A 61,670-nucleotide genomic window follows, 5' to 3' on the forward strand; every position below is an offset into this window, starting at 1 on the left:
TCCGTTCATCCATTCAGAAGCCAAAAAGTGGACGTCCAGGCAAAATATCGGAGTCAACAAGTCGGCTCATCACAAGGTCTATCAGTTCTGGCGCGACTAACACAACAGTGGAGGCAGTGGAGGAGGCTCCTATGCTTCGTAATAGTGAGATCACAGACGTCCCTGCGAGCATTGAGCGACGCAAACTACACAAGTCAGAAATGGTGGCCCGAAAAAAGGTGAAGAAGCCTCAACATCAATATGGTCATAAGAAGCGTTGGTTCGAGTTTGTAAAAAAGTATGAAAAGTGGACAGTAGATGATTGGAAACGGGTGATTTGGAGCAATGAGACGAAAGTCAATACACTGGGCTCTGATGGGTGCAAATGGGTCTGGAAGAAACAAGGGGATCTAGAAATTGAAGGAACTGTCAAGTTTGGTGGAGGAAGCCTGATGATATGGGCTTCTTTCACAGCCAAAGGCGTTGGATACTTGACTAGGATCGATGATGGACTCATTGCTGAGCTATATGTGAGTATCCTGCAAGACAAGTTACTTTGCTACTATGGGTATGAAAAGGCTGACATAGTGTTCGAGCAGGACAACGACCCAAAGCATACGTCGAGATTGGCAAAGAAATGGTTGAATGACAACGTGGTAGAGGTGATGGATTGGCCCTCACAGTCCACAGACCTCAACTCAATAGAACACTTGTTGTTGAACAAAAGCTCTATAGATACCCAAGTGAGGCGACCAGTGTGCACCAACTTTGGGAACGTCTAGAAGAGACCTGAGATCAGATTTCGGTCGAGACATGCTTGAATCTGACCGAGAGCAGCCCAAAAGGAGTCAGAAAGCGGTGAAAGTCGAAAGGTGAATTTGCAAAATAATAAAAAATTACATTTTAATTTTTAGGAACAAAACAGTAACAATGCAGAGACATTTATTTATGAGAATTTATCTTTCTTTTTTATTCACAAGCAAGAACGCAAAATAATTTAAACCTAAGAACTAAATAAAATAAAAGACCAAAAAAACTATAAAAAATGAAGTTACCACAATACGTGAATACAGTTCTGTTATACAGTCATATGTAAAAGTTTGGGCACCCCTATTAATGTTAACCTTTTTTCTTTATAACAATTTTGGTTTTTGCAACAGGTATTTCAGTTTCATATGTCTAATAACTGATGGACTCAGTTATATTTCTGGATTCAAATGAGGTTTATTGTACTAACAGAAAATGTGCAATCTGCATTTAAACAAAATTTGACCGGTGCAAAAGTATGGGCACCCTTATCATTTTCTTGATTTGAACACTCCTAACTACTTTTTACTGACTTCCTGAAGCACTAAATTGGTTTTGTAACCTCATTGAGCTTTGAACTTCATAGCCAGGTGTATCAAATCATGAGAAAAGGTATTTAAAGTGGCCACTTGCAAGTAGTTCTCCTATTTGCTTCTCCTATGAAGAGTGGCATCATGGGCTCCTCAAAACAACTCTCAAATGATCTGAAAACAAAGATTATTCAGCATAGCTTTTCAGGGGAAGGATACAAAAAGTTGTCTCAGAGATTTAACCTGTCAGTTTCCACTGTGAGGAACATAGTAAGGAAATGGAAGAACACAGGTACAGTTCTTGTTAAGCCCAGAAGTGGCAGGCCAAGAAAAATATCAGAAAGGCAGAGAAGAAGAATGGTGAGAACAGTCAAGGACAATCCACAGACCACCTCCAAAGACCTGCAGCATCATCTTGCTGCAGATGGTGTCACTGTGCATCTGTCAACAATACAGCGCATGCATAACGCCTTTTTGTATGACCAAACAACTCAATCTTTGTTTCATCAGTCCACAGGACCTTCTTCCAAAATGTAACTGGCTTGTCCAAATGTGCTTTTGCATACCTCAGGCGACTCTGTTTGTGGCGTGCTTGCAGAAACGGCTTCTTTCGCATCACTCTCCCATACAGCTTCTCCTTGTGCAAAGTGCGCTGTATTGTTGACCGATGCACAGTGACACCATCTGCAGCAAGATGATGCTGCAGGTCTTTGGAGGTGGTCGGTGGATTGTCCTTGACTGTTCTCACCATTCTTCTTCTCTGCCTTTCTGATATTTTTCTTGGCCTGCCACTTCTGGGCTTAACAAGAACTGTACCTGTGTTCTTCCATTTCCTTACTATGTTCCTCACAGTGGAAACTGACAGGTTAAATCTCTGAGACAACTTTTTGTATCCTTCCCCTGAAAAGCTATGTTGAATAATCTTTGTTTTCAGATCTTTTGAGAGTTGTTTTGAGGAGCCCATGATGCCATTCTTCATAGGAGAATCAAATAGGAGAACTACTTGTAAGTGGCCACCTTAAATACCTTTTCTCATGATTTGATACACCTGGCTATGAAGTTCAAAGCTCAATGAGGTTACAAAACCAATTTAGTGCTTCAGGAAGTCAGTAAAAAGTAGTTAGGAGTGTTCAAATCAAGAAAATGATAAGGGTGCCCATACTTTTGCACCGGTCAAATTTTGTTTAAATGCAGATTGCACATTTTCTGTTAGTACAATAAACCTCATTTGAATCCAGAAATATAACTGAGTCCATCAGTTATTAGATATATGAAACTGAAATACCTGTTGCAAAAACCAAAATTGTTATAAAGAAAAAGGATAACATTAATAGGGGTGCCCAAACTTTTACATATGACTGTACAATAATTAAAAAAACTATATATCCGTGATACAATATGACAGTGAGCGAAGGACGGTTTGTGGGCGACATTCATCGGCATTTCTTGTCCCCCCCTCGCTGGTAAACTGGACCCACCGGTAACATGTTGAAGTTGGCGGAATATTCTTCGAGCGCAGATAAGAATTGCACAACACTGTACAGTCACGATAAATAGGGCAGGTAACAAGTTTGCGGTTAGACACTGACGTTAAAGGGGTCTTCTGCGATTTACAACTATGGCTTGGATGTGCTTATATGTCTCACAGTAATAGAGGGGGGGCAGCTCTCGGGGGCCGTGGCTATGGGGGCTGATATGACCACAGCCCGTCCATAAAAGGGTCCATACACATAACCTCATTTATGGAGGTAGTGAACATTCGTGCCCTCCATAGTGATCTCTGAAATCTAATCTTTGAGGTCCGTATAACTAAAGGAGTAAGAGGGGCCCTTGTGCAGTATAGTATATGTGACCCCTTGAACGGTGCAGTGGCAGTCAACCCCTTTAATTACTAGGATCGTGTATAGGATGTGCATTATATTACATGATTAAAGCACAATTTTCAGCACAAATAGTCCTCTCCGGCACAATTCTGGACAATCCCTTGAAGCGTCAGTCTATGATTGGTAGATCCAAAAAAAATACTTAAAACTTGGTTCAAACCAGTAAAAAAAACCTCATTGATACTGCTCTGTCATCACAAGACCTCGGCAAACTCCGGCGGCGATCGGACCCTGATAGCAGTGATAGTCAACGCACACCCCGTTACATGGCTACTTCCTGTACAGTCCTGTTGTTTCCACAGCATCATGACGGTGTAAAGGACGAACATGCACCACAACATGGAATCTGTCAAAACCGTCCAGAATGTTTCATCCCTTGCGTTCGCTTCAGCAGGTGGTGGCCAGTGACTGATGGATGGGGGGCTGGAAGCACCGTACATGCTCCACCGTGGAACTGTCGCTCTCCACGGATTTCATGTACTTGTTCAGGACTGCAAAGATTTCGTTGTTCAGGATCTGGTACTTCCGTATTCGGTCTGCCATTTTCTTCAGTGGCTGGAGGGAAGACAAAAGATCAGGTGACATGATCAGAAATATACACCGTATTACAACCGCAGTAGGTTTTACAACCTCTCGTTCCACATCCATAGACAGTAATATGGAGTCGGCTCGTCTGCAGATACAACAGTATCAGACCCTGATGTTGGGGAGAGGTCGGGGTCATAATCTCCTGTCTAGGTCATCACAAAGGTGTTGGATGGGGTCGAGGTCTGGGCTCACTGCGGTCGGTCATGTTCTACCATCAAACTCCCCCAACTATGTCTTTATGGACCTAGGCACAGTCATAGGGAACAAAAAAGGGCCTTCCCCAAACTGTTCCCACAATGTTGGATGCTACATTTGCCCACAATGTCTTGTGCTGAAGTATTACAATTTTCATTTATCAGAACTAAAGTCCTTAGACCGACCCCGGAAACACAACGGGCATAGAATGATCCCTCCTCCACCAGTCTGTACAGCTGGCACAATGCGGTCAGGCGGGTAACGTTCTCCTGGCATTCACCAAACCCAGACTCATCCATCAGACGCCGGATAGAGAAGTGTGATCCGTCACTGCCGATAGCATGTTTACTCCAGAGTCCAGTGATGGCGGCTTTACACCATCCCATCCGATGCTTGGCATTGTGCTTGGTGATGTAAGGCTGCATTCAGCTGCTCAGCCATGGAGCTCCCGGCGGGGGCGCAGTGTTTGTGCTGATGTTAGTACCAGAGGAGGTCTGGACTCTACAGTTATGGAGTCAGCAAAGTGGTGGTGACTTATGTGTCCTCTGCTCCTCAGGCCCCACTCTGTAACATTACGGGGTTGCGGTTCCTTCCACTTCTCAATAATATCACTCACAGGTGATGGGGGAAGATTTAGGAGGAAGAAATGATATAAAGGGACTTGTTACCCCGGTGGCTCCTATTACAGGACTGTGCTGGTATTGGTGTGTTTAACCACCAGCCTGGTAAAGACAGACGGCACGGTGAGGGACTGGATGTTATACATCAGGGGGCCGGATGATATACATAGGGGGGGAGAGGGGCCGGATGTTATACATAGGGGGCGAGGGGCTGGATGTTATACACAGGGGGACGAGAGGCTGGATGTTATACATCAGGGGGCCAGATGATATACATGGGGGGGGAGAGGGGCCGGATGTTATCTATAGGGGTTGAGGGTCTGGACGCTATACACTGGGGTCGAGAGGCTGGATGTTATACACAGGGGGACGAGAGGCTGGATGTTATACATCAGGGGGCCGGATGATATACATGGTGGGGAGAGGGGCCAGATGATATACATAGGGGTCGAGGGGCTGGATGTTATACACCATTGGAAGAGGGCCTGGATGTTATAAATTGGGGTTTTAGGGGCCGGATATTATACACAAGGGGCCATGGGGACGGATGTATGTGACTGGATTAGAGAACTAATTAAAGAAATACACTATATTCTACCTGGTGCAGGGAGGGGGGAATATTACGTCGGATCTTTTCGGTGTCGCATTCTGCACCAGGTACAACACGGTTCCTTGTTCTCCATTATGTGCCCTGTTCCTGGAGACTGCACTTACCACATTTTTGATAATCTCATCCTTCCCATCCTGCCTCTGGACTTTCAGAAGATGATAGCAGAAGTCAAATAGATCGAAGCGACGCTGCTGTCCGAGTAGCACGATGATGGCACAACCTGCCCAATTCAGGCCGTCTCCAAAGCACTGCCTGCATGGAAGTAAAAAAAAAGTATTAATCAAAAATGTCCTGTTGGAAAATATAACTTTTTTTTTTTTAAATTTTGTGACTTTGACTTGACACTTGGCTGCATTTTCTAGGTGGTGGGGGGCTGCTATCGACCATATGATAAATGCCCCTCGTTACTCACTCTGCTGTAAATTCATTGGTCCCCACGGGAATACAATAAACGAACTGCATGGCGCTCCAGAGCCGGTGAAACTCCACGCATTCATCTACATGCATCACTCCGTTAGTGGGCGGGGGGCCGCGCCATATGGGGTCCTGCAGGTAACTGCGTATCCGGGTCAGGATTACTTCAAACATGGACAGACCACAGCACAGTCTCTCCTTAGTCAGGAGGTCGCCTTCCCTGGCGATGGCAATTTGCTGTAAGAACGTAGATAGACCAGAAGTCAGACATATTACACTAGAATATAAGGCATCATATTATTTTATCTTTATCGATATCAGGTTAGGAGAAATATTCCAAGAACAGTTGGAAAAAAGTTTCTGGTTTTGTGGGAGAAGTGATAACAAGAGGTAAAGTCAACTCTTCTCCCATAGCGCATCCAGGGAGAAATTCAGGAACATTTCTTCATGTTATCACCCTCTAAGCAATCACAGCCCAGTGGTGAATGTGACTGCCCATGGCTTTCAGCCGCTTTTCGACAGGCGCACTGTGGAATGCCAACCTCATGTGTCAGTGCCAGTATCGCCATTGCCATCACCTATGCCTCAGCTGACGTCTTCCATACCTGTGGTGTTCCAAGTCGTTCAATTAATGGAACAAGATGCAGTGGAGCATATTTGGCTTCGAGACGCTTCATCCTCACCTCCAGGCGCTCCCCCTCTAATTGAGAAAAAAACAGAACTCATGACATGATAGCACATGGTGACACCCGAAGATCCTCACACACATTAAATGAATGCCGATTTTGATTGGCCTGAAGCACATCTCATGTGTATGGGGACGATCCGAAGGGAAGAAACGGGCAATTGGGATTTTATTGGCCAACCCTTGTTTTCATGTGGCAGCAGCTTTCTCATCTCTCCCAGTTGAAAACGCATGAGCAGTCGGCCGAGCCGGATGTTATCTCACATCTATGGCCATCAAATCCTACGGCACAATGGTCAGCACTTGGATATATGTAGTGGGCTGAACATGTTGGCCTTAAAGTGGTTGCCCGGTCTAGAATGACAAGTCTGCAGTCACTGTGCGCAGGTGTCTGTGCCGGGAACGGGGGGTCAAGTATGTGATATGAATACTCCTGGCCACTGGATGGGGGCACGGACTTGCTCAACACAAATGTATTGAGCAAAGTTGCGCCCACTGGGCAAGTTCTGGCCGAATTCTCACAGCTCACAGTGACTGCAGACTTGTCATTCTGGACCGGACAACCCCTTAAATTCTAAACTCTTTCAACTTGCTCATCCATACGGTACCAGGCCGGTCTCACCTTTGATGTACACACGAGGCAGAATGTTCTGGAAGGGCGCAGCATGAAGGAGATCACAAACCTCCTCCTGGGACTGGGAAAGGAAACAAGAAAAAAATGTTTATAGCAAACAAAAATATATAACACGATGAATAAAACACGGGGAGTTGATAATGCACTTATTGCAATGTGCTAATGTTGAGTAAAATGAGTCGCAGGACCCTGCTTGTAGTCCGTGGCCACGGGACCAAAGCACTGGGAACCTTCTCCTACCTGCGGTATCTCCAGCCACCACCACGACATCTTGGCTATTCCATCGCGCTTGACGCCGTGGGGTCTACTAGGTAGTAGAAGCTTAGCGGACTACCGACGTCTGTCTCAGTTCCTCAAGGTTTTCGGATCTCTAATTGCAGTCACTCAATAAGGACCTTCCTCGTTTACTTCTAGTCCTGGTCAAGTGATGATTGGACATCATGATTGGCATAAGTTGTCCAATGATACGGCACTTGTGAGTCCATGACATGACCAGGACAGATCTTTTTCATCCATTGAACGTAAACAAGGAAGGTCCCTATAAAATGAAAGCAAGCAGAGATCTTAAAAAACATGAGGAATTGATACAGAAAGTTTCTTTAAAGTGTCTCCTCTATCATAGATAGTCATGAAGAACTAATGAGGTTCATGAAATTCGTACCAAAGCTTGCTCGATGAGCAGACAGAAGAGCACCGCGTTACCAACTTCTCTCAGGCTCTGGAAGACATCGGTCTTCAGCTCAGCGTACTCAATGATGTCCTTCAGCTGATGGTGGAAAAACTCCAGGATGCCTACAAGTCATTAATAAATGCAGACTGTGAAACCTCCAATCTTTAAAGGCTACAGGTACACACAGCGTACGCATAAAACCGAAACGGAGCGAAAACTCTCCAAATCTTTCTAAAAAACCCCTCAAAACTTCCCAAAAAACGTTGATATTCTGCTCAGTTTCTGCTCCGAAACCTCTGCAAAAAGACTCTGTGTGCACATAGCCTAAGACTTCATCAGTAAGACTGCATAGGAAGAAAGTATGTGTGTTGATGATGCCATTTGGATATGGCTTTACATGGGGTATTCTCAAGTTGTCTCTAGCAGCTCAGAGCAATGGTCTCCTTACTTCCTTGTCTGTGGCATGGCGGGCTCTCATCCTTGAGTGACAGCTCTGGTGACTAGTAGAACTGTAGTAATAGTAGAACTATAAAGCTCAGCACAATGTCACACATTCAGCCCTCGGTGATTTGTTCTGGAGTGTGCATGAGATAACAAGGCATTTAAACAAGCATACAGCTCTAGACAATAAAAGCAGAAAGCCCAGATTAGCAGAACTGCTCTGAAAGCTGCCAGCTGGTGAAGGACAACATCTGCAAGGAGTTTGTATGTTCTCCCCGTGTTTGCGTGGGTTTCCTCCGGGCACTCCGGTTTCCTCCCACACTCCAAAGACATACTGATAGGGAATTTAGATTGTGAGCCCCATCAGGGACAGTGATGAAAACATGTGCAAAACTGTAAAGCGCTGCGGAATATGTTAGCGCTATATAAAAAGATTATTATTATTATTTATAATGGCGTCTCTTCAGAAGATGATAGGGTCAGGGAGGGAGGCGAGCAGATAACAGCTGTATAGAAATGAATGGGCTAGAGAGGTGGCTGGAATGGTAAGAGTTAACTCCTCTCCTGGAATGTAACTACTGTGCATTCTTGGACAGGATCAGGAAGCGAGCTCCATGAAAGCCAGCTGTACACTATATAAGATAAAAGCTGTCATTGCGCAAAGAAGACAGCAGGTAGAAAAAGCAAGTCAATTGCAAACTTGCTTATTTTTATGCTGTCTAACTAACTAAAGCAATTTAAGATCTTGAGAACAACCCTTTAACACAATCTCAATCGCTTGGTTTGAAATGAGTTGAGATGTGCATTATGTGCTGTATATTCGGCAGGGAGGAATTATATTCGGCATGGCTGCAGGAGCCTCTTTTTACAGGATCCCTTCCCCAGCACCTTACAAATTCAATCTGACTTTACCTGGAGATCCGTACTCATGGCGAGGCAGGCGACAGATTTTTGGCATGACCTCAATGAGAGTCTTCACATACTGCAAAACGGTACCCTGTAACTGTGGACGGAAGACAGAGAGATGTCACAATAAATCAGCAGAAAGTAGCTGCACTAGGGCCGATAATCAAGAGCGCATAGGAAGCTCGTTCCAGTTAGATGGGTAGTGCAAACAGGTTGACAATCATGAGATAGAGTATCAAAAGGCTCATTTATCAGTTGAGATGATTTTTAAGCTGGCTTAAAAGTCATCACTCGGCAGCACACTGTCCTGTGTAAACAAGACATGTGCTGCCGAGATCATAATATTCCATGTGCACGCTCAAATGAACTATTGTTCCGGAAGTAGAGTCGGCCTGTCGAAATCGGCAGACTAGGCACCTACCAAACTTTTGACAATCTTCAGAAGTTCCTCCATCACCACAGCGATGCCCTGATACCCCAGCAGGCGGCAGATGGTTTTGAAATGTGGGGGACCCACAAAATTTCGGTATGAGCTATAGATGTGGCTGTAGGCTATATTGAGAGGCTACAGAAAAGTGTTATGGACAAAATGAAAAAGAAACAAAAAAGAGTAAGAACAAGTCCATGAAGAAATAAGAGTCAATTCACACCGCGATTGTAGTATACTAGATCAAAGAAGGCCAAAAGGATGTAAGGATACAATTCCAATACGCACAATTGGACACTAAAAAACATATTGTAAATTCAGCTTAAAGGGGACCTGTCACCAGAACAAAAGTATCCAGTTTTTGCTCTTATTTTATTCCGACAGCTCACCTGAATATTGCGTTGTTTTTTTTTTTCTAAATCCGCCAAGTGGTCTCAGAGATATAAGCCTTTTTACTCAATGCTAATTTTTATGGTATTCTCGAAGGGGCGTGGCTCACAGATTCTTTGTGGGCGTGTCTGCATTAATAGGCGATCCACGCCCCCTTTGTAAAGCCCTAATAAAGTAGCACTAAATAAAAAGTCTCCTATCTCTGAAACCGTATGGCAGATTTTGAAACAATAAAAAACGTAATACTCAGGAGATCAATGGGAACAAAATAAGAGCAAAAACTGGTCACTTATGACCTGGTGTCAGATCCCCTTTAAGAAGTCAGGAGTCTCCTAACACGTGATATGGAAGAAGGAAATTGTGTGACAGGTTGGAAAATGTCCCTGAAATGAATCTTTGAGTGTTAAAAGTTCAGAAATGGAAGAATATATATAGAGAAGGCATCTGTCATGGCAGTCTCAATACTGGAAGACACTGACCTTGGATCCATACAGATAATAAGGCTGTACATTGGCAGGCTTGTCTCTCTGCGGCTCCTGTGTGAATGGGATGGCTGTACGGACAAACCTGAAGAAGGAGATGATAAGGTTTAGAGGAAAATTACAGATTCCATAGTTGTCTTAAGAGTCAGACATGGCACCCACAAGGTAATACTGGCTCTAGGGTATATTCACATTGTGACATTTTATGGAAATAGCTGCACCCACCGGTTGGTTGAGCCGTTGTAGCAATAGTTGGGCAAGAAGTCAAAGTTGAGCTCCCAGAAGACGTGCAGGGTGTTTCTTCCATATGGAGCAGACACATTGTGATTGGCTTCTCGGAACATAGCGTCAAAGCTGTCCAATGTTAAGTGCTTGGAAAGAAGTCGGTGCGTCAGGCGGTTGATGTCAAGGAGCCATTCTAGTTCCTGGAAACATGGACAACGGGTGAAGGGGGTTATTATAAGTGATGGTTAGGAAAGATGGCGGGAGGGAAAAAGATTCGGCCAATCATGGCAGCACCAAGGTTTGGGTATTGGGGCATATCAACAAGATAAAGTATAAATATAGGTCCCACCGATGGGATCCATATCTGTTCCAATAATGGAACAGTCCATCATGTCAGGACTGGCTCAAGAGCCTCATATATACCTATGATTTAGTTGAGTTCGGGTCAAGGGACCTTTGGCAGGGTCGGACCTGTGGCCGAGCTGGACCTGTGGCCCGACTGGACCTGTGGCTGGACCTGTGGCCGGGCCTCTGGCTGGGCTGGACCTGTGGCCGGGTTGATCCTGTAGCCACGCAGGACCTGTGGCCAGGTTGGACTTGTCTGTGGCCAGACAGGACCTGTGTCAGGGCCAGACCGGACCTGTGGCCAAGCTATACCTGTGGCTGGGCTGGACCCATGACATCCCCTCGTATTACGGCTGTAGAAGTGACACTCACCACTATGGAGGTCAGATCTTCACTCTCAAAGCGACTGATCGCTTGATCCAGAGATTTGTACATGGCGGCTGAGATCCGCTGAGTGATCAGCCTGTTCAGGTCAATAGATCTTCCCAGCAGCTATAGGGAAGATGAATATATGATTATAGGCAATGTATCACCTTCAGCATAAGGAGGACGATCAATATAGAGACCAAGGATTCCGCACCTGCACGTGTCGCTGCTTCAGCAATGTCTCATAGCGATTGGATGGTGGGTAAGGAATAATCACTCCGTAGTTCTTACATTCTGCCCGGAATCGTTTATCCAACAGGACGCTGGAAGAATATGCAAAACGTATAACTACCATTAAGGGTTAATTCACACGAGGCCGATCCGCTGCCGAAATGTCCGCGACTGAAGATCGATTCCTGAACAGCAGAATTTCTGCAAGTCAGAGATTGACAGGTTAAAGGCACATGATGGCTGATTAAATCAGCCATCATCTGCTGGGAACGATACGGCTTGTGAGCCTGGCATCAAAGTTAGGAAACTGATGTATGACGTACCGGTACAGACAACCCCTTTAACACTGCCTGGTCTCAGCTGGTTGACATCTATCACTCTCTGACCCTTCCCCTATATATGTGCACGCTCAGCTTCGTCGAGCATGCATGTGTTCCTTTTGGGATAAGGGCAGTAGGCAGTTATCAGGAGAGAAAAGCGGATCGGGCATGTTAAAATTCAACCGCCCCATCATTCTATCTACTGACATCAGAGGATCGTCGGGAGGACCGTCCAGCTGAAATCGACAGGTTTGGCCAAAATTACGTGTATGATCGACGGATTACAACATTCTATAGCGGCCAGTACTTCTCTGTACCTGCCGGACATGGCCTTGTAGTAGGCGAAGATCTGGTCTGATAACTTGTACACAAACTGGTCAAAGCACAGATTCACCTGGAATGGAAGAATTAGACAAAATTATGCCGATATACACCTAGGGATTAACCCATTAATGTCAGCGACGACCCCTCCGTGAAACTGGGTGACCCTCTCGCTCGGTGACCCTCTTACCTCGGCTTCAATTTCATCATAGAGGAACTGCTTCTTAAACTTGGTTAAAGCATAGTAGGCACTATCATTGTACAGGTCAAGAGGATAGAGGACGTACCTGGGGAAGAAGACATTATACGGGTCATCTGTCTTTTATGTAAGTAGAACCCACTTTCATAAATTAGGCACATTATTTTATTAATTTTTTTTACTAATATTTTTTGTGATACCTACAGTATCCACTAGAGGGAGCTTATGAGCAAATTAGATATTGATTTCAATGTATAGCAGTATGCAGTGAGCGCCCTCTGGTGGAGACTGCAGGCAGCCAGTATGTTACCATATTATTTTTTGCCTATGCAGGTGATCTGGAAAAGGATGAAGGTGTGGTCCACTACTCTATAACAGATGAATACTGGGTCCAGGGGGTGAAAAAGTAAGAAAACCTCCTCAAAAAGAAGAGATGCAGCAGAGCGGAGGTTGTGTGATAGTAGAGCTGCGTTTGTTTATTGAAGAAAAGTAAGACTTATCTTTCCTTACATGCCTTAAGATAAAAGGGTAGTATGGCCATGAGCATCCATTGTTTCTAGAGCTGATGTATTCAGATATAGCAGAGCTAATATTGCGTGATTTTGAAAATGTTGAAAAAAAATGACTTCCCAGATGTAGCAGAGCTGTGTTTGTCAGAGACAGTAGAGGAAATCTTTTCTAGAGCTGTTTGTCAGAGGTAGTGGAGGAAAGTTTGTCTGAAATAGCAGAGCTGATTTTGTCAGAGGGCGAGGCAGTGGAGGAAAGTTTGTCTGATGTAGCCGAGTTTTGTTTGTAAGGAGGAGAATCTGTCTGATGTACAAAAGCTGTGTTTGTCGGAGGCAGTAGAGGAGAACTTGTCTGATGTAGCAGAGCTGTGTTTGTCAGAGGCAGTAGAGAACTTGTCTGATGTGGCAAAGTTGTGTTTGTCATAGGCAGTAGAGAACTTGTCTGATGTAGCAGAGTTGTGTTTGTCAGAGGCAGTAGAGGAGAACTTGTCTGATGGTGCAGAGCTGTGTTTGTCAAGGGCAGTAGAGAACTTATCTAATGTAGCAGAGCTGTGTTTGACAAATCCAAATCTGCTACATCTGGGCAGAAATGTAGAGATGAGGCCAATGATAGACCCCCCCTGAGACCCTGTATCCCTTGTCTCAGTGATCTCTTACTCCATCATAGAAGGCTCCTTGGTCTCCAGGATGTGGTCAGTAAGGATCCAAGGCATGGACATCTCGATGGGGAACTGAATGCGTCGTCCCATGGTCAGTTCAAGGAAGAATTCTCGAAACCAGAGCTGAGACAGATCGCAACACTGCTGCAGCGCCTCTGTAATGAGAGCGGCCACAAAAGAAAGTCATGTGCTAGTAGCAAATACTCTAAGGAGTAAAAACTCATAAGTCCAAGTCCCCCAGGGGAACTAAAAAATAAAGTGAAAATGTAAAAAAAAATGTAAAACAAAAATTTAAAAAAAAAAAATTAAAAAAAAAAGTTTAGGAGGAAAATAAAGAAATCGCCGATGCTGCCCTGTGTTCCCTGTAGGTCTCATGATATAAACAATATCACGTGACCGCTGCAACCAATCACAGGTCATTGATCAGCTGCAGCTTTTAGAATTAAGTCTGAGCAGAAGAAACACTGTTCTTCCACTTGGGCAAAATTGTGTAGATTGAAGCCGATCAATGGCCGCTGACTGGCTGCAGCGGTCACCGTATTTTTCTGCCCACTACTCACCGCTGAAGTTGAGCAGATGAGTGAAGAAGAAGGACTGTTTGTGGAACTCCTCGATCGCTTGTACGATCGGACCGTCCAGGCTGCTGCGTAACGTCTTTTTGGAGCCGCTCTTGTCCGCGATGAGGGACTCCAGCATTGTGCGCACCATGTACAGCTACGGAGGAGATGCAACTCATTAACGGGAGTTTTACTGAAGCGACCGCCATTCTTCTCTGACCTTAAGACTCTGAAATGTACGTAGCGACCGGTTGCGCTAAATTATGCCCCCCATACACATTAGAGTAATGGTGAACGAAACCTGCGATATCAAAGAGTTTGACTGACAGTCTAACGTGTATGGGGGGCGTCGGACAACTGATTGTCAGGGAATTTAAGAAGCGGAGATGTCTGATTTCGGATTACTGATTTCGCCCGAACAAGCGCTCTTGTGTATGGGCGAGATGGCTGCCGGTTGACTATCTTCCGAACCATCCTATGGCCATCAGTCATCTAATGGGTATGGCTAGCTTTGGGATTGGTGGCGGTCTCGGAGGTTGTAACCCTACCAATCACATCACTAATCTAGGGCTTAATTTTAAAATTCCTTTAAAGTGAACTTTAAACAGTTCATCAACATCCGAGGCGATGATACCTCCCCCCTCGGTGCCATCCACCCTATCCTAGTAAGACCTGATCTTTCATAAAATAAATACAAGTAAAAAGGGAATTTGCATTTTAGAAATTCATCTAAACGTCCTCCAGACCTGAGTGCTTGAGGGTCCCACCGCCCTACGAGGAACCTTGATGTCAAAGCCACCTTTGGGGTCTTTCTCCCCTCTCAAACATGGGTCATTGGGGGGCTCGCGACCTGCTTCCCAGTCACAGATAGTCTTACGTATGGCCTGCAAAACGCTAAAGGGAAGCAGAGACACATTTATTCCAAGGAAATCACTGACGGGTCACACACATGGCTGCCCGATCATATTCCGATCCCCGCTGATACTGCGAACTGAGCCATTAAGACCAAGAGGCCCTCGCCTAGGGCGGCAAATCCGAATCCATAGCAATAATTCTCTATGGGGCATCGTGTGCATTATTTTGTACTTTTGTACCCTGATATTACTACATCTCCTAATCCTCTCACCTTATCAGCACGTTCTTCTTTTTGCGCACGGCCTGGCGGAGCGGTTCTCGTAGGGTGCTCTGAGCAAAGTCTTGTAGGGCAGCGTAGATGGTATTTCTTATGGCTTGATTGAAGACACTTTCCATGCGGCCCATTAGCACTTGCAGACCCTTTACCATGGCAATCACCTTAAAGAAATCATAAGAGCGATTGTTTCAAGGAGTTAAATTCCCATTCTCTTACACGTCATTAAGGCTTAACCATCATCCCGAAAAACACGAACGAGCATGTACCTGGAGATAAAATTATTTTGCAACTGGGTTTCATTAAAAAATTTTGCACCGTTCGGCTTTTACAAGCTTTTTGTTTCCACTTTGATGTGGTCTCTGGTCATAAATCAGCTGAGAGGAGCTCAGAAAGAGACAGATAAAAGAGTAAAAATTCTCTCGTTAGCCCATAAGAACGAGCTCACTGACAGGTTGTCACTTAACTCATTCTGCGTCCAGCAATAGTGCAACACAGAGGTTATAGAAGGCAATCGGTGAAATTTTTTTTCCATGAAACCCAATGACAAAAATGATTTTTAGCCCCAAATAGATGCAATTATTAAAAAAAAAATTTGTCTTAAAGGTGGACAACCCATTTAAACAGGTAGTACAGGGATGGAAAAACATTGCTGCTTTCTTCCAAATCAGCGCCACCCTTGCCCCACAGGATGCGTTTGGAGTTGCAGCTCAGCCTCATTTCCTGCAAAAGCAGTTGCGCTGCAGTACCAGAAACAACAGGTGGACAAGAGTGGCGCTGTTTTTTTGGAAGAAAGCACATGCGCTTATTTTTAATACTGGACTAAGGTTAACACAGAAAATTTGGTAAGAGAAATGATTGATCGTGCGGAAAATATGTCTGAGTGTAAATTGTAAATCTGCTCATACTCATTTTTATGTACATATCTAGCTTCATAGACTGTGCCCATCACTGACATGATGGCAAGTCACCGAATATGCCACCACGGCCACACAGCTCACAGAACCAAAACTCCCAACTGTGAAGACCAGAAAAGAGGGAAAGCTTGTGAAAGATGCCCCCAACAATGCCACCTTACACATACTGTATGATGCCCCACATGCGGTATTATACCCATACACATTAATATTGTCCCCAGTGCCCTGAACATAACGATGCTCCCAGCACAGTATAATGCCCCCATAGCCTCCCCATTCACAGTATAATGCCCCCATAGCCTCCCCATACACAGTATAATGCCCCCATAGCCTCCCCATTCACAGTATAATGCCCCCATAGCCTCCCCATACACAGTATAATGCCCCCATAGCCTCCCCATTCACAGTATAATGCCCCCATAGCCTCCCCATACACAGTATAATGCCCCCATAGCCTCCCCATTCACAGTATAATGCCCCCATAGCCTCCCCATACACAGTATGATGCCCCCATAGCCTCCCCATTCACAGTATAATGCCCCCATAGGCTCCCCATTCACAGTATAATGCCCCCATAGCCTCCCCATACACAGTATGATGCCCCCCTACCATACACAGTATGATGCCCCCCTACACAGAATTATCCCCCCTACCATACACAGTATGATGCCCCCATACACAGTATGATTCCCCCCATACACAGTATAATTCTAACATACACCGTATATACTCCAATTTACAGTATGATTCCCCCCATACACAGTATAATCCCCCCATACACAGTATAATCCCCCCATACACAGTATGATTCCCCCACAGACAGTATGATGCCCCCCATACACAGTATGATTCCCCCATACACAGTATGATGCCCTCTACCATACACAGTATGATGCCCCCCATACACAGTACGATCCCCCCATACACAGGATTATTTCCCCATACACAGTATGATGCCCCCCATACACAGTATGATCCCCCCATACACAGTATAATTCCCCCCCATACACAGTATGATCCCCCCATACACTGTATAATTCCCCCCATACACAGTATGATCCCCCCATACACAGTATAATTCCCCCCATACACAGTATGAGTCCCCCATAAACAGTATGATGCCCTCATACACAGTATGATTCCCCCATACACAGTGTGATGCCCCCCTACCATACACAGTATGATGCCCCCCTACCATACACAGAACGATGCCCCCTACACAGAATGATGCCCCCATACACAGTATGATGCCCTCTACCATACACAGTATGATGCCCCCCATACACAGTATGATCCCCCCATACACAGGGTTATTTCCCCCATACACAGTATGATGCCCCCTACCATACACAGTATAATTCCCCCCATACACAGTATGATCCCCCCCATACACAGTATAATTCCCCCCATACACAGTATGATCCCCCCATACACAGTATAATTCCCCCCATACACAGTATGAGTCCCCCATAAACAGTATGATGCCCTCATACACAGTATGATTCCCCCATACACAGTGTGATGCCCCCCTACCATACACAGTATGATGCCCCCCTACACAGAATGATGCCCCAATACACAGTATAATGCCCCCATAGTCTCCACATACACAGTATGATGCCCCCCCACCATGATGCCCCCCCCATACACAGTATGATGCCCCCCTACCATACACAGTATGATGTCCCCCTACACAGAATTATCCCCCCCTACCATACACAGTACAATGCCCCCATACACAGTATGATTCCCCCCATACACAGTATAATTCCAACATACACAGTATATACCCCAATTTACAGTATGATTCCCCCATACACAGTATAATCTCCCACATACACAGTATGATGCCCCCCATACACAGTATAATTCCCCCATACACAGTATGATCCCCCATAGACAGTATGATGCCCCCATACACAGTATGATTCCCCCCATACACAGTATGATGCCCCCTACCATACACAGTATGATTCCCCCCATACACAGTATGATACCCCCTACCATACACAGTATGATGCCCCCCTACCATACACAGTATGATGCCCCCCTACCATACACAGTGTGATGCCCCCCTACCATACACAGTATGATGCCCCTCATACACAGTATAATTCCCCCCATACACAGTATAATTCCCCCCATAAACAGTATGATGCCCCCATACACAGTATGATTCCCCCATACACAGTGTGATGCCCCCCTACCATACAAAGTATGATGCCCCCTACACAGAATGATGCCCCCATACACAGTATAATGCCCCCATAGTCTACCCACACACAGTATGATGCCCCCCTACCATACACAGTATGATGCCCCCTACAATACACAGTATGATGTCCCTCTACACAGAATTATCCCCCCCTACCATACACAGTACGATGCCCCCATACACAGTATGATTCCCCCCATATACAGTATAATTCCAACATACACAGTATGATGCCCCCCATACACAGTATGATTCCCCCATATACAGTATGATGCCCCCCTACCATACACAGTATGATCCCCCATACACAGTGTAATCCCCCCATACACAGTATGATTCCCCCCATACACAGTGTGATGCCCCCCTACCATACACAGTATAATTCCCCCCATACACAGTGTGATGCCCCCCTACCATACACAGTATAATTCCCCCCATACACAGTATGATCCCCCCATACACAGTATAATTCCCCCCATACACAGTATGATTCCCCCCATACACAGTGTGATGCCCCCCTACCATACACAGTATAATTCCCCCCATACACAGTGTGATGCCCCCCTACCATACACAGTATAATTCCCCCCATACACAGTATGATCCCCCCATACACAGTATAATTCCCCCCATACACAGTATGATCCCCCATACACAGTATAATTCCCCCCATACCACAGTATGATTCCCACATAAACCGTATGATGCCCCCATACACAGTATGAGTCCCCCATACACAGTATGATGCCCCCATACACAGTATGATGCCCCCCTACCATACACAGTATGATCCGCCATACACAGTGTAATCCCCCCCCATACACTGTATGATTCCCCCCATACACAGTGTGATCCCCCCATACACAGTATAATTCCCCCCATACACAGTATGATGCCCCCATACACAGTATGATGCTCCCATACACAGTATGATGCTCCCATACACAGTATGATCCCCCCATACACAGTATAATTCCCCCATAAAAAGTATGATGCCCCCATACACAGTATGATTCCCCCCATACACAGTATGATTCCCCCCATACACAGTATGATGCCCCCTACCATACACAGTATGATGCCCCCCTACACAATATGATGCCCCCCTACCATACACAGTATAATACCCCCATACACAGTATGATTCCCCCCATACACAGTATGATGCCCCCATACACAGTATGATTCCCCCCATACACAGTATGATTCCCCCCATACACAGTATGATGCCCCCCTACCATACTCAGTATGATTCCCCCACACACTATGATTCCCTTACCACACATAGTTTGATGCCCTTTTTCCTCTAGTACGGCGCCACTCTACCCCGCCGGCAAATTTTTTTAAAAATATTCACCTATCTCCATTCCCACGAGGCGTGGAGCCGATCTGTGTCTGACTCAGTAACCACAATGTAGTGACATCACCACGCCTGCTGCGCCGAGCCTCAGACAGAAGTCACAGGTGAATGGCGGACAGGCCGATGCCTCCTGCTCCACCACCATATCCAATATATATACGTTCTAAAAAAAAAGTCCTTAAACCCAGGGCCTGTCTTGTGGAATCTGGGTCGGTTGGGAGGAAAAGCCAAAACATTTGTGAGGCTGCAGTTCACACGATAACCACTAGGTGGCCACACAGAGAATGATAGGCTGCAATTCACATTACACCCACCAGGTGGCGACACAGAAAATAAGTGACTATATCTCGGGGAATTATCTTGAAGAAAAGGTAACGATGACACGTCTGAATGTGAATATGTCTCCATTCACTTAGATTTCTGCACGTTATTTCAATAAAGCAGAGCAGTTACTAAGCACTTATGATGCCCCATCTTGGACCATTAGATACCAAAGTATAAGATGTATGGCGATGTACGACTTACCTCCACAAAGGCAAACTTCTCCTCACTGGTGTAGTTATACCTCGTCGCGCGCTCGTACTCCTCGGCTGTGCCCGGACAGTCCTTGTTACAGAACTTGTCTGTAGGATGGACCAACTTCCAGGAATACTGCGAGGCGGAGAATAGCAGATAGGGAAGTCAGTGCTATATACTCTACAGGGCAGGTGTGGTGTATATAAGAGGGGGCGCACGCTCCCAGAAGCCACGCCTGGTAATGAATGATCGGGGTCTCAGATCTGGGTGCCAGTGCCACACTCACCACTTCCATGACGTGGGCACTCCACTTAGACAGCAGCTGCAGACCCCTCAGCGCCAGGTCAAACAACTCTCTGTACTCTTCATCCGACTTCTGGCAGTCCAGACCCGAGCCGGTCACCACCTGCCGACAACAGGGCACAGATGTCACCGCCAACAGCTAATGTACTGTTGTATAGAGTTAGGCTGAGTTCACACGTGGCGTTTTTTTCGCGTTTCCGCGGCGGTTTTAACCGCGCGATTTTGCCGCGAAAACGCGAAAAATAAGCATCTCATGCATTCCTATGGGATTCCGCAATGCTGTGCTAATGCTGCGGTTTTTACCGCGGCGGAATTGCTTTGTGGTAAAAAACGTAGCATGCTCATTATTTTGCGGAATCGCGGCGATCCCGCACCCATAGGAATGCATTGTTCCGCTTACTTCCCGCATGTGGCTGTGCACACCATGCGGAAAGTAAGCAGAACAATGGCGGATGGTACCCACGGTCCGGAGGAGAGGAGACTGTCCTCCGGGCTTTGGGTACCATATCCCTGTAAAAAATAGAATTTAAAATAAAAAATATTGTTATTCTCACCTTCCGGCGTCCCGCGCAGCCTTCCCTCCTCTCTCCACGTATCCGTTCCCAGTAATCCTTTGCGAAAATGCCCGCGATGGCGTCCATTCTCGCGGGATCGAGAAGTCTCGCGGTCATTCGCGCGACGTCATCGCGAATTACCGCGAGACGTCGCGATCCCGCGAGAACTGACGTAATCGCGGGCATTTTCGCAAAGGATTACTGGGAACGGATGCGCGGGACGTCGGAGGGTGAGAATAACACCATTTTTTACTTTTTTTTTACATTCTATCTTTTACTACTGATGCTGCATAGGCGGCCTCAATAGTAAAAAGTTTGTCACACTCGTCAAACACTATGTTTGACCAACCTGTCAATCAGTTCTCCAAGCGATGCTTCAGATCGCTTGGAAAACGCTAGCATTTTGCAAGCTAAATACGCTTGCAAAATGCTAGTTTTTCCGCGGGAAAATCGTGGGAATTTAAAATGCGATTTTCCCGCGGACTGGAATTCCGGAATTCTCGCGGTAATTTCCGCGAGAGTTCCGGTACGTGTGCACTTAGCCTTAGGGTTAGATTAGGAAGTAGTGTAGGACTGTAGGGGGATTAGAATAGAGGGGGGGCACATTAGAGATAGAGGCTAGGATAGATAATAGTATTAGTTTAGGCACAGGCAGCATAGGGGTTATTCAGAAGGGAAGAGATGGAGCTGAGCAGCACACAATGCTGTAGATAAGCCCCTGATGTCAACGCCGGCAGCTGATAGTCCAAAGAAAAGGTGAAGATGAAATGATCTCTAAAAGGCCTAAAGTTAAAGACGACACATTTCCTTTGTATTTTAGGCAAAGCAATGTATATACTGTCATTTTTTTACATTTTAAAAATTACAAAAATGAAAATGCGCAGATGCAAGAGTTTGGGAACCCTTGGAGATTTGTGTGCTCAGATAACTTTGACCAAGTTTTCAGACCTTAATTAGCCTGTTAGGGGTAGGGCTTGTTCACTACCATTGTTAGGAAAGGCCAGGTGATGCAAATCTCCCAGCTTTATAATACCCAGCCTCCTCTAACCTTGTGCCAAAAAACAGCAGCCATGGGTTCTTCTAAGCAGCTGCCTAGCACTGAAAATGGTGGAGGCCAACGAGGCAGGAGATGGCTATAAGAAGATAGCAAAGTGATTACAAGTTGCTCTTTCCTCAGTTTGAAATGTAACTAAGAAATGACAGTTACCAGGAATAGTAGAGGTCAAGATAAGGTTAGAAAGACCAAGCAAAATTTCAGTGAGAGCTGCTGGTAGGATTGCTAGAGAGGCAAATCAGAATTCTTGCTTGACTGTTCAGAGACACCTAGACATATATGGCCTTCATGCGAGAGTCCTGAAGAGAAAACCTCTCCTGCGTCCTCACCATAAAATTCAGTGTTAGAAGTCTGCAAAAGAACATCTAAAAAGCCTGACGTATTTTGGAAACAAGTCCTGTGGACCGATGAGGTTAAAATACAACTCTTTAGCCACAATGATCAAAGGTATGTGTGCAGAAAAAGGCACAGAATTTCAGCAAAAGAACATCTCGCCAAGCAGTAAGCATGGAGGTGGATCAATCATGCTTTGGGGTTTTGTAGCAGCCAATGGCACGGGGAACATTTCATGGGTGCAGGGAAGAATAGATTCAATTAAATTTTAAAAAATTCTTGATGCAAACAAAACACTATCCGTAAAAAAGCTGAAGGTAAAAAGAGGATGGCTTCTACAGATGGATAATGAATGATCCTAAACGTCAAAATCCACAACAGACGACCTCAAAAGGCGCAAGCTGAAGGTTTTACAATGGCCCTCACAGTCTCCTGATCTGAACATCATTGAAAATCTGTGGCTAGATCTCAAAATAGCAGAGGATGCAAAACGCCCCAGGAATCACACAGAACTGGAAGAAATTTCCAAGGAAGAATGGATGAAAATCCCTCAAACAAGAACTGAAAGACTCTTGTCTGGCTACAAAAAGTGTTTAGAAGCTGTGATACTTTCAGAAGAGAGTGCTACTTGGTACTAACCATGCAGGGTGCTCAATCTATCTAGTTATCAGTCCTTACCTCACTGTTGCTGTAGCGTGCCAGCTCAGAGATGAAGCGGATGTGGTCGTCCCGTATCTGTACCATCTGCTCACATATATTGTACTGCGGACTGATGCTGCTCTGGGTGCAGGTCCACCTGGGCAGGAAACAGCTGCTTTAAGCCTGCGGACGGCCTCCGAGGGGCGAGTGGAGAGAGGCTGGGAACACTGGTTAGGTAGGTGCTACCCTAAGGGTGATGGCAGACTACTATACACAGACCACAAGGTGAAGCCCTGCGGATACGACACTTATATGACCCATATGTGCCTCTATATACCATGTATACTGCACGGTGTAGGGCGTGCTACAGATAATAGGTGAAGCCGGGCTCAGTCCTGATAAATAAAGGGATTGGTCAGCTCTTCCTTATAATTCTGTTTTGTGTCCCTCAGTTACTCTTCCTGGAAAGGTGTCAAAGGGGGATTGGACAGTGTGTACAGACAAGCCTTCCCACCCGTTGACCTGCACTTGTCAATTTATTTCTGAATTCAAGTCAACAGCGCTGCAGACAATCAGTGAGTTCAGCAGCTCGTGCCGTCAACAGAGCGGCTGAGGTTACTGATTGGCTGCAGCGCTATCAACATGACATCAGCACTACAGACAATAACAGACATCGGGAGCAGCGGTGGAGCGGTGCCCTTTAAATAAAAATCTATCCCAACCCATGGTTTTGGTGGGATGACCTGAACATCTTATGTGGTTGGGGTCCTCCCGACTACTTTCTGGTGTCAGGGAATGTAAGAATTCGGAATTTAATCCTTGCACTCTTCTAGGAAATTCTGGCAGCAGTGCTCTCTTAGGCGGGACGTTCTTATACATTTCCAGGAGGGGTAACAGAGGGACGTCCCAATACAAAGCTCTAAGGAAAGATACTGCAAAGTTGTTATTTTAAAGGGCCATGCACCTTTTTTTTGTTACTAAACCTTTGCATGCATGAAAAAAAAATTAGACTCAAGAAGATACCACTGAAGGATGAAAAAATGTTCCAAAAATCTGTATATCACATACAGCTCCTGGTTATTTTGGCAGGTAAATACTCCAATACCCGGCCCTTACTGAGCATATCCAGAAAACATTTGGAACCCAAGTCGGCCAAATATGCCCAGAGAAGTACCAGGACTCGGGGCACTAATACTAAAATACCCCGGAGCGGTATTAATACTACACTGACACACGGCAGCAGTAAGCAGCTCTTGGCAGTAAAAGCAGGAAGACAATGAAAGCACTTCACAACCACGAGCTGCTTAGTTCAGTCGTTAATTATTTCCTCTCCAAACATCTAGGAATCAGTAAGTCGTCCTACGACCGCTCTCGTCCGGTCCTTCCGAGAGCCAAGAGACATTACGGCTTGCACTCACTTTGACTTGTTCTCCTCATAGTGAGCACTGGTCTTAATGTATCTGGCCAGCTCTATCTGCATGTCTCCAAAGAGCGGGACCACCTGCAGCTGCTGCAAGAGAAAACAGGACATGGACTGAATAAAAAAATGGGGGGAAATCTCTACGAGACCGCCAAACATAGGCATGGGGTTCATGAAACAGATCTGTACCGAGCCCTTCCTCGTTTTCCTTACTTAAAGGGGAAGTGTCATCAGGTCAAAAGTGCCCAGATTTTGCCATTGTTTTATTCCCACTGCTCCCCTGAGTATTACGTTTTTTATTTTTTTTAAATCCGCCATATGGATCCAGAGATATGGGCCTTTTTGTGTAGTTGCTAATTTTTATGGTCTTTATACAGTGGGCGTGGCTCACAGGATTCTACTGGGGTGTCTTTTGGCTGTCCCGTGAGCCACGCCCACTTTATAAAGACCATAAAAATCACTAAACAAAAAGGTCCATATCTCAGGAACCGTATGGCGGATTTAAGAAAAACAAAAAACGGTATACTCAGGGGCTCAGCAGGAACACAGTAAGATACAAAATTGACAAAGACACTTTTGACCTTTAAGTCCTGATTACGCAGCAGGGTAACTCATCTGTCCTGATTATTTTGCACTATTGAATGGGAATAAGCTTCAAAAAGTCGTTTATTGAGAAAAAGACCATTCTAGGGTCCAAGCTCTGAAGACCTGAGTGGATCATGGTGAACATGGCGCCCCGTAATGACCTTCACTCATCACCTTAAAGAATTTGTCAATTTTACTCAGGTTTATCCTCTTCTTAGCGTCCAGCTTGTAGATGTTACTGACGTTTCCATCCATCAGGTAGAGTCCAAATCCCATCACCTGTAGGAGATGGTACAAGTCATTAGGACATGATCAGACATGGAGGGTGATGTAGCAGCTCCGTCAACGCCGATATGACTAAAAGCCGGCAGCTCCTGGGAGAAAATAACTTCATTTTCTCTCAGTAGCTGCAGTTTCATTTAGATTAATCTGCAGGTAAATAGCGTTTAAGGTTTTCGTTAAGGAGTTAAAGGGATAATCAAAAAAGTGCAGCCCTGTCTTCCAATGATGCTCCACTTTTTGAAATTTTGGAGCGCATTTTTCATCCATCAGCAAAAACGGAATTCTAATCTGCATTGTAAGAACCATTGCCCGGGTGGGAGCTGCTCACCTTCAGCAGCATGTGCTTCTCGCTCGGGGTCAGGTACATTTTGTTCTCGTAGTAATCCACGCATATGTTGACTATGTCTGCCAGAAGCTCTTCATAACCAGGAATCACCTCCAGCTGCTGGTGCAGGCACTGAAAAGACAGGACATTATAAGACCGCCATACGTCGTCTTACTGGCATATATCGGACTGGCACGTCAACCCATCTACAAATATTTGCATATAATATCAGAACGTCGCCTTTTGATGCGAGGACGACCATACAAAGATGAGCGGTGTCAGAACATGGCTTCACTGTAAAAAAAAAAAAGAAGTTATGCAGCAGCTCAGGTATCTAGTAAAAGAAAAACAGAACTCAATTCCCATTGATCGCTAATAACAACTAAGCATGGAAAGTAGAAAATAGTTAAAGAATATAATAAAGAGAAAAATAAGTGATTCATATATAAAACGTAACAAATAAAAGCAGCAAAATACTTAAGAAATGCAGCTACCTGAGTGATCCTGTTATGGTTGGCCAAGAACATGGAGAGGTTCTGTGACTCTTGGATAGATTGAGGGTCAGCCATCTTTCTTAGGAACTGGGCAGCACTGCCAAAAAGGAGGAGTGAGTAATAAAATGAGGATAAAACACCCATACAATAATAATATTTTTATATTTTTTACAGTGAAGGACCCTTGGGTCAGTTTGCCTCCAAATTTGCTGAGTGCTGAACGTCGGTGGAAAGTTTAGGATCAAGAGAAGATGAGAAGATTTATTCTCTTTTTGACATCCAACCTGTAGATAGTTCTGAAGAGCCCTCTATCTAAAAAAAGGTCTGTCGGCTCCATGGTCACAGACCAGATACAGAGGGCTATCATGACACTATGTATTCATACTTACCTCCCCTACATCCAGCGTTGGGTTTTGCATCCTCTTCCTGTTGCCGACATTCTCTGTTAAAGAGAACAGTTGAAAAATGACCAATGTCCATGAAGTTCAACCGATCGATAGGAAAGGATAAAAGGTCCGCCACAGAAGAGCTAATTTTTCCCTATTGATACCAAAACTCGATACACTGGACTAAACATTCAGAAAATAATTCACATAATTATTTATGTTTTTTCTTATTGAAAAAACATCTCAGCCATTTTTTGAAACAATGGACGGATCCTACTGTGACCGGCACCTGAGGTAGACTAATCCACAGACTAATAGTCCTTATGGTAAAGAAGCCTGGTGTCCTCTGGAGATTGACCCTTTCTTTCTATGAATGGAAGCAGCACCCATTTTTTTGCACTATTTGTAGCTCCAGGTTTCCTTTTGTATGAAATAGTGCCAAGAACTAAACTGCATGTTTCAGATGAAGTCGCGCTAAAGCTTTGTAAAGTGGTTGTATTATATGCCGACCGCGCAGGTTCCTTGGCGCACACCTCTGACGTCATACTACCAGGCATTACTGCCTGAGTATTCAGGTAGTTGGTGTCTGTGCCACTACTTGGATTTATTCATCACTCCTGAATCACTTGAAAAATCCATCTCCGTTACATCTGTCTTACTGTTAGTCATTTCTGCCTTAGACCTAGTTACAAACCCAGCTCTCCTCTCTTGGACATGTGAAAAACCATCCTCTGCTACATCTCTGGGTGCTCTGCTATACCGCTGGTCAGTTTTGCTTTGGCCTTATGATAAACTCAATTTTGCTATACCGGTAAGTAAACTCTGCGGCCGTGTTGAGAGTTTTGCATTGGACTCTATGGCATACTAAGCTCTGCAATTTCGCTGACTTAACTCCGCTATTCCGCTACAAGCTCTGCATTAAAATTCTGTGAACTCAGCTCTGCTACTTCAACGAGTTAACTGCATCGCTGCTGGTCTGTCTTGCCTTTGCGTCTCCTATACCACTGAGCACTGGTTCTCTCGGTCCTCATCACTGAGACTACTCTGCTACCTTGTACACTACAACACATCTGTTCTGCTCCATCAGATCCTTTGATTCCTGTTTACTCCTCCAGTCACCTTTTTGGACCCACTACTTCCCTTGTTCTTTATGGACCATTCTGCTGCACCAACGTCATTCTTCCGTGCTGTATAACAACCGCTTATCTGGAGCAAGAGCTTTGGAGGTTCCAACTCCCCAGATGAGACGTAACCCATATAAATCTTATTGCTATCCTGTGGTGAGGTTTATTCAACCAGTTATCGATTGACTATTTGACCACTGGGGCACTGCAATGAGCCTAGAAGGAGCTCTTACTGGTGAGTCTCCCCTCGTCCCATCAATCAGAGCTACAGGCCAATACCTAATAACCAATATTCTCATGGTTTCTCACCGTTTGTACGCAGAATGATCGTTCTTCACGCTGCACTTCATGTTTTTAAGCTCATCCAGCACGGCAAACATATTGATGAACTTTCCTAAGGTGAGTAGATAGGCCTCCGACACAAAGTCCTTCCGGCGCTCTGCGTGACACAGCCGTTTCACCTCATTGCAGAATCTCTCAATGGCTTTACGCTGTAAGGAAGCACAAGACAAAAATAAAGCTGCTGTTACCTTACAAGTGGGTGTCAGAAAGGTAAGCTGCTGTGATATTACAAGTAGGTGTCAGTAAGGTGAACAACCGTGACCTTACAAGTAGACAGTAAGATAAGCTGCTGTGATCTCACAAGTAGGTGTCAGTAACGTAAGCTGCTGTGATTTTACAAGTGAATGTCAGTAAGATAAGCTTCTGTGATCTTACAAGGGAGGGTTAGTAAAGTAAGCAGCTATGACCTTACGAGTAGGTGTCAGTAAAGGGCATGTCACACTAAGCGATATTGCTAGCGATATCGCTGTGTTTGATACTTACCTACGACCGGCTCCCCCGCTGGTTATCGCTGATCGCGCGAGAACGTCCAGGACTGTTTCTCGTCGTCAGCTTCCTGCGGCGCTTCCTGCTGTGAAGACGAGCGACGCGTGGAGCCGGGCGGGAGGACGCAGGATCGCCTAGTGTGACAGGTAAGTAGCGACCCCCGTCCCCAGCGATGTCGCTGGTGAGATCTGCCTGTGTGGCAGCTCACTAGCGACCACTTAGCGATGTACCAGCGATCCTGACCGCGTCATATCGCTGGTCGGGATCGCTGGTACATCGCTAAGTGTGACAGTATCTTAAGGTGAACAACCGTGACCTTACAAGTAGACAGTAAGATAAGCTGCTGTGATCTCACAAGTAGGTGTCAGTAACGTAAGCTGCTGTGATTTTACAAGTGAATGTCAGTAAGATAAGCTTCTGTGATCTTACAAGGGAGGGTTAGTAAAGTAAGCAGCTGTGACCTTACGAGTAGGTGACAGAAAGCTAAACTACTGTGATCTTACAAGCCAGTGTCAGTAAGGTAAGCAGCTGTGATCTTACAAGCAGCACGGTGGCTCAGTGGTTAGCATTGCAGCACTGGAGTCCTGGGTTCAAATCCCGCCAAGGACGACATCTGCAAGGAGTTTGTATGTTCTCCCCGTGTTTGCGTGGGTTTCCTCCGGGTTCTCCGGTTTCCTCCCACATTACACAGTCATACCGATATGGAATTTAGATTGTGAGCCCCATCAGGGTCAGCGATGATAATGTGTGCAAAACTGTAAAGCGCTGCGGAATATGTTAGCGCTACATAAATAAAGAGATTATTATTATTATTACAAGTGAATGTCAGTAAGGTAACCTCATGTGATCGTACAAGTAGGTGTCAGTAAGGTAAGCAGCTGGTGTCAGTAAGGTAAGCTGCTGTGATCTTACAACTAAGCGTCAGTAAGGTAAGCTGCTGTGATCTTACAACTAAGCGTCAGTAAGGTAAGCTGCTGTGATCTTACAAGTAGATGTCAGTAAGCAGTAAGCAGCTGTGACCTTTCAAGTAGGTGTCAGAAAGCTAAGCTACTGTGATCTTACAAGTAGGTGTCAATAAGGTAAGCAGCTGTGACCTTACATGTTGAAGTCTGTAATGTAAGCTGCTGTGATCTTACAAATGTCAGTAAGGTAAGCTGCGGGGACCTTACAAGCCGGTGTCAGTAAGATAAGCTGCTGTGACCTTACAAGTAGGTGTCAGTAAGGTAAGCAGCTGTGACTATACATGTAGAAGTCTGTAATGTAAGCTGCTGTGATTTTACAAATGTCAGTAAGATAAGCTGCTGTGACCTTACAAGTAGGTGTCAGTAAGGTAAGCAGCTGTGATCTTACAAGTAGGTGTCAATAAGGTAAGCTGCTGTGAACTTACAAGTAGGTGTCAGTAAGGTAAGCAGCTGTGACCATACATGTAGAAGTCTGTAAGGTAAGCTGCTGTGATCTTACAAGTAGGTGTCAGTAAGGTAAGCTGCTTTGATCTTACAAGTAGGTGTCAGTAAGGTAAGTTGCTGTGATCTTACAAGTAGGTGTCAGAAAGCTAAGCTGCTGTGATATTACAAGTGGGTGTCAGTAAGGTAAGCTGCTGTGATATTACAAGTGGGTTTCAGTAAGGTAAGCAGCTGTGACCTTTCAAGAAGGTGTCAGAAAGCTAAGCTACTGTGATTCTTACAAGTAGGTGTCAATAAGGTAAGCAGCTGTGACCTTACATGTAGAAGTCTGTAATGTAAGCTGCTGTGATCTTACAAGTAGGTGTCAGTAAGGTAAGTTGCTGTGATCTTACAAGTAGGTGTCAGTAAGGTAAGCAGCTGTGACCATACATGTAGAAGTCTGTAATGTAAGCTGCTGCGATCTTACAAGTAGGTGTCAGTAAGGTAAGTTGCTGTGATCTTACAAGTAGGTGTCAGTAAGGTAAGTTGCTGTGATCTTACAGGTAGGTGTCAGTAAGGTAAGTTGCTGTGATCTTACAAGTAGGTGTCAGTAAGGTAAGCAGCTGTGACCTTATATGTAGAAGTCTGTAATGTAAGCTGCTGTGATCTTACAAGTAGGTGTCAGTAAGGTAAGTTGCTGTGATCTTACAAGTAGGTGTCAGTAAGGTAAGCAGCTGTGACCATACATGTAGAAGTCTCTAATGTAAGCTACTGTGATCTTACAAGCCGGTGTCAGTAAGGTAAGCTGCGGGGACCTTACAAGTAGGTGCAGTAAGGTAAGCTGCTGTGATCTTACAAGTAGGTGTCAGTAAGGTAAGCTGCTGTGATCTTACAAGTAGGTGTCAGTAAGGTAAACTGCTGGCACCTAAAAAAGTGGGTGTGAGTAAGGTGAGCTGCAGGTGATCTTACAAATGGGTGTCATCTTACTGAGCCCCTATAATGAAGCAAAAACACACAAAATAATGTCACTTGTGAACACATCCTTATACATTTTTGGAACATTACAGCATCACGTGATTTAGTAATTAAACTTTATGAAGGCTGAATATCTTACTTGAAAATACATGAACTTCATTAATTTTGTGACTTCAGGTTCCAAGACTTCCACTGTCTTCTCATAAATCTCCACGCGATTTGGCTGCTCATTGCACTTTACCTGACAAGACACATTGGCAGCTGACTTATCTTATTAATTTTTTTTTTTTTTTAAACGGGTGGTCTCATGAAGACAATCCATAGTCACATAAAAGGTGGTACCAAACACTAGGGTCCAAATTCCCTAACCCCAAAAGATGTACATCAGACAGAGATTTCCACTACAGTGGCATCATATGGCGGATATTGCAAATTTCAGCTTTCAGCAGACTCATCAGAATTCAGACATTGTGGAAGAATGAACTGTATAATTTTTAGACATATCCCAACCATTATCTTCATCATTGCAACATGGGGGATTACAGGAAAGAAACCTAGAGGTCATACAGTCCAGTCTAGAGAGGAACCACACATGTGAACAAGCTGTAACAGTTAGCACCGTGCCATCTGGTGCCTGCTTAATACCTTCTCTCCAACATAAGCCTGCAGCTGTTGTATACTTCAACATATCTATCTATGTATTAGGCGGGTTAGGTAGCACTCACAGAGAAGACTCCAAAGAAGTGGACCTTTCATATCTCCAAGATATCAGGTCCGTAAAAGGGCACATGAATGGGAGAATGATTTGGCCTCAACTTCGTTACTTACTTGTGGAATGGCTCTAGAACAGCTCCTCCATGTATACAACATTACGGCATACTCCTGCCCCTCCTCCAACATCTCATTCTGCAGGTAATGAGAAGAAGACATACCAATTAATTGTATCAGAGAGCATCCTCCAATGTCTAAACAGTGACCGAGCGCTGCCGATTGCTGATCTGAGTGATTGTCAGCAATCTTTTGAGCTATCGGTTGGGGTCTCAGGACCTCTCCCACCGATGTGCAGCATATTTAAGGGGAAATAAAATATATAAAAAAAAATATTGAAACTAATAGGAACCCTTTAAATCCAGACCAATCTCGTGAGCCCTTTGTCACAATTACTCACCATGCTAGAATGAACAGTAGCTTGTTCTATGTATCTGGCGATGCCAGTAACGAAGGCGTTCCGGTCCTCGAAGTTGGTATCAAAGTTAGCCTGCAAGAAAAAGAGGCAACATAAGCTAATAATTCATCTTAGAAAATGATGGAAAAGAATAAAAACTGTTTCTGGTAGTGTTCTTCATAGAAGTTCTAGTATGCCTTTCTTGTAAAAGTTTGGGCACCCCTGGCCAGAATTACTGTCATTTTGAACAGTTAAGCAAGTTGAAGATGAAATGATCTCTACAAGGCCTAAAGTTACAGATGACACATTTCCTTTGTATTTTAGGAAGAAATATATGCATATATATTTTCATCTTTGACATTTTAAAAACTACAAAAAGGAAAATGGGCTGATGCAAAAGTGTGGGCACCCTGCACCTAGTAGCACCCCATTATGAAAGTATCACAGCTTGTAAATGCTTTTTGTACCCAAAAAAGAGTCTTTCAGTTCTTGTTTGAGGGATTCTCATCCATTCTTCCTTGGAGAATTCTTCCAGTTCTGTGAGATTCCTGGGGTCGTCTTGCATGCTTTGCTATTTTGAGGTCTAGACACAGATTTTCAATGATGTTCATAACAGGGGACTGTGAGGGCCTTTGTAAAACCTTCAGCTTGCACCTTTTGAGGTCGTCTATTGTGGATTTTGGCGAATGTTTAGGATCATTGTCCATGTGTAGAAACCATCCTCTTTTCACCTTCAGCTTTTTTACAGATGGTGTTATGTTTGCATCAAGAATTTGTTGAAATTTCATTGAATCCATTCTTCCCTCTACCTGTGAAATGTTCCCCGTGCTATTGGCTGCAACACAACCCCAAAGCATAATTGATCCACCCCCATGCTTAATGATTGGTGAGATGTTCTTTTCCTGAAATTCTGTGCCCTTTTTTAATCCACACAAATCTTTGATCATTGTGGCTAAAGTGTTCTATTTTAACCTCATTGGTCCACAGGACTTGTTTCCAAAATGCATCAGGCTTGTTTAGATGTTCATATGCATACTTCTAACACTGAATTTTATGGTGAGGATGCAGGAGAGATTTTCTTCTGATGACTCTTCATGGACTCTCCACATTTGTGCAGATGTCTCTGAATAGTAGAACAATGTATCACAACTCCACAGTCTGCTAAATCTTTCTGAAGGTCTTTTGCAGTCAAGCAGGGGGTTCTGATTTGCCTCTCTATGTCACGAGTGTGTCAGGTCCTCCTTGGAGATCTTGAGTTAGGCGATCTTTATGTGCTGTGAATCGCGGATCTTTCATTTAGCCTGTGTGTTTTGTTCCTCATATTAAATGAACTTCGTTTCCTTTGGCACTGAAGAGGTTAACAACTCTTTGTATGCTGGATAGAGACATGCAGTTCCAACTCACAGCTGCTCCTTACTTGCTCATTTCCTCTCTCTATAAAAACCTGGACAGACCTTCTCATCCCTGCCTGTTAAAAGTTTTGCTTCCTGGCTTGCTGGAGTTGGTGTTCTGGAGTTGGAATTCATAGTTGCTGCTGGAGATTGTTGTCTGCTGTTTTTGTTATCCTATTCCCATTTGATTTGTACCTTCCTATCCTTCTCTTTAGCTTAGGACATTAAGAGGAGCATAGTAATGTCGGAGACTCAGGTTTCTCTACCTTCAAGAGTACCCCTGGGACAGGGATAGTTAGGGTCCCAGTTCCAGGGACAGTTTGAGGCCTCCCCTTCCTTACCGAAGACCGTCACACTGTGACACTCTAGCAATCCTACGAGCAGCTCTGACTGAAATTTTGCTTGGTCTTCAAGACCTTATCTTGACCTCCACTGCTCCTGTTAACTGACATTTCTTAATTACGTTTCAAACTGACTGAGGAAAGGGCAACTTGAAAACATTTTGCTATCTTCCTGCTTTGTGGGCCTCCACCAACCATTTTCATTTTTAGACTGCTAAGCAGCTGCTTAGAAGAACCCATGGCTGTTGTTTTTTGGTACAAGATTAGAGGAGGCTGGGTTTTTATAAAGCTGGGAAATTTGCATCACCTGGCCATTCCTAATAATGATAGTGAATAAGTTATAACCGTAACAGGCTAATTAAAGTCTGAAACCTTCATCAAACTTATGTGAGCAATCAAATCTCCAAGGATGCCCAAACTTTAGCATAAGCCCATTTTCCTTTTTGCAATGTTTAAAATGGAAAAAAAAATTACAATATATATATTTTTTTCCCTAAAATACAAAGGAAATGTGCCATATTTAAATGTAGGCCTTTAAGAGATCATTTCATTTTCAACTTGCTGAACTGTTCACAATAACATAGGCATTTATTTATACCCACCGACAGATGCACAAGAGGTCAGTCATCTTTTGGTGGCTAGCACATTTATCAACCCTTGTGTGAAAGAACATGATCAATATATGAATGACGATCGGCTGAGTAATTCATAATGATTTTGCTACTTATCTGTCCATGATCCGGGCTTTACTCCCCTCACCCCGGTCCGCTGAACTCTGTTGTGCTGCATGTCGGGTTTGTAGATGGCCCTGTGTGATTCCATGTGATCATCTACTTGGGCCTATATAAGGCGCACCAAGACACACACCTGTGCCTTGGTATTCAGACTTTCTAGTTACTCTGTAGTTCTGTCTGCTACCTGTTCCAGGATCTCTTCTACATGTCAGCCTGCGAATTCCAGGACGTCTCCTGTCCGTCTGCGGCTTCAGGTACCTCTGCTAACTGCTCACGGTCTTCCAGGACCTATGCTACGTGTCCGTCTGAGGCTTCCAGGACGTCTCCAGTCTGCCTGTGACTTCCAGTACCTCTGCTACTTCTACACGGTCTTCAGGGACCTCTGCAACCTGTTCCCATTCTTCCAGGACTTCTGGTACCGGTTCCCGATCTTCCAGGACCTCTGCTACCTGTCTACGATCTCCAGGACTTCTCCTATCTGTCTGCGGTTTCCAAAACCTCTGCTACCTGTCTTCGTTTTCCAGAACCTCTGCTACCAGTCTGCGGTTTCCAGGATCTCTGCTACCTGTTTTGGGACTCCTATCTGTCTGCCTCAACTGCCTGCTGTACCGACGCCCTTGTCCCCACCCAGACCTTAGGCTTTGATTATCCACCTCACCCAGTGAGCCTAACAGATTTGTTTATAATGTCATGTCCCATTACAGGCAGAGAAGTACTTTGTCACTGTCTGGGAGGCAGCTGGATTTTACAGAAAGCTTTCTCCCATGCATTTACAAATCAAATTTAAGAAGAAATAGGAAACCAGAATTCAATATTGATATTCTGTTTGGCTTCCAGGCCATCAGGTCTGACATTATTGAGGATAAAGGACACCGTTGACCTCAGCACCTGATATAGGCCTTTATCTACTTTCCGATATTGATCTAACCCATGTCTCTGCCATATGTGGGCACCTACAAGCTTAATATTGGTGACCTATTGTTAGTATAGGGCATCAATATCAAATCAGTGGGAGTCCAACTCCCGGCAACCCCATCGGTTGGCTGATTAAAGGGGAGCAGTGCACCGGAAGTGTGACAGTTCTGCACATAGTGGTCGCGAGTGTGTAGTACCAAGTATGACCACTACACAATGTGCAGAGCTGTGCCACTTCCATTGCGTCACTGCCCTATTAATCAGTTAATCGGTGTGGGGGCCATGAGCTGGACTGCCACCAATCTGATATTGATGACCTATCCAAAGTCCTGGAAGAACCCTGTATATTAAAATTTACCAGGTAATGTACCTATGTAAGTAAGCGAGAGTGTGGGTTTAGGTTACCTGGTACATTATGGAGGACGGCGGAGGCTCGATGCATGGCTGCTGGTCAGGGAGGGGCAGCTCCTCCAGTAGGTCCACGTTAGATAACGCATCTTCCAGCGTCACGTGGGTGGTCATGCTGAGTAAATCCGGTAGCACCAGTCTCTAGGGATTCTGTGACAAATTTACCTGTACCAAAAAAAGAAAAATAGCAACAGTGATATTATCAATATATTTCCAATTTTTGGGGCCATTCTTCTAACGAAATTAATGATCAGTGGTATGATTGCTGTTTTTTTCAGGTGACAGTGTCAATGATTTTTTTAAAGGGGTCTGACCCTTTTTATTGGGAGACGCCCATGATTTTAAAAGTGACACACACTAATGTATTATAGTCTAGTCACCTAGGAGGTCCAAAAAAGTACAATGAAAGGGATTTTACCATGGAAGTTATGCCCTATCCATGCAGAGCACCATTCTTGGGATCGCGGGGGGTCCCAGCAGTCAAAACCCCCAGCGATCAGTAGGCTATCCCATACCCTATGGATTCAATTGTAATGATAATAAAAAAAGAAAAACTATGACAAAATTGCTATTTTTTTTCTCTTTAACCTCCTAAAGACTTTATAAAAAATGAATCAGTAAAATATTGTAGACATTCCCCAAAACAACAATAAAAGCCTCAACCCTTTTCGGATAGTTTTTAAACATTTAAAAAAATAAATAAATATAAAAAATAAACTTAGTGTCACCAATTGCTGTTATTTTTTCTATTCTTCCCCCCAAAAAAGAGTTAATAAAAGTTAATCAACAAGTTATATTACAGGATATTACTAATACCTGAAATTATAAATGCAATACTGTGCAAATCCCAATGTGATAACCATTTCCTTCAGGCTTCGCCATATTTCTAATTTTTGGGACATTGTACACTATATTTTTAATTTTTGAGGACATTCTGCACATTTCAAAGTGTTGGGGAATTCTTTACAAAATTTTTAATCTTTAAGGCAATTCTGCGCTATGTTTTTTAATTTTGGGGGACATTCTGCACTATATCTCTTTATTTTGGGGGGGAATTCTGCACTACATTTTGCATTCTCTGAACATTCTGCACTGTATTTCCAATTTTGGGGGTATTTGCACTGTAGTTCTTATTCTGGGGGCATGTTGGACTTTATTTCTCATTTTGGGAGCATCCTGAGCTATATGTCTTATTCTGGGGCATTCTGCACTATACAGTATTTCTAATTTTTGGGGTATTTGCACTGTATTTCTTATTCTGGGGGCATGTTGGACTATATATCTCATTTTGGGAGCATCCTAAACAATATTTCTTATTTTGGGGCATTGTACACTACATGTCTTATTTTGGGGCGGCCGCGGCAGTCACCATATCATGACAATGTAATAATTATATGTGTGAACCTATATGAAGTCATCACGTTAGTTTGGTTTCGTGGGGCTCGTCTCATCTAACCTCAACGGAAGCTTTTCTCAACCTACACACAGGAAATAAACAGAAGACGGAGCAGTTCCTCTTGCAGGTCTTAGAATCGCCCCTTATGGGCTTTAGCTGCTGGTGCTATAGTTGTAGGGTTGGGGGAGGTCGCCGGCTCCCTCGCTCGTGTTATGTTGTCTTCTTTTATGCATCTTATATTATAATTACATATAGTTGTACTTTATATTGTAATAGTCATGTTTGTAGGTCCTCGTTATGGCTCTTGGGCTCGTCTGCCTCAAAAGGATCTGGTGGGAAGGACGTAGTAAGATCCATCCCCAGTGGTCAACTGAGGGCATAAAAGGTGGAAAAGGCCGATTTTTTGATGAGTAATGCCTAGACTGCTGAGGCGGCAGCACGTGTGGTCTCAGCAGCAACAGGTCGACGGAGGAAAAGAAGTAGATCAGTGGAGGTCCAAACCAACCGATTGGCTGATTAAAAGAGGAGCCAAACAGCTCCATACATACATAGTGGCCATGAGTTGTACAGTGGGGAAAAAAAGTATTTAGTCAGCCACCAAATATGCAAGTTCTCGCATGAGAGCGGTCTGTAATTGACATCATAGGTAGACCACAACTACGAGAGTCAAAATGAGAAAACAAATTCAGAAAATCACCTTGTCTGATTTGGCAAGATTTATTTTTCAAATTATGGTGGAAAATAAGTATTTGATCACCTAAAAACATGCAAGATTTCTGGCTCTCATAGACTTGTAACTTCTTTAAGAGGCTCCTCTGTCCTCCACTCATTACCTGTAGTAATGGCCCCTGTTTGAACTTGTTATCAGTATAAAAGACACCCGTCCACAACCTCAGTCACACTCCAGACTCCACTATGGTGAAGACCAAAGAGCTGTCGAAGGACACCAGAAACAAAATTGTAGCCCTGCACCAGGCTGGGAAGACTGAATCTGCAATAGGCAAGCAGCTTGGTGTGATGAAATCAACTGTGGGAGCAATAATAAGAAAATGGAAGACATACAAGACCACTGATAATCTCCCTTGATCTGGGGCTCCACGCAAGATCTCACCCCGTGGGATCAAAATGATCACAAGAACGGTGAGCAAAAATCACAGAACCACACGGGGTGACCTAGTGAATGACCTGCATAGAGATGCAACCACCGTAACAAAGGCTACTATCAGTAAAACAATACGCCACCAGGGACTCAGATCCTGCAGTGCCAGACGTGTCCTCCTGCTTAAGCCAGTACATGTCAAGGCCCGTCTGAAGTTTGCTAGAGAGCATTTGGATTATCCAGAAGAGTATTGGGAGAATGTCATATGGTCTGATGAAACCAAAGTAGAACTGTTTGGTAGAAGCAAAACAAGTCGTGTTTGGAGAAGACAGAATGCTGAGCTGCATCCAAAGAACACCCTACCTACTGTGAAGCATGGGGTGGCAACATCATACTTTGAGGCTGTTTCTCTGCAAAGGGACCAGGATGAATGATCCGTGTCTATGAAATAATGAATGGGGCCATGTATCGTGAGATTTTGAGTGCAAACCTCCTTCCGTCAGCAAGGGCATTGAAGATAAAACGTGGATGGGTCTTTCAGTATGATAATGATCCCAAGCACACCGCCAGGGCAACAAAGGAATGGGTTCGTAAGAAGCATATGAAGGTCCTGGAGTGGCCTAGCCAGTCTCCAGATCTCAACCCCATAGAAAATGTCACACTCGCGCCTTGGCTGAATGGCGCAAGCTGGGGAGTTGTGGCCCCACTGTGCCACAAACCAGACTACCCTGGAAGGGGCGTGACTACGACAGCTACCTCGGTCTTCACTGGAGCCTCTGATGGTGAGGTCAGGCTTGTGCGGCAGATAGCTGTCGGGTGCCACTCCAGGGTGGTGTCTGGCTGTGGCTGCTGATCCCACTCGGGGACAAGTCACTCGGACAGGTGCTATAGACAGGCAGGTAGGCACGGCAGGCACGGCTTGGAGACACAGAGCACGCAGGCACGGCTTGGAGAGACTGGGCAAGCTGGCGTGGCTTGGAGACACTGGGCAAGCGGGCACGGCTAGAGACACAGGACAGGCGGGCACGGCTTGAGACACAGGACAGGCTGGCGTGGTATGAGAAGGAACAGGTAGGGGCCTGTTCACACAGCAGGTGCAGGTACAGTTATAGGCAGGAAGGAGTGGAGTAAGTTAGAACAGGTTAAGAACGGTTCACACAGGAGGTGCAGGTATGCATACAGGCAGGAGTGCGGAGTAGGCGGAGCTTGCAAGAGTGCGGCGTAGGCAAGAGTGCGGGGTAGGCGGAGCTTGCAAGAGTGCGGGGTAGGCGGAGCTTGCAAGAGTGCGGGGTAGGCGGAACTTGCAAGAGTGTGGGGTAGGCGGAGCTTGCAAGAGTGCAGGGTAGGCGGAGCTTGCAAGAGTGCACTGTAGGCGGAGCTTGCAAGAGTGCAGGGTAGGCGGAGCTTGCAAGAGTGCAAGGTAGGCAGAGCTTGCAAGAGTGCAAGGTACAGATAGGGAGGACACAGGGAAAGACACAGCAGGGAAAGGAACCACAGACAAGGAGACTGACAGACAGAGGTAAGACAGAGTTCAGACAGAGAAACACTACAAGACAAGCTACAGGGACCGAAGGATACAGGGACCAGGATATTTTGCCTCCTGGAGGGAGAGCAGAGAAGTACCAGGCAAGTACTTAGACGAGGCTAGGACAAGACAGGGACCAGGATATACGCCTCCTGGCAGGCAGCCAGAGAATGCTAGACAACGCTAGGAGAAAAGCCTGTCAGAGGAGGCGAGACATAGGACAGGGCCTGGCTTCCTCAGCAGCAAGGAGCTAACTGAGTTGAGACATTGCGCAGGCAAGGATTAGTGGGTGTGGTGACCCTATATAGTAAAGGGCTCCAGGTGATTGGTCGGGGACAGCTTAGACCGGTGCACCCTGACTGCATAAGAAGCAGAGAGTTCAGGCGCCGCCCCCCTATACACACAGTCAGGAAACATGAAGAGAGAAAGCAGGAAAGCAAGAGGCATAGCGCATGGAGCTGGCAGCAGACAGAAATTACTGCATGACCTGGAGCAGTAAGTAAGTTGGTGTGCGGGGATGGGAGGCCATGCAGTGATGCCAGCAGGGTTGTTACAGAAAACCTTTGGAGGGAGATGAAAGTCCGTGTTGCCCAGTGACAGGCCCAAAACATCACTGCTCTAGAGGAGATCTGCATGGAGGAATGGGCCAACATACCACCAACAGTGTGTGCCAACCTTGTGAAGACTTACAGAAAACGTTTGACCTCTGTCATTGCCAACAAAGGAGATATAACAAAATACCGAGATGAACTTTTGTTAATGAACAAATACTTATTTTCCACCATAATTTGAAAAATAAATCTTGCCAAATCAGACAAGGTGATTTTCTGGATTTGTTTTGTCATATTGTCTCTCATAGTTGTGGTCTACCTATGATGTCAGTTACAGGCCTCTCTCATCTTTTTAAGTGGGAGAAATTGCACAATTGGTGGCTGACTAAATACTTTTTTTCCCCCACTGTAGCTAAAATCTAGGCCACCTCCCGTTCAACTCTCCTCGTCTTGATTGACAGCTCCACCAACTGCGGTGATAGGCATTTCGCTGGCAAAAAGTGTGGAGCCTGGTTGGAGTAAAGACGAAGATGATGACTCATCATCCCCACTACTCCTTCAGCTTCTACAGTGCTTTGGGATCCAATTTTCATCCATTTCGGGTTCTTGGGTCATTCATATTTCTTGCACACAAAAAATAAACATTTCCAAACTTCTGTCCATTTAACAGTAAAAAACGAACAGTACTATGATGGAATCAATGTGCTATCCCTTTTTTTTCATGGACCCATTGAATTTGAATGGGTAATTTTGATCCATACATCGGATCAAAAATGTCTCAGTTTTCTTTGCAGACAGTACGTGTCACATGGAGGTTTTTGCAAGTATCACCAACTTTGATGGTGGAGTCAAGGTCCGTGCAGTCCACAGATTCTCAAACTCTTCCTTAATACTCCATTGATAGCTAAGATCAGTGCAGGGTGACTCGGGACTTGACTCTTAGATCCGCAGCTCATAAGCAGGTTAGCGAGAGTTAAATCTCTGCTGGACTGGGGTTGTTAACCTCCTTTAGTCACAGGCTTTGCGAGAACCAGTCTTTACTATGGAGGTAATGCCAGCTATAGTTAGTCTATCCCAGTCTGGAGAGACGGACACATCCTTAATAACTGGTGGTTTAAGGTGTTTGGTGAAACCTTTCCTTTTCCCTTGGTGTCTTTATGCTATTTTGCTGCCTCACAGGCTTTACACTTTTGCACCTTAGTGTTTTTCCCTGTGAAAGTGCTGTGTGACTGTGCTTCTGTTTTACCCTGTCTGTCTTGTTTGCGTTCTCCCCATACAATTTACAGATTAGTGCTACTCATGAGCATAGTGAGGAACAAGACTCAGGCGTTCCCACCATCAGGGGTAATCCTGGGAACAGGGATAGCTAGGGACCCCTAGACTGAGGAATAGTGTAGGAGCCCATGTGCTGTTTCACAGTCACACTGTGATAGTAGATCTGTGTTCAGTCCATGCAAAACACGGCTACTTTGTAGATTTTTCCAGTCAATTTTCAGATTTGGAGTGTGAGAACTTTTTCAAATTTGGCCATTTAATTTAATTTACGATTTGGCACTATGCACTTCGAAATATCCTTTCTATCTCCCAGAATAAAGAAAATGACCCAAAGCGCCCACTTTTAGGTGTAAGTTTGCTACCCTCCCCCTTTCTGTGACCCAGTTTGCCAGATTGTCCCAGCGAAATACAGATCACTGGCAAGTCGGAGGCCCCAAACGTCATCTGAAAAAAAGTAATCGTATTCGGTCATACTGTGTAGGTTCCCTCTTGCCATCTCAACAGGTCAGAGCGCTGACATCCCAATGACAGCGCTGCAGCCAATCAGTGAGCTCAGCGGCTTGTGCCAATTACCCAGGCACTGATTGGCTGCAGCGCTCTCCTGGGAGCTTCAACAACTGTTTATAAATCCCATGAATTCAGTATACTGTTCACAAAAAATGAACATTGCTGACAGGATATTTTGAGACGCAGATACAATGATATTATTTACACGTGGTTGTGCACCGATCTTGAGATCATGGCTTCAAAAATGCTACGATAACAAACCACATCAACATGTCCGAGCTAAAACCAACATTCACTGCCGGCTCTCACACTGTCCGACGCTGAGATATGTGCCTATAACAACCCGGTACAAAGAAGTGTAAAAATCTCAGAGTGGATGAAAGCCTGTGGTTCTCACGTACCAAAATCTGAGGGGGGGGGGGATAAAAAAACACTGAGGTCTGCAGCATTTTTTCAGCAGGTCGGTAAGAGTTTCAGGACCAACTTTACTTAAACTATAAACCGCAGCAGATTTAGTAACCCTAAAAATTCAGGAGAACAGGTCCTCAAGCTAAAATAATACTTATCTATTAAGTAGTGCAATCCAAAGGAACTCTGCAGACCTCTGGGCCCATTCAGATTCCACAGCAAAGGCTAAATTTACAGTCCCTCTGCTTCTCTATAGCTTTGTTAAAAACCATCCAATTTATTCTGTTGGTAAAAAAAAAAAACATGGTCTATGGAAAAGTGGATTCATTTTAAGCTTATTGGCCCGAAATGCAAATTCTACATCAACATTCCATCCCCCAACTTTCATGGATCGTTAATAGTATTGGTTTCCTCATTTTGGGCTCCCGTAGGTTTGAAGGCCCTGATGTGACCCCTGCACCCACTATAAGTACCCCTCCAGGCTGTACGGAGCCATGAGAGGTCCATGTACCCATGTACATATGGAATTGGGTAAAACCAAGACTTAGCGTCACCCACTGTGGACGGACACCAATGGAAAAATATGAATGCTTGTTTTCACTTTATTTATGACTAATGTTATGGTCACTGTGCTAATATTAAAAATTGAGAAGGCTAAAAAGAGTTCATATATATATATTTAGGAGGCCTGGTAATTTTATAGAGTATGTTTTTTTTACCTGGTGTGAACGCCGCTGTTCTCCTGAATCTGATGCTGTTTTTCTTTTGTTCCTGTGCCTCTCCATTCCTGAGATATGGCCTCTTGCTCCTTGTAGATCAACCTTATCTTGTTAGCCAAGTAGGCGTGGTTCTCACTTCTCATGAAAACACTCTGAAGAGTTGCAGATAACGCCCACTTGGCTAAAACCACTAAATTTATATACAGAGAAGACGGGGCCATATCTCCGGTACGGAGCGGGGCAGAAACAAAAGAAAAACATCGCCGGATTCAGGAGAACAGCGGCATTTACACCAGGTAAGACAATGACGAATTTATGGCAAGTTACAGGTCCTGCCCTAAAACACCTTTGGAGCAAGGTTTACATAAAACCTGTCCCCTTTCAGACCAGGACTTGCCCAGATTTATAATTTGGAAAATTGAGAAATGTTCTGATAAATTTGAGATTGCTGGCAAATATGTGATCACACAAGGACAGGACAAATCCTTGAGGAGCAGCCATAACTACAGTATTATAAATGGCTGACCCAATCATTTCATGTAAAGTCTGACATAACAGTCTTCAAGATGCTTCCAATATAACAGTCATGACTAGTACCGGGGAATAGTGCCGCTGCGTGTGTGGGGTCCTGTCAGCGACAGGCATTATTTCATGTTACCATGGCGACATTCTAAAAAGAAGGTTTTGTAAACGCAGATGAAGCTCTCGCGCATATCTAATCCCTGTAAAATAAGAAGCAGGGAAAACTGAAGGCCTCACCTGAAGAAATGGGATTGTAGAGGGAGTTTATTCTAATTTCACGTCTCTTCACGAGTGACGGATCATCGAGTTTTCTGAAAGACAGATAAGAAAGGAAAAGTCAGTTACTAGTCACATATATGACGGACACATCAGCTACCAATTTATGTTACTTACGGTATTTACATTATTGGGTGTTGTAAATGTTTTGGCTGAGGACAAAGCCAAATCAATGTATAATACATGGGATAAATCCATCCTCCAATCTCTCCATCCTTCATCCATCCATTGATCCATCATCCATTCATTGGTCCATCTACCCTAGATCCATCCATCATCCATTCATTGGTCCATCTACCCTAGATCCATCCATCATCCATTCATTGATCTATCCATTCATTGGTCCATCCATCTATCCATTCATCAGTCCATACATTCATCTATCCATCCATCAGTTCACTCATATATTCATCATCCATTCATCGGTCCATCCATCCATTATACATTCGTTGGTCCATCCATTCATTGGTCCATCCATTGGTCCTCCATTCATTCATCAGTCCATTCATTCATCGGTCAATCCATTTGTCTATCCATCATTCATTCATCGGTCCATCCATTCATCCATCATTCCAACCGTTGGTCCATCCATCGGTCTATCCATCTATCGGTCCATCGATCCATTCATTGGTTCATCCATTTATAGGACCATCTATCCATCATCCTTTCATGGATCCATTCAACCACTGGTCCATCCATCTATTTATTATCCATTCGTCGGTCCATCCATTCATCAGTCCATCCATCGGTCCTCCATCCCTCCATCCATCAGTCCATCCATTCATCCATCGTTCCATCCATCCATCCATCCATCCATCGGCTTCATCGGTGAAGTGTCTAGCCAGGCAGACAAAAAAACTCCTCAGTCTTAACACTGGCAGACACAGACAGAGAAGAACCCTGTGCAAGAACAATATATTTGTCCTTTGCAGTCCAAGAGGTCAACATAATGCACAATTCCACCTGTTTTAGAGGTAGAATTGGGCCCCGTTTGTTATGAACGAGTCACCGTAGGAGGCAGACACAAAAATAGAAGCTACGTCCAGAAAACCGGAGAAGTTGGCAACTATCAGATTGCAGACCCCTGAACCTATCAACACAACTAGCAGTAGGCGTGGGGGGTTCCTACGGTGCCCTAGACCCCTCGATCACAGCCGGAGGACTAAATAGCCTAAAGACAGAAAAGGAAATCTAAACTGCCCCAGAGCAGACCCCAAAGCAAAAGGCAGCCCCCAACATACAATGACGGTGAAGCAAGATGAAAAAACACTCACACAGACAGAAAGATAGGCTGAGCAAACGATGGGGCCCAAACTAACTACACATGAAAGGAAAGGACAGTTGCTGTCTGCAATCTGCAAAAACCCTATGAAAGACACAAGCCAACAGGCTGATATGGAAAAAGGCCCTGAAGCCGCTAGGTTTCAAAAACTAAATCAGCACTCAGGCATTTTCTGAAGACAGAGCTAAAGGAACTCAGCTCACCCCAGCAGGGAATGGCAGAAATCCAGCAAAACGAAGTCAAAACACAAATGCAAAAAGCAGAGCAGAAAACTTAGCCCTAGGAGAGCAGGAATACAGACTGGTATCCAAGGATCCCACAGAGAAATCACCCGCAGGGCAGAAGGGCGTCACCGGCCTTATATCCAGTCAGTCACTCCACTCAGCCAGTCATCATCATTAGTCTCAGATGTTTGATAATCAGGCTCACTACCTTTCTTAACCAGCAGAGGGAGTTCATCGGGCCTGAGTGGTGAAGGGGAAAATGAACTCACAACAGTACCTCCCCCTTGAGGAGGGGTCACCGAACCCTCAACCAAGCCACCAGGGCGATCAGGGTGAGCCCGATGAAAGGCACGCACCAATCTTTTGGCATGAATATCAGAGGCAGAGACCCAGGAATTATCCTCCTGACCATAACCCTTCCACTTAACCAAATACTGGAGTCTCCGTCTAGCCAGACGGGAATCCAGTATTTTCTCTACCTCATATTCCATGTTACCTTCCACCAATACAGGGTCTGGAGGTGCCACCCCCGGAACAACAGGCTCAACAAACCTCTTCAACAAAGACTTATGGAACACATTATGGATTTTAAATGTGACAGGAAGAGCCAAACGAAAAGAGACCGGATTAATAATCTCCAAAATCTTGTAAGGTCCAATAAATCTAGGTTTAAACTTAGGAGAAGCCAACTTCATAGCGATATTTTTTGATGACAACCAAACCATATCACCAACCTTAAACTGGGGACCCATGGTCCTATGTCGGTTGGAAAACCGCTGGGCCTTTTCCTGGGAGAGGGATAACTTATCCACCACTTGGTCCCAGATCTGGTGCATTCTCTCCACCACAGTGTCAACACCTGGGCAGGCAGAGGGCTCCACCTGCCCTGAAGAAAATCGAGGATGAAACCCAAAGTTACAAAAAAAAGGTGACATCAAAGTGGCAGAACTAGCTCTATTATTTAAAGCAAATTCGGCCAAGGGCAAAAATGAAACCCAATCATCCTGATCAGCGGAAATAAAACATCTCAAATATGACTCCAAGGTCTGCTTTGTTCTCTCTGTCTGCCCATTGGTCTGAGGGTGAAAAGCAGAGGAGAAGGACAACTGAATTCCCAGCTTGGAACAGAAAGTTCTCCAAAATCTAGACACAAACTGAACTCCTCTGTCAGATACAATGTTCTCAGGAATCCCGTGCAAGCGAACCACCTGTTGCAAAAACAATGGCACCAACTCAGAGGAAGATGGCAACTTAGGGAGTAGTACAAGATGGACCATCTTAGAGAATCTATCACAAATCACCCAAATAACAGTCATTCTCTGAGAGACAGGCATTTCAGAGATAAAATCCATTGAAATATGGGTCCATGGCCTCTTGGGGACAGGCAAAGGCATCAACAACCCACTAGAGCGAGAACACGATTTAGACCGGGAGCAAGTCCCACAGGACTGCACAAAATTCCTAACATCACGAGACAAGGAGGGCCACCAAAAAGACCGACTCACCAGATCTCTAGTACCAAAAATACCTGGATGACCAGCCAAAGCAGAGCAATGAACTTCAGAAATCACTCTCTTCTTCCACTGGTCAGGAACATACAACTTTCCACTGGGACAACGCTCAGGTTTGTCCTCCTGGAACTCTTCCAGAGCACGTCTCAAATCGGGCGAGATGGCAGAAAGAACTACCCCTTCGCCTAAGATGGTAGCAGGCTTGGTCACCATAGGAGAATCAGCAAAGAAGCTCCTAGAGAGGGCGTCTGCCTTGACATTCTTAGTTCCAGGAAGAAAAGAAACCACAAAATCAAAACGTGTAAAAAACAAGGCCCACCTAGCCTGTCTAAGGTTCAAGCGCTTAGCCGACTCTAGGTAAATCAAATTCTTGTGGTCAGTGAGGACCACGACTTGATGTTTAGCTCCCTCCAACCAATGTCTCCACTCCTCAAATGCCCATTTCATGGCCAACAGTTCCCGATTCCCCACATCATAGTTACGTTCAGATGGAGAGAACTTTCGGGAAAAGAAAGCACAGGGATTCATTTTAGATGTTACAGGATCCTTTTGGGACAAAACAGCTCCTGCACCAATCTCAGAAGCATCCACCTCTACCTGGAACGGAAGTGAGACATCAGGTTGCCGCAAAACCGGGGCGGAGGTGAATCTTCGCTTCAACTCCTGAAAGGAAGAAACAGCCTCTGGAGACCAATTTAACACATCAGCGCCCTTCTTAGTCAAATCAGTCAATGGCTTGGCAATACTAGAAAATTTTGCTATAAATTTCCGATAAAAATTGGCAAAACCCAAAAACTTCTGAAGGGCCTTCAAAGAAGTGGGCTGAACCCAATCGTAAATGGCCTGTACCTTGGCCGGGTCCATTTCAATAGTTGACGGAGCCAAAACAAATCCCAAAAAAGAAATCCTCTGTACTCCAAAAAGGCATTTAGATCCTTTAACATACAGGGAATTCTCCCTCAAGATCCGGAACACAGTCCGAATATGTTCCACATGAGAATCCCAATCCTTGGAGAAGATCAAAATATCATCCAGATAGATAATCAAAAATTTATCGACAAAAAATATCGGAAAATATCGTTCATGAAGCACTGGAAGACAGAAGGGGCATTAGTGAGCCCAAAAGGCATCACCAGGTACTCAAAATGTCCCTCTGGAGTATTAAACGCTGTCTTCCATTCATCCCCATGCTTAATGCGAATAAGATATACGCCCCCCTGAGGTCAAGCTTGGTAAACCAGCAAGCACCTTTAACTCTAGAGAATAGATCCGAAATCAGGGGTAACGGATACTGATATTTAACAGTAATTTTGTTGAGGGCACGATAATCAATACAAGGTCTTAATGATCCATCCTTTTTGGCTACAAAAAAAAAAAAACGGCACCTAAGGGTGACGAGGATGGTCTAATATGACCCTTCTCCAACGCCTCCTTAATATAGGATCGCATAGCCTCGTGCTCGGGTACAGATAAATTGAAGAGCTGACCCTTGGGGAAGTTACACCCCGGGCTCAGTTCAATTGCACAGTCATAACTCCTATGAGGAGGCAGAGACGCAGACTCATTCTCACTAAATACATCATAAAAGTCCGCCAAATAATCAGGAACATCATGCGACTGAGGAGAGGTGGAAAACACCGGAGCCTCACTAAAGGCACACCGACAACCCCAACTCACCACAGACACAGATTTCCAATCCAAAACTGGATTATGGATTTGTAACCAGGGAAACCCCAGAACAATGGTATCATGCAGATTATGCAACACCAAAAATCTGCAATTTTCTTGATGGTCTGGGGCGACTCGCATTACCACCTGGGTCCAAAACTGAGGTTTATTTTTTGCCAAAGGAGTAGCATCAATCCCCCTCAAAGGGATAGGCGTCTGCAGAGGTGTCATCGGAAATCCACAACGTTTAGCAAAATCCAAGTCCATTAGGTTTAGAGCTGCTCCTGAATCCACAAAAGCCTTGGCGGAAAATGTGGACAGGGAGCAGATCAGAGTAATAGCCAGAAGAAACTTAGGTTGAACACCACCCACAGAAAACGTGTGTGCAAAACGTTTCTCTCGTTTAGGACAGACAGAAATAATATGCGAGGCATCTCCACAGAAAAAACACAACTTATTACGCCTTCTGAACTCCTGACGCTGCTCTCTGGACAAAACTCTATCACATTGCATAGGTTCAGACATTTGTTCAACAAGTGGCAACACTTCTCGTGCAGTTTTGCGTTCGCGCAAACGTCGATCAATCTGAATGGCTAATGACATAGAATCGTCAAGACCAGAGGGAACAGGAAATCCCACCATAGTATCTTTTACGGCTTCTGACAACCCCTTCCGAAAGAGAGCAGCCAGGGCATTATCATTCCAGGTAGTAAGTACCGCCCACTTTCGGAATTTTTGACAGTAAGATTCTGCAGAATCTTGACCCTGGTTCAATGCCAGCAGGGTCTTTTCAGCCTGATCAATGGCATTAGGTTCGTCATACAACAACCCCAAGGCTTGAAAAAATGCGTTCACATTAGTCAGAATAGGATCATCAGGTTTCAAAGAAAACGCCCAATCCTGGGGATTGCCACGCAGCAAAGAGATGACAATTTTAACCTGCTGCGCGGAGCTCCCTGACGAGTTAGGCTTCAAGGCAAAAAATAATTTCCAATTATTTTTGAAATTCAAAAATTTAGACCGATCCCCAAAAAATACATCAGGTGTGGGAATCTTTGGTTCAGCAGCATGTGAATGAGCAAGGTAGGCAGAAATTCCCCGCACTTCCGCAGCGAGCTGCTCCACACGATCAGACAATTGCTTTATCTCCATTGAGAGAAAAAAAAATTCCCCCTACGGCCTCAGAGATATAGAGGAAAAAATATACACACTTTTTTTTTTTTACAATTCTTTCCTGCTACTGAGTACCCTAGGATCTGCGGTACGGCGGGTGATTCTGTTATGAACGAGTCACCGTAGGAGGCAGACACAAAAATAGAAGCTACGTCAAGAAAACCGGAGAAGTTGGCAACTATCAGATTGCAGACCCCTGAACCTATCAACACAACTAGCAGTAGCCGTGGGGGGTTCCTACGGTGCCCTAGACCCCTCGATCACAGCCAGAGGACTAAATAGCCTAAAGACAGAAAAGGAAATCTAAACTGCCCCAGAGCAGACCCCAAAGCAAAAGGCAGCCCCCAACATACAATGACAGTGAAGCAAGATGAAAAAACACTCACACAGATAGAAAGATAGGATGAGCAAACAATGGGGCCCAAACTAACTACACAGGAAAGGAAAGGACAGTTGCTGTCTGCAATCTGCAAAAACCCTATGAAAGACACAAGCCAACAGGCTGATATGGAAAAAGGCCCTGAAGCCGCTAGGTTTCAAAAACTAAATCAGCACTCAGACATTTTCTGAAGACAGAGCTAAAGGAACTCAGCTCACCCCAGCAGGGAATGGCAGAAATCCAGCAAAACGAAGTCAAAACACAAATGCAAAAAGCAGAGCAGAAAATTTAGCCCTAGGAGAGCAGGAATACAGACTGGTATCCAAGGATCCCACAGAGAAATCACCCGCAGGGCAGAAGGGCGTCGCCGGCCTTATATCCAGTCAGTAACTCCACTCAGCCAGTCATCATCATTAGTCTCAGATGTTTGATAATCAGGCTCACTACCTTTCTTAACCAGCAGAGGGAGTTCATCGGGCCTGAGTGGTGAAGGGGAAAATGAACTCACATCACCGTTACCTTTTGTGCCCCTGTGCAGCTGCAGAGGTTGCACCAATGATATGTCCATCCGAGTCTTAAGATGCGATAGCTTGTTGGGAGAACGTCAATCACAATCACAACAAACACATATTCGCCCTGGCATGATGGCAGGATTTGACGCCGGATAAGTCTGTGGGAAGCAACCCCCCTGGGACAAGTCCTGGCTACTTAGCATATTACAAGCAGAGCATCAAAAATTGTTTTTTAGAAGATGGAACCATTTGGGTAGGACATCGAGCATTTTGTAACGTTATGTTTGCAGTTTTTGATGCACAGGGGGCCTGATAGAGTCCTTTTAATTTGGCGTTTATGGCACGGCGAAAAAAGTAGGAGAAGGGACGACCTGAGAGAGAAAAGAGATCCCATGATGGCTGTTTATCAAACTTTCCTAGCCAAACCAGCCACGTAATTTTGCCTGCGGATTTGCGCAGCAGATTACGGTACCAGGCGAGTCCCATGGCATTTGTTGCAGATTTTCAAAAAGGATTTCACTACTTTCAGTGTAGCAAAAGTGAAATCATATTTTGCAGTAGATTTTTCAATGATGAAGAGAGCCATAATAGAAAATTTTCACCATTTTTGGGCCTACCATTGGTGCTACAAGGTGTCTTTGCCAGTGAAACAAGTCACGTGGCCAAAGATCATTGTGTGCTACATCTCAAAAATAAGGCAAGTTAATGGGGTCTCATAGTGACCACAACAAGCACGTCGCAAAAAGTCAGAACCAGTTGGAATTTTTGCACGCTGCTTAAAGTGGCACCTTGAGGGTTACACTGAGACTCCATCTACCTGCACTATTCTGGGAGGTCGTAATGGCATACAACGATCTTCGGTCACGCAACCTGTGTCTTGGCCAAAGCCACCGTAAAGGGACTGGAATATGCTGAACGAGATCTCCCAAATGCTATAGAAATGTAAAAATTAGGCCGTGTCACGTGCTGGTAGCCACCTTTGTGCCTCTGTAGGGAAGGTGACCTGACGGACGTGTCAGTAGGGAGAAGGGATGGTTTGTGCACTGTAGTCGGATATTGGCAATGACAGAAGGGAAACAGCTGGGGAAAATGGAATAGGAGTGCAATACCTAAGTTTGACCACAAGATGGCGGGGGGGGCGTAGTTCAGGACTTGACAGCAGCTTAGGGCTTTAGAAACCGCTTAGTCATGGGGAGCGGGGAGATAGGAACCCAGGAGGGAAATTCCCGAGGAGGGGGATAAATAGGACAGGACAGGGTTCCAGTCCCGGGAGGAGCTCAAGAGGAGAAGAATCATTATAGAGAACTGACAACGGTGGAGAGCTCGACCAAGGGACTGATAGGAAGAGACAGTCAGGGGGGTGGCCCTGACACAAAGAACCGCAGGACAGATGAGGCCCCTGGGGTACCAATTGGACTACGACCTCGGACTGGTGAAGCGCTGGAGGTAGATAGGCCTAAGGCAGCCCCAGCGAAAGAGCCGCGAGGAGCGTCAATACGACTGAAGAAAGGTGCAGGTACCCGGGCCTGAATACGGAGAGCTGTGAAGGTGCTGCGGTGTATGGCTACGGTCGTCAGGAGGACGGCCAATAAACTCGGACCTGTTGCAACCAAAATCTGCCTCCGTCTGGTGTCTGTGTCGTCTGGTCGCGGTAAGCAGTGGACCACCCCCCAATCTGGCCCTTACCACACCTCTTCTTCCTGGCACAATGAGTAGGCTAGTACAGGCAGGCAACGAACTGCAGAGGCACCATTGTGCCGCCGAATTCTTGTAGGCCAAATCCCTAAGTCAGCTGGCAGCTTACAGGATGAAGAGTGAAGGGGCTAAAGGATCCAACTCGGTGTCAACGACGCCGATACAGTTCAAAGCGGCGCTCATTCGGAGATCTGGAGCACTTGGATAGAAGATCAGGGTATGCGCACTTCTCCAGGTCTTCAACGCCAAGGACGACTAGTCTAAGAGGTGCAACATTTCCAATGAAACTAGTACTTTCTTATTTTGCCCTTTCTTTTGAAATTTTGCACTTAGGGTCAAAAGCCCCCATGGATACCCCATTCTACGTATTACTAGGTATAAGTTTGGAAATCTTCCTGCCATATACCATTGTTGGATACTACAAAGGCAGCGTGAAAGCAGCCCTAAGTTCTACGGTGATTTCTAGGAAGATGTTTCATTCTGACGAGGACCTACTACATGTCCGTTGGGATCTATTAGTGTCATTTATGCGTTGGGAAATCCCTGTTTTTTTCCTATTAATATTTATTCCATTTTCACACATCCATAAATGCCGGCAATTAAGGAGAACCTGCAAACCGGCAAGAAGACCTATGAGGAGTCTAAAACTGAGATACATGCCAATGAATAGGTGTCTCCGGTTTAGACTCTTCGTATGCCTTGCCGGTTTGCAGGTTTTCATTACCACAATTGTTGTTGTTTATGGCTGAGTGATGCTGCCATATAGTGCCAAGATAATACTGACATACCAAAGCCATGTAATAACACAATATAGTAATCATATAACATGCCAAACCCAAACAATATGTTTGGCAAAATGGATATTATCATGATGTATGGGCTATGCTTGATGAAAAGATCAGATCTGGAGAGTATAGACAAGGATTTGTGTTCAACCAACGCGTTTCGTGTCATAGTAACATAACATAGTAAGGCCGAAAAAAGACATTAGTCCATCCAGTTCAGCCTATAAAATTCTGTCAGAATAAATCCCCAGATCTACGTCCTTCTAAAGAACCTAACAATAACAGTAAGATACAATATTGTTACGCTCCAGGAAGACATCCAGGGCTCTCTTCAACCCTTCGACTGAGTTCGCCATCACCACCTCCTCAGGCAGGGAATTCCAGATTCTCACTGCCCTAACAGTAAAGAATCCTCTTCTATGTTGGTGGAAAAACCTTCTCTCCTCCAGACGCAGAGAATGCCCCCTTGTGACCGTCACCTTCCTTGGTATAAACAGATCCTCGGAGAGATATTTGTATTGTCCCTTTATATACTTATACATGGTTATTAGATCGCCCCTCAGTCGTCTTTTTTTCTAGATTAAATAATCCTAATTTTGCTAATCTCTTTGGGTATTGTAGTTCCCCCATCCCTTTTATTAATTTTGTTGCCCTCCGTTGTACCCGCTCTAGTTCCATTATATCCTTCCTGAGCACCGGTGCCCAAAACTGTACACAGTACTCCATGTGCGGTCTAACCAGAGATTTGTACAGAGGCGGTATATTGCTCTCATCATGTGTATCCAGACCTCTTTTAATGCACCCTATGATCCTGTTTGCCTTGGCAGCTGCTGCCTGGCACTGGCTGCTCCAGGTAAGTTTATCATTAACTAGGATCCCCAAGTCCTTCTCCATGTCAGATTTACCCAGTGGTTTACCGTTCAGTGTGTAATGGTGATATTCCTTCTTCCCATGTGTATAACCTTACATCTATCATTGTTAAACTGCATCTGCCACCTTTCGGCCCAGGTTCCCAACTTATCCAGATCCATCTGTCGAACCGATATCTTTCTCAAGGTAAAAAACCAAGTGACATATTTTCCATGCGCACAGCCCACACATCGTGATAATTTCCTCTTTGGACAATAGCCTCCTCCAGCCACAGGGGTGCAGTTACGGCACATCATACTTCTACAGGTGTTGTTTCCTTACACAACCCTCACAGGTGATCACTACTGTCATCATCCTTCTACAGGTGTTGTTTCCTTACACAGCCCTTACAGGTGATCGCTACTGTCATCCCTTGACTGCCTCCTCTATTATAAAGCCCTGTATAGGGGGTAATCCCCAATTAAAATCCACATATGCACATTCAGGAGACAGGTAAAAAGATCTACAAACTCGCCCATAAGATTTTAAAAGGGTTGTCCGGCATTGGGGTACAAGTCTGCAGTGACTATATGTGACTGCAGACTTTAAGAATCTTCACAGTGCGCAGTCAGGATTCTCCAGTGTCAGCGCCTTGGATGTGTGAACTCAAGTGTGTGATTTGCATACATATGATCACATGCATACTAGACGTGCACAGCCGCATATGTCTAGTCGGAATGTGACCGAAAATATGAAAATGACATACTTGCGGTCACGCACCTGCCTGCTCCCAGCACCGACATCAAGTCATCGCAGACTTGTACCCCAATGCCAGACGATCCTTCTAAGACTGTCGGTAAAGCCCACTGATAGCTTCTTAGCTAACTCCTTTTTCAGCAAGCGATAGACGGTGCAACATAGAAGGCAAAAGGTGCAACATTTTTAATGAAACGCAATAGCAAAAATGATTTTTAGCCCCAAATACATGCATTAAAGTAAAAAAAATTGTCCTCTAAGGTGAGCACACCATTTAATTACCAATGCAATTTTCGTCAATACACGGTGCAAACTAATTAAAGGACGATTACTAAATCTGAGCACTAATAGCGGTAATATCACAAGCACAAGGAGGCGGATTCTGTCTATATATCCCAACAGCAAAAAATAAGGAGATAATTATCACAGGAATGTCACGATGTTGGCCATCAGGAGCCTTCTCCGTACCAGACAAGCATTGTGCACAGATCTATGGTCTCGTTGTACGACGCCACCCCACTTGTGTGATTACCTCTCTGGGTGTCGTGCAGGAACCTGGCTGCTGGGGGAGGATGTGCTGGAGATCAGATGCTGCGGATGTGAGATGTAAAGCGATCAGTCAGCCCAGCAGAGCTAAGCCCGGCCCTTCCTATGCAAGCACCTGCTGCACGGCCCCATCACATGCCACAATAATACCCGGCCAAGGCCTGGCACAAAACCAAGGGATGGCATGTAATGATGACAGAGATATGGGCAAACACCACTACACTGGTACACGAAGAAAAAGGATCTGGGATCTAAGCAAATAATAACCTAATTATGTCATACTGTGCAGAAAAAAGGAACTTGTGCCCAGATGACGCCCAAATGCTGCCCGCGGGCACAGATCAGAGACCATCTGATGATATACACCTTCAGGGGGCATTTATAACCCGATGATGACCCAATACTATCCGGATCTTACACCGTACCCAAGAATATATATGAAGCCAGATAATGACGGGTGCAAGATATAAGAAACTGGCACCGCAAATAGACGATGCCCATATAAAATGACGCAAGAAGATATGAATACCAAGGAGGCAATACAATGCTGAGACGAGATGAGCGACACATGGGCACAGAGAACGTGGCCGACTGGCACAAGGCAATCAGACGATGAGCAAACCTTGACCTAAAATGCATGAGATGAGAAAAAAGGAATGAGATGTGAGCCGGACCCTTGTGTGGGGACTCACTCGTCTATACGGATATCAGACTGGTGCAAATGTTACCAATCTTGATCCAGATGACCGATGATGGGCAAACACTGGCAAGTGATGGGTGGCAGACACTAACATGGCGCCAATATGGGCAAAGTGTAGGAAATGTTACTAGGTCGGTGAAAATATAGACTTGATGATGAACACGACCATCATGATGAGTTCTCCAGCCGAGAAAATAGGGCCAATTACGCTGATCAGGGTTAGATCAGACGATTTTCTCGAATATGGAGAATTAAAAAAAAAAAAGTTTCTCCATCTTCTCCATTGTCTCCATCTTCTTCATAGTGTCAGTCTGTGGAAATCGGACAGCGCTCTGATGTCATCCATGATATTTTCCACGGACCCATAGACATGAATGGGCGAGGGCCTTCTGATTATAGGAGGCAAATTGTACACGCCGGCTCGGTCCGAGGGAAAAAAAGGACACATGCACGACTCCATAGAATAACATGGGGATCGGTGCTGTCCGTCAAAACCACGGATAGCACTCGTCCAAGTTATACGGTCGTGTGTATGAGTCGTAAAGAAACGTTACTAGGCTGGAAAGTATATATACAGTGTATATGGAAAGTATATATACAGTGTATATGATGAGCAAACACTATTCTATGCATAGGTGGTAAGGATCAGGATCTACGTGGCCACGCGCCTGGTGCCAACATGTCCAATGATGGGCAAACACTAATAATAATAAGCAATAAGTAATAATAATAATGATGATGATGATGATGATGATGATGATGATGAAGAATAAGTAGCAGACACCAGATAGTTTGCAGGCACCGAGCTGGAGCACATAGACCTGATGATGAGCAGACCCTGGATGGGCCCCACTGCAGGTCAGACATTAGTCTGGGGCATGGACTTCTAGGCCAAGAATGGGGCAAACACTGGCCTGGTAGGAGTAAAATACACTGAGTCACAGGCCTGACAGCCATGTTTAGTAGGTACAGGCATCAAGGGGCCCAGTGCAACCCAAAGGCAGGCAGCAGGACCAGGGCTGGGTGGCAGGCAGGCAGCAGGACCAGGGCTGGGGACTGGCAGGCAGCAGAACCAGGGCTGGGGGCAGGCAGCAGAACCAGGGCTGAGGACTGGCAGGCACCTGTCACACTGCCTCAGTGATGCTATCAGGATGGATGCTGCACTGTGTCCTGTCTGCAGTGGGTGGTGGGCTCAGCATCCATGATACAGAGCACACAATGTGCACAGTGGGAGGGCAGAGATCCGGTCACCATAATCCCCCCATGATGTCACCACTTACCAGGCTGAGCAGGGGCTCATGGTCCAGTGAGTGCTGCAGTGAGGAAGAGGAGGAGGATGCTGAGGCTGCAGGTGTCTGCTCCTGTGTGGACTGAGGTTCTGTCCTGCTCTATTCTGGGCTGATGTCTGCCACCATCCTCCAGCTCTCAGCGTCTGTTCTCTCCTCCCCTCTCTCCCACCCCCTCACAAAGAGCTCAACATGGCTGCAACAGCAGATGGGAAGTGCTGTGCTCCTCTGCTGCTCCCCCACCCACCACCCAGCAGTCACTACACAGCACCCAGCAGTCAGCTTCCACCACACAGCACCCAGCAGTCACCACACAGCACCCAGCAGTCACTACACAGCACCCAGCAGTCAGCTTCCACCACACAGCACCCAGCAGTCACCACACAGCACCCAGCAGTCAGCTTCCACCACACAGCACCCACCACCCAGCAGTCACCACACAGCACCCACCACCCAGCAGTCACTACACAGCACCCAGCAGTCAGCTTCCACCACACAGCACCCACCACCCAGCAGTCACCACACAGCACCCACCACCCAGCAGTCACTACACAGCACCCAGCAGTCAGCTTCCACCACACAGCACCCAGCAGTCACCACACAGCACCCAGCAGTCAGCTTCCACCACACAGCACCCACCACCCAGCAGTCACCACACAGCACCCAGCAGTCAGCTTCCACCACACAGCACCCACCACCCAGCAGTCACCACACAGCACCCACCACCCAGCAGTCACTACACAGCACCCAGCAGTCAGCTTCCACCACACAGCACCCACCACCCAGCAGTCACCACACAGCACCCAGCAGTCAGCTTCCACCACACAGCACCCACCACCCAGCAGTCACTACACAGCACCCAGCAGTCAGCTTCCACCACACAGCACCCAGCAGTCACCACACAGCACCCAGCAGTCAGCTTCCACCACACAGCACCCACCACCCAGCAGTCACTACACAGCACCCAGCAGTCAGCTTCCACCACACAGCACCCAGCAGTCACCACACAGCACCCAGCAGTCAGCTTCCACCACACAGCACCCACCACCCAGCAGTCACCACACAGCACCCAGCAGTCAGCTTCCACCACCCAGCACCCACCTTGCAGTGAGGGCCAGTGATGGGCACTGATCATGTGCAGGCTGCTGCAACAGCATCACCTGGAGAACTGTACAAAAGGTTCAGGAAGAAGGAAACAGGTGGATAGATGATTGATAGATAATAGATATAGATAAGCAGCATAACACCCATGGTCCTATGGTCCTGTGTCCCCCAATGAGGCATCCCTGTTCTGTTGTGTGTGGCTCCCCCTGTCCCTGTTCTGTTATGTGTGGCTCCCCCTGTCCCTGTCCTGCTATGTGTGGCTCTCCCGTCCCTGTCCTGGTATGTGGGGCTCCCCCCGTCCCTGTCCTGGTATGTGTGGCTCCCCCCGTCCTGGTATGTGTGGCTCTCCCTGTTCTGTCCTGGTATGTGTGGCTCCCCCCATCCCTGTCCTGGTATGTGTGGCTCCCCCCGTCCCTGTCCTGGTATGTGTGGCTCCCCCCTGTCCCTGTCCTAGTATTCCTAGTATGTGTGGCTGTCCCTGTCCTGGTATGTGTGGCTCCCCCCTGTCCCTGTCCTAGTATGTGTGGCTGTCCCTGTCCTGGTATGTGTGGCTCCCCCTCCTGTATGTATGGCTCCCTGGTCCCATCCTGTATGTAAGATACCTTGTGGCGTTTGCACAGTAATGGGTTTCTTCTGGTGACTCGACCATGCAGCCCATTTTTCTTCAAGTGCCTCCTTATTGTGCATCTTGAAACAGCCACACCGCTAGTTTTCAGAGAGTCTTGTTTTTCAGCTGATGTTATTTGTGGGTTTTTCTTTGCATCCCGAACAATTCTCCTGGCAGTTGTGCACTAAATATTTGTTGGTCTACCTGACCGTGCTTTTGTTTTAACAGAGCCCCGGATTTTCCATTTGTTATTCACAGTTTGAACGCTGCTGACTGGCATCAATTCCTTGGATATCTTTTTGTATCCCTTTCCTGTTTTATACAGTTCAACTACCTTTTCCCGTAGATCCATAGACAATTCTTTTGCTTTCCCCATGACTCACAATCCAGAAATGTCAGTGGCTGGATGAAAGATGCAAGAGTCTGTCTGGATCCCAGAAACTCAGCTTTTATGCACACACACTGATTACAAGCAAACAGGTCACAGGTGAGGATGTTACCTTTAGTAGCCATTCAAACCCATTTGTGTCAACTTCTGTGCATGTTATCAGGCCAAAATCACCAGGGTAAGTGAACTTTTGATCAGGGTCATTTGGATGTTTTGGGTTGTCATTATGATTTAAAAAGAGAAAACTCAGTAGTTTGACAATAAATGACTTCACCCAACCACTAACCATGAGTGGAGAAAAAGTAGATAGATAATATATAGAATAGATAGATAATAGATAGCACCCAGCTGTGATATAATCTAGTGCACTCTCACTTCCAGCTGTCTTTTGCCTCATCATCCAGTATGGAAATGTGATCCTGTATATGCAAAACAGAGGAAGAAATCTCCCTCATCCCATTTTTTTTTCTCAGAGCGGTTTTGATACTTGAAGCTTCCCAATAACCCTTGTGAGAAATGGGAGGATATTAAATAACACAGCTGGAGGGTATAAGGAACAATGAGAAATAGGACGGAAACTAAGCGTTTATATACAGGCTATATTAAGGTGCAAGAACCACAACAGAGGATTTTAGGAATGTGCTTATCCTCTTAAGGACCAAGTCAATCCACTATTCTTTATTTTATTTTTTAATTCATCATAAAAAGTAATAGAGGTCAGAGCGAGATATGTAATATACAGTATATACATAGATATAGAGAAGAATTAGCTGGGTAGAAAGGTAAAATGAGCAATTGTAAGTACACAGTGCTGTATAATATGATGACTGCAATATATTAAGGCTATGTTCACACTGGGCATTTTTGCTGCATTTTTATGCTAAATTTCAGCTGCGTTTTTATAGTACCAGCAAAACCTATGAGATTTCAGAAATCTCAGGCACACACATTGTTTTTTTTTTTGCATCATTATTTTGTGCTTTGCATCTTTTTTGGGACATAGAGCACATCACTTCTTTCAGCATTTTTTCAGCCTTTTTCACCCATTAACTTGAATGGGTGGTGAAAAAAACCACTGCAAAAATGCAGTATCATTTTTTGCAGTGTTTTTGCTGCAGAAAAGTATTCATCAGCCACTGCCTGCACTGTAAATAAATAATTTAAAAAAACCTGTGTGGGTTCCCCTGTATTTTTTGATAACTAGCCAGGCAAAACTCACAGCTGGGGCTGCAACCCTCAGCTGTCAGCTTTAGCAAGGCTGGTTATCAAGAATAGAGGCGTCCCCATGCCATATTTTTTAATTATTTAAATAATTTAAGAAAACGGCTTGGGGTCACCCCCATTTTTGACAACCAGCCTTGCCAAAGCAGACAGCTGGGGCTGATATTCTCAGGATGGTAAGGGGCCATGGATATTGGGTCCCCCTCAGTAGCGTAGCTACCGGGGGGCAGAGGGGGCGGTGGCCCCGGGCCCCGCGCTCTCAGGGGGCCCAGCCTGCGCTACGCTACAGATGCATTTTGCGGCAGAGCAGGAATAATCAATCTCCCTCCTCTGCCGTCCGGCCGCCTCTGAGCAGGCAGGGGGGCCCGGTGCCAGCAGTGGGCCCCCCGCCCGTCATCGCAGGGTCAGCGGTGTCGGCTACATGCCAACACAGCTGTCCGCATTGATGACAGAAGGAGCGAGCTCTCCTTCTCTCATCAACCCGTCAGCATCTGACGTCACCGACGCCGACACTGACGGGGCGCGATGACGTCAGTTCCCTGGCGCCTGCAGTCGGAGATGAGCGAAATCAGCGTAGGAACCAGGAGGAAGAGAGGTGAGTATTTAGTTTATGGGGGAGTGGTGCAATATCCTACAGAGGATGGCTATGGGGGTGCATATGCATAGGGTAGCTATGGGGGTGCAATACAGAGGGTGGTTATGGGGGTGCATATACAGAGGATGGCTATGGGGGGTGCATATACAGAGGATGGCTATGGGGGTGCATATAAAGAAGGTGGCTATGGGGGTGCATATACAGAGGGTTGCTATGGGGGTGTATATACAGAGGGTGGCTATGGGGGTGCATATACAGAGGGTGGTTATGGGGGTGCATACACAGAGGATTGCTATGGGGGGTACATATACAGAGGGTGGCTATGGGGGTGCATATAAAGCAGGTG

The 61,670-nt window shown here is 45.4% G+C and overlaps 1 protein-coding gene across 2 annotated transcripts; it reads right to left on the bottom strand.

Moving 5' to 3' along the window:
- Positions 1–2,595: 2,595 nt before the first annotated feature.
- Positions 2,596–57,545, bottom strand: CYFIP2 (cytoplasmic FMR1 interacting protein 2). Of its 2 annotated transcripts, none has more exons than XM_073567880.1 (32): positions 57,404–57,545; positions 44,005–44,078; positions 35,763–35,930; positions 31,980–32,069; positions 31,640–31,717; positions 30,951–31,052; positions 27,936–28,117; positions 26,117–26,213; positions 25,626–25,754; positions 25,190–25,294; positions 24,429–24,520; positions 23,050–23,167; positions 20,414–20,533; positions 20,137–20,262; positions 15,117–15,283; positions 14,737–14,884; positions 13,994–14,147; positions 13,432–13,588; positions 12,260–12,356; positions 12,066–12,142; positions 11,412–11,520; positions 11,204–11,323; positions 10,487–10,686; positions 10,259–10,346; positions 9,384–9,527; positions 8,969–9,059; positions 7,607–7,737; positions 6,934–7,006; positions 6,232–6,326; positions 5,625–5,863; positions 5,317–5,464; positions 2,596–3,754 (listed from the first exon to the last, which is right to left on the bottom strand). In XM_073567880.1, exons 3-32 carry the CDS (start codon positions 35,877–35,879, stop codon positions 3,587–3,589), a joined length of 3,762 nt encoding a protein of 1,253 aa, XP_073423981.1. In that variant the 5' UTR covers positions 35,880–35,930; positions 44,005–44,078; positions 57,404–57,545; the 3' UTR covers positions 2,596–3,586. The 2 variants fall into 2 exon arrangements, with proteins under 2 accessions (XP_073423981.1, XP_073423982.1); XM_073567881.1 differs by lacking the exon at positions 57,404–57,545 and adding an exon at positions 55,410–55,444.
- Positions 57,546–61,670: the final 4,125 nt, after the last annotated feature.

This window comes from Dendrobates tinctorius, unplaced genomic scaffold (assembly GCF_039654945.1).
Source record: "Dendrobates tinctorius isolate UK_male_01 unplaced genomic scaffold, ASM3965494v1 ptg000020l, whole genome shotgun sequence".
In the NCBI taxonomy this organism is placed as follows: domain Eukaryota; kingdom Metazoa; phylum Chordata; class Amphibia; order Anura; family Dendrobatidae; genus Dendrobates; species Dendrobates tinctorius.

What these genes read in the sequence shown, in the direction of transcription:
- CYFIP2 (XM_073567880.1), bottom strand. Translation starts at nt 35,879, where the DNA reads ATGACCACCCACGTGACGCTGGAAGATGCGTTATCTAACGTGGACCTA. An exon ending in CGTCCTCCATAATGTACCAG is followed by an intron (nt 32,070 to 35,762) that starts GTAACCTAAACC and finishes TTTTTCTTGCAG; the next exon opens with GCTAACTTTGATACCAACTT. An exon ending in TACAACGGCTCAACCAACCG is followed by an intron (nt 10,347 to 10,486) that starts GTGGGTGCAGCT and finishes CTCCTTCTTCAG; the next exon opens with GTTTGTCCGTACAGCCATCC.